The sequence below is a fragment of the Vipera ursinii genome (genome assembly GCF_947247035.1).
Source record: "Vipera ursinii genome assembly, chromosome: 1".
NCBI classification, from domain to species: domain Eukaryota; kingdom Metazoa; phylum Chordata; class Lepidosauria; order Squamata; family Viperidae; genus Vipera; species Vipera ursinii.
This window is the reverse complement of record NC_139512.1, coordinates 63972596-64044684: the sequence shown is the minus strand read 5'-3', so window position 1 is coordinate 64044684 and position 72089 is coordinate 63972596. Positions and strand designations below refer to the sequence as shown.

Genomic DNA, 72089 nt, shown 5'->3' with positions numbered 1-72089 from the left:
CCATGTAAGGACTTAAAGATCATAACCAAAACCTTGAACCTCACCCGGAAGACAACTGGTAACCAATGCAGCTCGCGGAGCAAAGGTGTAACATGGGAGTACCGGGAAACTCCCAGGACAACTCTCGCGGCCGCATTCTGTACCAGTTGGAGCCTCCGAGTGGTCTTCAAGGGAAGACCCATGTAGAGAGCATTACAATAGTCTAGGCGAGAGGTCATGAGCGCATGAGTGACCGTACATAAGGCATTCCGGTCCAAATAGGGCCGCAACTGGCGCACCAGGCGAACCTGGGTGAAAGCCCCCCTAGTCACGGCTACTATATGGTCTTCTAGGGTAAGTCATGAATCTAGGAGGACTCCCAAGTTGCGAGCCCTGTCCACGGGGGGTAAAAGCTCACCCCCTATAGAAAGGGATGGAACATTTTGAATGTCCCGGGATGCCGGAATGTACAGCCACTCAGTCTTGTCAGGGTTGAGTTGAAGTCTGTTCCTCCCCATCCAGACCCGAACCGCCTCCAGGCAACGGGACATCACAGCGAGGGCATCACTGGGGTGGTTTGGGGTCGAAATGAAAAGTTGGGTATCATCAGCATATTGATACCCAACTCCAAAACCACGAATGATCTCACCCAGCGGTTTCATGTAGATGTTGAACAGGAGAGGCGAGAGAACCGACCCCTGAGGAACTCCACAAACGAGAGACCTAGGGGCCGATCTCTGCCCCCCTGCCAACACCGACTGCGAGCGTCCCAGGAGATAGGAGGAGAACCACTGAAGAACCGTGCCTCCCACTCCCAATCCCCTGAGACGCCGCAGCAAGATACCATGGTCGATGGTATCGAAAGCCGCCGAGAGGTCTAACAGGACTAGGACAGAGGAATATCCCCTATCCCGAGCCCTCCAGAGATCATTCACCAGAGCAACCAATGCCGTCTCCGTGCTGTACCCGGGCCTGAAACCCGATTGGTAAGGGTCCAGATAATCCGCTTCCTCCAGGACCAGAGGGAGCTGATGCGCCACCACACTCTCAACAACCTTCGCAAGAAAGCGAAGGTTGGAGACTGGACGAAAGTTGTTCAATACAGCTGGGTCCAAGGCAGGCTTCTTGAGGAGAGGTCTCACCACCGCCTCCTTCAAGACGGTGGGGAAATAACCCTCACTCAAAGAAGCAGATATAACCGCCTGGAGCCAGCCTCGTGTCCTCTCCCTAGCTGCATAAACCAGCCAGGAAGGGCACGGGTCCAACAAACATGTGGAGGAGCTCAGCCTCCCCATAATCCTGTCCACTTCATCAGGGGTCACAGAATCAAACTCTTCCCAGATAACATTGACAAGACCGCCCGTGTCCTGATCGCCTGACTCTGCCCAGCTGGAGTCCAAACCGGTCCGAATCCGAGCGATTTTATCCGACAGATGTTGACTAAATTCCTCGGCACGACCCTGCAAGGGATCCTCCCTCACCTCCTGATTAAGAAGGGAGCAAGTCACCCTAAACAGGGCGGCCGGGCGATTATCTGCGGACGCGATGAGGGTGGAGAAGTAATTACACCTCGCCACCCTCATCGCTGCGAGATAAGACCTAATATGGGTTCTTAACCGCAACCGGTCGGATTCAGAACGGCTAGACCTCCAGCAGCTCTCTAGGCCCCGTTTCCGACGCTTCATCTCCCGGAGCTCCGCGGAGAACCATGGAGCTCGCTGGGATCTGCACCGGGTCAGGGGCCGCAAGTGATCTCAGAACCACTGAACTATATCTTTCAAAGATCCTGGAGCACTGGGGAACTACCAGAGGACTGGAAAAGAACTGATGAAGTTCCCATCTTCAAAAAAGGAGAAAAAAATGGATCTAGGGAACTACAGGCCTATCAACCTGACCTTAATACCTGGGAAGATCTTGGCAAAGATAATCAAGCAACAAATCAGTGAACACCTAGAGGCAAACAAAGTCATTACCAAAAGCCAACATGGGTTTATCAAAACAGATCATGCCAGACAAATCTTATTGCATTCTTTGACCAAGTGATAAAATTAGTGGACCAGAGGAATGCTGTGGATATAATTTACTTGGACTTCAGTAAAGCATTTGATAAAGTAGACCACAACCTACTACTTGATAAGATAGAAAAATGTGGGTTAGACACCATCACCACCAAATGGATTCATAGCTGGCTGACTGGCCATCCTCAGCATGTGATCCTCAATGAAACTGCATCTACCTGAAGGGAAGTGTGTAGTGGGGTGCCCCATGGTTCTGTTCCCAGCCCAGTGCTCTTCAACATCTTCATCAATAATTTGGATGAGGGAATACAAGGGGAACTCATCAAATTTGCAGATGACACCAAGCTCGCAGAAGTAGCCAATACTCCAGGACTTCCAGTTTGCCATCGTGGCCACTGCGGCCGCTGGAAGGCGACCTCCATCTTCCGCATTTGATTTTGCACCACTAGGGGGCCCCGGAATGTCTTGAAAGTCACCCCCTAGGGGCGACCAGCAAGGAGGGGATCCCCGCTTAATCGCGGGAGGGCAGTAGCCCTTCCGCTCGATCAGGAGCAGACCTCCAAACCAGTGGATGAAAGACCGGCCATAGAAATATGGCTCATAACTAGGCTGCAGACAGCCAAAGTCAAACCACCAGGCACTCTAAAGCAGTGTGGATGAGACTGGGTGAGATCTGAACCTCTCTTTAATCCCAAGTATCTTTTTTTTCTCCTGCAAAAGCTGCCCAAAGTATCTTCCCCCCCTATACAAAATGAGACATGACTCCATCTTCTTACTGGCTTCTCTAGTAGTAACTGTTATCCAGATCTGGGTCACCCCACCCCACCCCATTTCAAAGGAGATATGATGGTGGCAGGTGGTGGCATCTATAGAATATTTTTTTATTGAAAAGTTTTACAATACATTTTTTAAAAAGACAAAACCCCACCCAACCCCTCCCCTCTCCCCAACCCTCCCCAACACCTCCCTCCCCTCCCCCTCCCCCCTCCCTGACTTCCCAGAGCTCAATACAGGGTATAAATATACAAACAATCATAGTCTACCTTATGCAAACAACAATAAAATATTAAATCTATCGCACTTTAACTCTTATAAAATAACTACAAGCAATTTAAATATCACATCAATACTTATTCAAATGCTAGATGAAACTTTTAGTCCCATATTTATTCTGGATATAATCAATCCATCTTCTCCACTCCACAATATATCTCTGTTGCGACTGGTCTTTCAAGTACGCTGAGATCTTTGCCATTTCCGCCAGATTGGAAACTTTTAAAGTCCATTCTTCTATAGTCGGCAGTTCTTCCTTCTTCCAATATTGCGCTACTAAAAGTCTCGCTGCCGTAATTAAGTTCAACATCAGCTTAGTGTCCACAACAGTAGTATCAGTAATAATGCCCAGTAAAAACAGTTGCTGACAAAACTTTATCCTTTTCTTGAATATCTTTTGCATGTTCCACCAAATTTTAATCCAAAAAGCTTTAACCTTTTTACAGGTCCACCATATATGAAAATACGTTGCATCTTCACCGCCACACCTCCAACATTTGGGCTGGCAGTTCGGATACATACTTGCTAATTTTTTAGGATCTAAGTGCCATCTATAAAACATTTTATAAAAGTTCTCTCTTAAGTTTTGAGCCTGCGTAAATTTTACATTTCTCACCCAAATGTAAATTTTACATTTCTCACCCAAATTTTACATTTCTCACCCAAGCATCCATTGTAATGACTTCTTGAAAATTCTGAGCCCACTTTATCATACAGTCTTTAACAAGTTCTGTCTCTGAATCAATTTCTATCAATGCAAGATATATCCTTTTAATATGTGCTTGACCTTGATCTCTAATTTGCTTTACCAGATTTTCATCAATCATTGAAAAACCAATTTTCTGGTCTTCCTTCCACCTGGCCTGTAATTGCCCATACTGAAACCAAGTTTGTACAATCTTTTCTTCTCTTAAAATATCATATGGCTTTAATTGCCATACATTCCTTTCCAAACTTAAAATTTCCTTATATGTAGTCACATCATGTTTAAACCCAACATTTATATTTTCTATTGCATGTTTCGGTATTGCCCATATAGGTATCTTATAATTTAACTTGTGTCTATACTTTTTCCAAACTCGCAACAGAGCATACCTTAAAATATGTACCTTGAACACATTATCCACCTTCTTATCATACAATAAGTATGTATGCCATCCAAATAACAAATCATGGCCTTCAAGATTTAGTAATCTTGCTTGTGTTAAATTAAACCAATCACTTATCGCTGACAAAGCAGCAGCTTCATAATATAATTTAAAATTAGGCATTTTAAGACCACCTCTCTCACGCGTATCCTGCATAATCTTAAATTTAACTCGTGGCCTTTTCCCTGCCCAAACAAATTTATTAATACCTTTTTGCAATTCCTCCAAGTTTGAATCCTTTTTAAGTATAGGTATCATTTGAAATAAAAATAAAAATTTTGGCAAGACATTCATTTTCACAGCTGCAATTCTTCCCAATAAAGATAATTGTAATTTTTTCCAACTATCTAATTCTTTTTGAACTTTTCCCCATAACTTTTCATAATTATTTTTATATAACTTTACATTTGAGGGTGACAAATATATCCCCAAATATTTAACCCTTTTAACTATTTCAAATCCCGTTAGCTCTTCTAAGACAGCCTTTTGTGATACTGTCATATTCTTAAGACAACATTTTAGTTTTTTGTGCATTAACCTTAAATCCAGAAACCCCACCCCACCCCATTTCAAAGGAGATATGATGGTGGCAGGTGGTGGCATCTATAGAATAGTTTTTAATGGAAAGCCAGAAAATACGTAGGTTAAAAGAACAAAACCCACCTAAATTCTGTGTCTGGATTTTTTTTTGCATCACATGTACATAGACATGTTTTCCAGATTTCCCTCGGTGGTTGGAATTGCTCCCAGTCCTCCTTTCCTTAACCATAGTTAATTATAAAGTTGCCCCTATATTAATAATGCACAGCAATCAAGGGTCACCATTAATAGAAATATAAACAGGTTTGTTTTAATGAAAGAATTATCTTCTCAGTGCTACCAAAATACTAATCCAAACTATAGCAGTACACTGTAATAGTATGGTTTGTCATTGCTCTTCTTGCGGGATTTTAAGGGGTTTTGCAGTCTAGCTTTACAACCTTGGTATTCCCTGAAGGTGTCCAGTCAAAATAGGAACCATTCATCCTAACTCGACTTTCAAAACAAAGCCTGAGGGAATATGATTCTCACACGATAATTGGCAAAGTATAATTGTCACAAGACATTTTGCTACTTGAGGTGAATGAGAGATCATGTGGCTTCATGCCATTGTAAAATAGCCATCTATTTTAGCATTTGAATCTTAACGTCTGCCAGTCAAGAAGGCCAGGTCAAGAAGCAAGCACAACAGAACTTCAGGTATACAGGTAGTCCTCAACGTACAACTGAAGCCACATTTTTTTGTTGCTAAGTGAGACATTTGTTAAGTGAGTTTTGCCTCATTTTATGACCTTTCTTGCTGCATCTGTTAAGTGAAGCTGGCTTCCCCATTGACTTTGCTTGTCTGAAGGTCATAAAAGGTGATCACATGACCCCAGGACACTGCAATCATCATAAAAATGAGTATGAAATATGAATCAGTTGCCAAGCCCCTGGATTTTGATGATGTGACCACAGGGTTGCTGAAATGGCCTTAAATGTGAAAAATGGTCATAAGTCACTTTTTTCAGTGTCAATGTAACTTTGAACGGTCACGAAATGAACTGCTGTATGTCGAGGACTACCTGTACTGCTATATTGCTGTAGGGTAGTGTTCTTTAAACTTGGCATGCTAGCTGAGGAATTCTGGGAGTTGAAGCCTGTGCATCTTAAAGTTGCCAAGTTTGAAAACTACTGCTTAGGGTTTATTAACAGAATTCCGAAGCTCACTGCTGCTTTTTAAAGGCCACAAGATACAGGTGGGGCTGAATCTTTTTCTGACAATTTTTACTTTCCCACACGCTGAGTAATTGATTATAAAACCCTCTTCTCAAGGTCACAACTAAATTCCTCTACAATACCACATCGACAATCTTTCTCAGCACACAGAGCAGCCTGTAGAAATGGAGAGCTCTCTTCTCTGACATCCTATTGCTACTTGCTCACCATCCTGCCATGGGAGCAGTTCACTGTCACTTCACTTTAAAAAAAATGCAACATAGTCACCAGAAATGTGCCACAGGAACAAATCAAGACATGTATATGTGCATTGCCTCTTGGAACACATGATCTGGGCATATGCCTCTTCTCCTGATTGCAAGATCAGGAGCTTCTTATTATGGTGTCACCTGTGATGAATTGGGAGAATATTCATAGCACAGACAGCTCAACCCAAGAAGCACAGATGTAAACAGGATATCAACTTGTGAAGGTGGGAATTGTTGGGGGATTCAATTGAGAATGGCTGGGAGAGTTACTGCCTCCTTCAGAGGGGGAGTGATAGAGTCAATTGTTGTTTTTTTTAGTACTTCATGAATACTAGTGAAAATGAATGCATGTTCACAATTTCTCAAGAGCCTTAGAAAAACATTTCAAACCCACACTTGTAACAGAGCATAGACTAAAGAGATGTTTGCCCTGTTAGAAATACTATTTAAGCTGAGCAAATCTAAATAATGTATCTCTTAGATGTGTGGCGTATCATCACTGCATATTTGAAAACAAGCATAAAATTTTGCATGTTCTGGCTATACAACATCATGTGACCATATCACTTGAAAGACTAGCTTTACTGTACTTGTTTCTATCAAGAATATTTGAACAGTGGAGTATTGTAAAGAAATACAGGTCCCTTTTCTTCTGGTAAAATGTAGTGAAAATGCTATGAAGACTTTGGAATATATAGGCTAAAAATACAGCTGTAAATCTCAACAGGATGAACAGATATTTATATATCTATGGACTGAATTTTGCAATTGAAGTTCATCTACAAAATGATTTCAGACATTCAGCTGTTTCTATGTCACAGCAATAGATCTTCTATAGAGGTGACATCTGCTTAACATGACAGAAGAAAATGGGTTGAATGGAAATTCTGGTTTAAATTCAAACCAGCACCTTCCAATTTATCCTGTTTCATTTTTATAAGCTCCAAAATACACACAGCCAGGTATCAGGCATCCAGTCTTTCAGCTCAGGAGAGAGAAATCCTGCTGGAAGCCTGACTTAAGACTTAATCCTGCCAAAAAGCTCTGTTACTCAGCCAATTATATTGCTGGCATCTGCACAGAGTATTCATTCTATAGCCAGTAATGATACTTCTAAAGACTTCACAGTTCAAAGACAAATTGGATTGAATCAGCTGGCTATCAGATTCTTGAGAAGATTAGCTTTGAAGGGCTGGATGCACTTTTGCCCCAAAACACTTTTAAACCAGGTTTTTGTTGTTGGGCTTCTGTGATCAAAAGTAACTCTTATACAGGGTGTTTGCAGGGAGTAGGGGAGATTTGTTTTAATTACAGAAGGTTGGGGGGGGGGAATAATACTCTGGTGGTATAGACTCTATTCCTCTGTGTGCACTAAGCCATGTTACATTTGTTCGTGCAAAATACTTTTGTCATGTTGTGGGGACCCAGTTAAATGTGATTATAAACAGAAAATTAAGCTTTAGTGATTAAGTAAATGTAGCAAACTAATTTTGCAATAAATTAGTGAAGATCTAGCTGTTTTTAACAGTACTGGTGGCTTAAGAATAACAGTCAATGAGCCATTCTGGGTTTTCTTCTGTAATGTATATATGCTTGTGTAATGATAAAGGCAGGGCTTTTTTTCTCATAGAACGCTCAGAACGGAGTTCCGGCACCTTTTTTTGGATGGAACCTTGTAGGGTAGGCAAGGTGGGTTGTATGACATGTGTGAGTTCCGGCACCTTTTTCTTTTACAAAAAAAGCACTGGATAAAGGTGTAGGACAGGAGAAACCAAAGTTCAAATCTATCTCCAATATACCAAGATAGACAAATAATAGAATAACAAATGCTAAAAAAGAAAATTTTATCATAGGTGGTGGTTATATAAAAATAACATCCCAAATACTTGAAAGAGATATATAAAAATATTCAGAAAACTTTGAAAATAAAATCTGAACATAAATATTTTTATTAGGTATAATCCTAGAAAACGTAAATGAGAAACATCACAATTTACCAAGACAGATTTAATTAATTTAATTTAATTTATTGAGATTTCTATACCGCCCTTCTCCCTAAGGGACTCAGGGCGGTTCACAGGGCATATATAAATATATGCCCTGTGATGTTGACAGCTGCAAGAACATATTTGATACAACATTGGAAAAATGGTCCTTACTGATGATACCAGACTGGGAGACCAAAATTGAAAAATATGCAATGTTATAATTGACAGTATATATCCAGTGTATATTACTACTATTGAACAAATTTGGAACATGGTTGCTAGAAAAAAGTTAACAGAATAATATAAAAATCATAGATAAAAAGTCCCTACATAGATATTACCAATAACCTTCAATATTCAACAAAGTATATTATGAATATATAGAAATAGATATCTAGGAAACAAACAGAAAGAAAGAATAGTTTCCTCATAACGTTTTATGTTTTCCCTTTATTACATTCTATTGTCACTATCTAACATAGACTTCTTTCCCCTTGTGTTTCATTATTCTAATAAAATATCTTTTAAAAAGTCTACCTTCACTCATAGAAATTTACTGGGGGACTGTCACTCAGCTCAATCAATTTCACAGTGGTGTTGTTCGGAACTAAAGGAGGCTATGCCACTTTGAGCTCCTCAAGGAAATATAGCTTATAAATCGATCAAATGCTTCTTGTATCAATCTGCCATTAGTAGGCAAACATACAGTAAAATGAAAAATGACAACATGATCCTATCAGGGTTTTTCTTAACTATAATCTATCAGGAAGGAATGGAATTTTCTTTTACAAAAAATTGTTTGCATTTCTGAACATAAAAATCAAATCCTTTTATTTTGTTGTTTCTTACTTATTTAAGTAAGCAAATCACTAGCTAATTATTTGATTCTATTTCCTTGCATCTTCTATTTACTCCTCTTCCTTGCATCTTCAAATCACTTTGTTCCTATTATGTCTATGATACATTTCTTAACTACAAGTCCGGGTGAATGAAAATGCGGAAATATTATCCAAGCCACACCTAGCAAAATTAAAGTTGTTCCATTCATTAGTAGTGTGAGCTCAACAAACAGCTGCAAGGAGGAGTTGGGAGAACCCAAGATAATGTTTCATAAAGGAGAGACTTCCAGATGAAATTTTTACTTCTTGTCTGGTTTATGACTCTCTTTTGCTGCCATATCCTTAAATATTTTTCTTGCTATAAAAAGTGTGAAAAAATGAGTATGTAACTAAGGGAAAAAAGGGGTTTAAAAGGGGTTTTAACACTTTGAAATTGAAAATTTCCCTATAGGATGGAAATTAAATTACCTGTTGCAGAGCTAGTCCCAAAAGTGCTTTTCCAAGAGGCAACTGGATTTTGTTTTTCCTTGAAGAACTGAAGAAGCTTCTTGGATGAGAAGTGAAATATCCAGTTGCCTCTTGAAAAAGCATCTTTGGGATAACCATAACCTGGATGACTGAGAATCTTCACAGTCATGTTGAAGAGCTAATATCCTGGATAAAACAAATAATATCTAATAATAATACTTATTTCTTGATGGCAGTAAGAAGTGATTATTTTCTCATATGCCACACAGAAAAGTACCGATACTTCAAAAATAAGAGGAATCAGTTGGAAAGCTATTTTTGTTTTATTGTATGTGTGCAAATTTTCCTGAATGCCATATCTTTCTGTCCCTGCCGTCAGATATTCCCTATGGCCAGTGTTTAGAGATAGAACTATTTTTACATGTTGTCAACCCTTCAAGGTAGGCCAGAACAAAAGATCAACACCACAGAGATTCCAGGAACACTCCTTTACTACCAATTAATTATGTGCTATCAACTCACTGTTGACTCTTGGCAATCACACATTTTCTCCAGAATGATCTTCCCCCATCCTGGCCCTTCATATTTTCCAAGGTTCACCCATCACTTTAACTGAGTCCGTCTACCTGACTGCTGATTGTCCTCTTCTCTTTTCTTCCACTTTTTCCATCTTTACTACTATAAGGTAAAGGTAAAGGTTCCCCCGCACATGCGTGCTAGTCGTTTCCGACTCTAGGGGCCGGTGCTCATCTCCGTTTCATAGCCGAAGAGCCAGCGTTTGTCCGAGGACGTCTCCGTGGTCATGTGGCCGGCATGACTAGACGCCAAAGGCGCACGGAACGCTGTTACCTTCCCACCGGAGTGGTCCCTATTTTTCTACTTGCATTTTTACGTGCTTTCGAACTGCTATGTGGGCAGAAGCTGGGACGAGTAACAGGCGCTCACTCTGTTACGCGGCACTCGGGATTCGACCCGCCAAACTGCCGACCTTCTGATCGACAAGCTCAGCGTCTTAACCCACTGAGCCACCGCGTCCCTCTTTACTACTATAATTACTATTATAATAATAGTATCTTGAAATCCTATCTAGATCGCCTCTCACTAACAAAAAGGGTTATTTGGAGTTTTATTTTCACACTTGCTTCAACCTCTGGAGCACATAATTGCTTCTCAAAAAGTTTTTCCTTTATCCAGATATGAAGTTCCTTTATACAAGCAATAGGCTTTTGATAACAACAGACACTCTGAAGCATTTTGAATGTTAGCAAAATGTTCTAATGTGAAGAACATGTAATCAGCTATTATAAGGAATAATATCCATAAGTAAAAACCATTAATACTCTGGGATTGTTCAATTTTTAGCAGAACACTTGTCTATATGAAAATGGAGCAAGACTATGATTTGTTTCATGAAGATATACAAAACAGATGGTTCACATTCTGTCTCAGACTTGGCTCAAATTCAGTTAGCAATTTAAAGTTGAATGATTCAATCCTATTATAGTCTCCAGAGCTTCTTTGTCTCCTATTGGCAAACTACAGATTATCAGATAAGCGTGGCTGTTGATATCTCCTTAGATAATTAATTTATGTTAGATTTCAGAATACAGCCTGATCTCAGTAGAAGCTCAGTTGTATAACAGCCATGACATTTCATTTTCTGGATCTTTATCTCCAAAGCAGTAAGCAAGGAAGAAGTCATGCTGGAAAACTAGGAAAACCAGTTGGTCCAGCAGTACTGTGGACTAATAATTAATGGAAGGAAATTAGCAAAGGGAAAACAAAGTGGAAGTGGAAAATGCAAATAGGCTTGCTTTTTGTGAGAAAAGGTAAAGCAAGTGAAATCTGAGAAATGATGAAAATATAACTTATTTTGAAAGTTCAAATTGAAAGAAATTGACACAATAATGTAATCTTACATTTAGTATCTTATTCCAAAAGGGGAGATCACAACAGTATTACTGTTTCATGTTATTATAAAAAATATGTTTTTGGTAAGTGTTTCGGTTCCCCTTTTATGAGATCCCTCTCTAATGAGGGATACTCATTACATGGATATGCAAAAACTCACCACAGCTAAGTCATAACACGGAACTATTTCTATAGCAGTGTTAACATCCATATTATAAACCACTGTTAGAAAAAAATCCAAATCAATTTGAGGAAATGTGATGAGTAACCAGTAAAGCGATTAACAAACCAACCAAATGACTGGACGTGGTACATAAAATGCAACACCTGAAAACAATTTTCAAATTGCTGTTTGCAATCAATGGACTTGTCCAGAATGAAACAGAAGCAAACAAAATTAGAAAATAAATGGGAATTCATCAGAACTTATTATTAAAACAGATGCAGAAATCAACCTGTAGCAAAACAGGTAGAATCTGTCAGGGACAAAAATGTAATATATCAGAGACAACAAATTAAATACAGGTAGTCCTCAAGTTACAACAGTTCATTTAGGGACTGTTCCAAGTTACAAAGGCACTGGAAAAAAGTGACTTATGACCATTTTTCACACTTACAACCCTTACAGCATCCCCATGGTCACGTGATCAAAATTTGGACACTTGGCAATTGAGTCGTGGTTGCTGTGCCCCGGGGTCATGTGATCACCTTTTCCAACCTTCTGACAAGCAAAGTCAATGGGGAGAACAGATGCATCTTATCAACCACGTTAGTAACTTAACAACTGCATTGATTAACTTAACAACTCTGGCAAGAAAGGTTGCAAAATGTGGCAAATTCACTTAAATGTCTCACTTAGCAACAGAAATTTTGGGGTCAATTGCAGTCATAAGTTGAGGATTACCGGTAATTGGATAATTTTAGGGAAGTATTTGTGAAGCAAAGCATCATTCAATTTTTACAACACTTTTAACAAGTCTATTATCACAGACTGTTGGGGGAAAAAAGTTTTATTACACAAACATCTGACTAAACAGACCAGTTCTACTTTGCTACTTTGAAAACAAAATGTGAGGTCATATAGATTTGTTTGCTAAATAAAAGCATGCACACTTTCAATGTAATTTTTAATTTTATGATCAAATTTTGAATTATGGTCACAAAAAAATCCACTAAGCTGTTACTAAGCTGAACTCCGGACTACCCCCAATCTGCGTTCATTTCGCCGGGACCTGAAAACCTGGCTTTTCGATCTATCAGGCCTGGACTGAAGGGGTTTTAGCTTTTTAATATTGTTTTAATTGTTGGGCTTTAATTAATTTAATTCATTTTAATTTTATATTATCTTTTTATATTGTCTTTTATATGCTACCCTGTAAACCGCCCTGAGTCCTTCGGGAATAGGGTGGTATAGAAAACTAAATAAATAAATAAATTTTCAATTTTTTTCAATTCTTTAGAGCAATTACAGCTAGTCCTTGACTGACAACCATTCATTTAACAATAATTCAAAGTAAAATAGCCCTGGGAAAAGTTGTTTACAACTTGCACGTACATCCATCACACCATCCCATGGTCACATGATTACAACTGGCAACCATCTCGTTTTTATGACCAACCGCAGTGTCCTACAATCATATGATCACAATTCAAGACCTTTTCAGTTTTGACAGAAAACATCATTTGGGAAAGCTGGATTTGTTTAACAACCACAATAAAAATGGTCATAAAATCAGTTCAATCATCTGATTTGATTTGATTTTGATTTTATTAAATTTATATGCCGCCCTTCTCCCTGAGGACTCAGGGCGGCTCACAACAATAAAAATGAAAAAAAACATAGAGTAAAAAATTTAAAAGAGAATTAAACAATAAATGCAAAATTATGAGACAATTTAACCCAGTAAAAAGCCTAATTAAAAAACGTAGTCAGTCCAGGCCTGCTTGTTGGAACAACCAGGTCTTCAGGTCATGGCGGAAGGACCGAAGGTCAGGGGCCATCCGCAGCTCCGGAGGCAACTCATTCCAGAGGGTCGGCGTGCCCACAGAGAAGGCTCTCCCCCTGGGGATCGCCAGCCGGCATTGCCTGGCCGACGGCACCCTGAAGAGGCTGACTCTGTGGGAGCGAACCGGGCGATGGGAGGTTGACAATGGCAGCAGGTGGTCTCGCAAGTACCCCGGGCCTAAGCCATGTAGGGCTTTAAAGGTTATTACCAGCACTTTGAATCGCACTCGGAGGGTAACCGGAAGCCAATGCAGCTCACGCAGGAGTGGTGTAACATGGGAGTACCGAGATACTCCCATAAGCACCCGCGCGGCCGCATTTTGCACCATTTGAAGCCTCCGGGTGCTCTTCAAGGGCAGCCCCATGTAAAGAGCATTGCAGTAATCCAGGTGAGAAGTGACGAGGGCGTGGGTAACTGTGTATAGGGCATCTTGGTCCAAAAAGGGGCGCAACTGGTGCACTAGGCGAACCTGTGCGAAGGCCCCCCTGGTCATGGCCGTTAGATGATCTTCTAAATTAAGCCATGAATCTAGGACACCCAAGTTGCGAACCCTTTCTGAGGGGGGCAATAGCTCCCCCCCCCATAAGAAGAGATGGAACCTGTTGGACAGTACAAGATGCCGATATCCACAGCTGCTCGGTCTTGGAGGGGTTAAGCCTGAGCCTGTTCCTTCCCATTCAGACCCGCACCGCCTCCAGGCACCAGGACATCACGTCAAGGGCATCACTGGGTTGGCTCGGGATGGAGATGAACAACTGGGTATCATCCGCATATTGGTGATACTTCACCCCAAAGCCACCGATGATCTCACCCAGTGGCTTCATATAGATGTTAAACAGGATGGGGGAGAGAACCGACCCGAGGCACCCCACGTGACAGGCCTTGGGGTAGATCTCTGTCCCCCTGCCAATACAAACTGTGAGCGGCCCGAGAGGTAGGAGGAGAACCACCGTAAAACAGTGCCTCGCACTCCCAACCCCTCGAGCCGTCGTAGCAGGATACCATGGTTGATGGTATCAAAAGCCGCTGAGAGGTCAAGTAGGACCAGGACAGAGGAACAGCCCGTCCCAGGCCCACCAGAGATCATCCACCAGTGCGACCAATGCCGTTTCCATGCTGTAGCCGGGTCTGAAACCGGACTGGTACAGGTCCAGATAGTCCGCTTCATCCAGGAATTGCGGGAGCTGACGCACCACAACACTCTCAACAACCTTCGCTACAAAGCAAAGGTTGGAGACAGGACGGTAGTTATTCAACGAGGCCGGGTCCAGAGCAGGCTTCTTGAGGAGGGGCCTCACCACTGCCTCTTTTAAGGCGGAGGGGAAGACACCCTCCATCAAAGAAGCATTGCCAACTGCCTGGAGCCAGCCCCCTGTCACCTCCCAGGCGGTCGAAACCAGCCAGGAGGGACATGGGTCCAGTAAACAAGTTGTAGTGCTCAGTCTACACATGATCCTGTCCACATCATCCAGAGCCACAGGCTCAAACTCACCCCAAATGGCATGATCAAGACCTGCCCTCTCCACTCTGCCGGATTCCGCCCAGTCGGAGTCCAAGCCAGTCCAGATCTGAGCGATTTTGTCCTGCAGATACTGTACAAATTCCTCAGCCCTACCCTGCAAGGGGTCATCCCTTGGTCCCTGATTAAACAGGGAGTGGGTCACTCTAAACAGGGCGGCTGGGCGGTTATCTGCGGATGCAATGAGAGCAGAAAAGTAGACATGCTTGGCCACTTCCATCGCCACTAGGTAAGACTTAAGTTCTTAGCTGTGTTCGATCAAATTCAGATCCACTGGACCTCCAACAGCTCTCTAGGCGTCTTTTCCGGTGCTTCATCTCCCGGAGCTCCTTGGTAAACCAGGGGGCCACCTGGGGTCTGCGCTGGGTCAGAGGTCGCAAAGGCACAACTCGATCCAAGGCCCCAGCAGCCGCCCTCTCCCAGGCTTCTACTAGGGCCTCAGCAGAGTCATGGGCAAGGGAAGCAGGAAATGTCCCAAGGTCTGTCTGGAACCTCAGGGTCCATCAGGCGCCTAGGGTGGAACCACCTGGTCGGTTCTGCCTCCCAGCGGTGGGGGGTGGTGTACTGAAAGTCTAGCCAGAGAAGAAAATGATCGGACCATGACAGGGGTTGGATAATTAAATCCCCCCTACCCAGATCATTAATCCACTGCCCAGAGATAAAAACCAGGTCGAGTGTATGCCCTCCATTATGGGTCGGGTCCTGAATTATTTGAGTCAGGTCCATGGCCGTCATGGAAGCCATGAACTCCCGGGCCAACTCAGATGCCTCACCCACAGAAGGCAGATCGAAATCCCCCAGAACTATATGCCTGGAGAACTCAATCGCCAACCCGGACAAGACGTCGAGCTTGGGCAGGACCGATGACACGCAGCTGGGAGACAGGTACGTAATCAATAGGCCCAACTGAACTCCAGGACCCCACTTCAAAAGGAGAGACTCACACCCGCCTATCTGAGGGACAGTGGCCACTCGTGGACAAAGACTCTCCCTAATAATAACCACTACCACCACCCCGCCCCTGCCCTGGGCCCGCGGCTGGTGAACAAAAATTTTTGTTTGATGTATACCAGATAATTGAGAAAGCCGAAGTCTACAGAAAAAGTCAATGTTTGCTTCACAGAAAGGCCTCCAATTGTATCAGTCAAGATGTGGAATGTCCTTAAAAATGGGAATACCAAAATAGTTTATTATCTTTATGCAAAACCAATACAGATCAGGAAGTCACAATACAAATATAACATGGAGAAACAGACTGGCTCCAGTTTGGCAAAGGAATGGGAAGATTGCATGCTCTCCCTTTACTTATTTAAACTATATACAGAACATATCTTGAAGGTAGCTGGATTAGAATGAGGTAAGTATGGTTTTAAAACTGGAGGAGGAAACATCAATAACCAGCCCTATGCTAACATTATTCCAACAGCTTAAAATGCAAAGGCTGAAGGCTCTGTTAACAAAACTAATAAGCAGGCATATACATAGAATGAAGGCTATTGCTAAGCACATTGATTTGTGCTTCTTAGATTGTAAGCCGCCCTGAGTCTTCGGAGAAGGGCGGGGGATATAAATGGGATTTAAAAAAAAGTTTGGAAAGCCAAGTTTGCTCCAGCTTTTGAATATTCCTGGTGTAAACTGACTGTTCTCCATTGAGATGCTAAAAAGAAACAGGTTGCAATGTACCATAAAGCTCAGAATATTGTTCTGGCCATATCCCAGGCAGAGTGCTTATTCTTCACAACATGGCTTCTGCCTTGCTCTTTGCTTTTTTTCCCACTGTTTCACCAGTTCTACATCAATGAAGGCCTTTCAGCCACTTTGTTACATTCAACCTACAGTATTGTAGTCTGTATATCCTTTGTCATTCAAATCCACTGGGAGAGGGACAGTTGCTCTGTTATATCAATTCTTGAAAGGATGAAAGAAATAGCACTCTGTAGCATAATAATGCGTTCTCAGTTAAGATCTTGGTGGAAATTTTTACATACCTTCGGAAGAAGAGAGTTCTGCCCGGAAACCCTAATTCCTGATTCCCATAGATTGCAAGGTTGACTCAGCCTTCCATCCTTCCGAGGTAGGTAAAATGAGGACCCAGATTGTTGGGGGCAATTAAGCTGACTTTGTAATAATGCCGCTTGGGGTGTGTGTGAAAGCCCTAATAAGCAGGCATATACATAGAATGAAGGCTACTGCTAAGCTTGTAAGCCGCCCTGAGTCTTCGGAGAAGGGCGGGATATAAATGGAATTAAAATAAAAAATAAAAAATAAAAACCTTCGGTCAAAGTCTTAGGAACATTTCCTCTTAGCTCCACTGACTTCCTAGAAGTTACTGGCTCATAGTTTGATGCTTTCTCTCACCTTCAGCCAGAAACCCCAGTTCTTACCACTAGCCTCAAGCAATTGACTCTCTCCATCTCTTATTCTCCAATCCCTGGAGATTTTCTTGGTTCTGAGTTGTAATTTCTCTCTTCCCTTCCAAGTTCAGCATGGTTGCTATCAGTTCCTTTCTCTTGGGTTTCCTCAGCTCACTTCTCTTCTTGGAAACCAAAACTAAATGGCAGTTTCCAGTCACCATCTTGCTCACGTCTTTCAGGTACCTCTTTCCCTTTGCTCCAGGTGTTGTTCCTCTTTTCCTTTCCCAGGTGCTTCCTCTCACATCTCCCAGCTCTCCCCCCCCCCCCGTTTGTCAGGACAAAGGGAGGTACTTAGGAGAACCTGTTAGGCAAGTCTCACCAGGTGTCTTCTCTCTCTCTCTCTCTCCACCCTCACCCCATTGGATTTTGGATCAGTATGAGCTCTCCTGCCACCCTAAATTTAGGATTCTGCATTGACTGTCTGGACGAATGTGGGGGGAAGGGAAGAATTTGCCAGGCTTGGCCTCAGTGTATGGGGATTACTCATCCACTACGCTGAGCAAGTACTGCAACGTGATACTATTAAGGAAAAAAAAAAAAGCAAACTTAGCCCAGTGAAAACACTGGGAACCGGCAAGGTCGGAAGGGAACGGTGAAGAGAAGCAACGCGTATTTGGCAGCGACCTACAGAGGCTTTCCAACCAGTCTGACCGCAGGATTACCAAAGTAGCCGAGGAGCCTCCTTTCGCCAGCCGAGCCATTCGCTTCCAGTTCGGGCAATCAGATAGAGCGATATATATATATATATATATACCTGTGGACTTGAGAGCTAGAGCCGGAAAATCAAGAGGCAAGCGCCTTTCTCTATGGCTTTCTAAGCCCCTGGAAGGAGGAGACCAGACGCAGAGTAAAGGAGGGGGAGGGAGGGAGGGGTGTGTGTAGGCTCCGCTACGCATTCCTGCCAAGCAAGCCGAAAGCCAGAGAAGCCAGAAACAGCCCCGAGACCTGGCTGCGGTGCCAGAGCGCGTCGGAGAAAGAGGTGGGGAGAGAAACGGCCGTGTCTCGTTGACAGTCCCGCCTGTCCGGACTCCCCAGTCCCAGCATGCAACGCGCCGCAGTTTGAATGGCGCTGCTGGCTACGGCGAGTGGGCCTCGGTGTTAGGACGCCGCCGCCGCCGCCGCTGCCAATTCCACGGCTGGCATTGGAGGCCCGGGCCGCGGCGGGAACCCCTGGCGCGCTGGACCATGAGCGGCAGCAGGTGAGCCCAACGCCGTGGCCGGGCGGTTCTCGAAGGGGTGGCGGCCACGCTGCTGCATCATCCCGCGCTCTGACCGCGCAGGCCGGGCTCGAGGTTGGAAAGCGGGGTTGCCGTTTGGGAATGTGGCGGTGGCGCCCCCTTTTTTTTTTTGTCTGCGCTCGCCGTTCTTTGCTCTTCCAGGGGTGGGGTGATTTTTTTTTCCTCTGGGCGCCTCAAAGCAAGGAGGCCCGTCTTTTGCTGACTCCATTGGCAGGAGTGTTCCTGGGCGGGGATATGAAGCTGGCTAGTCTCTACCTGCCTCTGAACCACCCCCTCGAGTGCTGCTTGTTGGGAAGGCTGCACCTGCCCCGGGTTGCTGGAGGAAAGATTCCCCCGGTAGGAATTCTCTTCTCAGGTTTGGCTTTGAAATAGACGCAGGGGTCTTCAAACTTGGCCCTTTTATGACTTGTGGACTTCAACTCCCAGAATTCCTCAGCCAGCAAAGCTGGACTTTGAAATAGAGCAGGGGGCTTTGAAATAGAGCAGGGGTCTTCAAACTTGGCCCTTTTATGACTTGTGGACTTCAACTCCCAGAATTCCTCAGCCAGCTTTGCTGGCTGAGGAATTCTGGGAGTTGAAGTCCACAAGTCATAAAAGGGCCAAGTTTGAAGACCCCTGAAATAGAGCAACGTCTTAATACCATCAGTGTTCAGTCATTCTCGTGCTGAAGAGTCTGAAGAATGAAAAAAAAATGGTTCTAATTATTCTAGTTTTCTTTCAGACTACTTGGCTTTGTTTTCAAGAAAAGCATCTGGACTTTGGATGCCCAGAGTCTCTTAATGCTGAATTTCTGCCACTTAACCAGAGTGTGAAGTCCTATTTGTTTGAATGGAATGGAATTAGCTTATGAGTAAGCGTGTTTAGGATTGCATTGGTGTGACTTTTCACATCCCATGATCGTTTATGAGGTTTTGCTACCTCTCTGTATTGCAAAATTCCACTCTGTCCACAGTTGTTTTTTCCCAAAGCAAAAAATGCACGTGTGGATCCTTGATGTTGAGAATTTAAATAAGGAAATAGCTAACTTAAGGTTATTTGGAGATGTGTCTGCACATGGAATTTGTCTGCTTAATAGTGAGAGATCAAAGTGGAAATGCTGCTGAAGATAAGTTATATTGAGCCTTGGTGGAGCAGTGGGCTAATGCCTCCTTAAGTAACACCAGCTGCCTGCAATTAGTGCAGGTTCGAGTCCCACCAGGCTCAAGGTTGACTCAGCCTTCCATCCTTCCGAGGTAGGTAAAATGAGGACCCAGATTGTTGGGGGCAATAAGCTGACTTTGTAATAATGCCACTGGGGGGGAGAAAGCCCTAATAAGCAGGCATATACATAGAATGAAGGCTATTGCTAAGCACATTGATTTGTGCTTAGATTGTAAGCCGCCCTGAGTCTTCGGAGAAGGGCAGGATATAAATGGGATTAAAATAAAATAAATAAATAAAATAAATCTTAAATGTTTTTAAATTACTAATCCCAGTAGGTCAAGCCCAATCAGCATTGCCAGTAAAGATGCTGGGATAAGTCATAAAAAGAGCCAGTTTGGTCTAGCGGTTAAGGCATCATCCTAGAAAACTGGAGTTCAAGTCTGGCCTTAGCCATATAAATCAGCTGGGTGATTTTGGGCCAATAACCTCTCTAAACCCAACCCACACACAAAATAATTGTGGGGGAAATAGGAGAATAATGTGTTGGATATGTTTGCTTCCTTGGGTTATATGTAAAAATAATAAAGGTGAGATACAAATAAAAAATAAAATAACCATACCTACAATAGTGATGACAGTGTAGAATATGAATTATGTCTGTCTCCAGAATTCCCTCTTGGTCTCTAAAAGAGAGACCATGCATCATTAAGAGAAAAACAACCAAGAGGTTGAAATAACAGACAGAAATGCAAGATGATATCCTTTTTTTGGAAAATAGTAATTAGGTACATTTCAGGAACCAGAATATTTAAATACTACCTCCTGGCATCTGAACCTATAGATCAATTGGAGCTGTTACTGAAGTACCATAAAATAAGACCACCTCCCTCAAAGGCTCCATAAGAGGAGTTTTCTCATAATAGAGCAGGCATGTCAAACTCGTGATGTCACGGAACTTTTTCCCATTGCCGAAAATGGGATGGGCACGGTTTCTCCGTGACGCTCCGGCCCATGGGCCGGCAGTTTGACACCCCTGTAATAGAGGCTCAGCTGATTATTTAGTTGGCTTTTAGGAAAATTCTTGTTTTCAGCTGGGCTGCTAATTGCTTTTTTTAAAAGCAAGATTGCTTATTGTGAATGGTCTTAAGGGCCAAATGGTGATGCATAGGTTTTCTACCAATAAAATATTTTCCCTTAACTATTCTGCTTCACATCTTAGAGACCAGCAATAGATATATAGAATGTAATCTTTTAAGCCACTTTACAGCAAGGCTTGAACTTATACCACATGCATCATTTTAATTATGTTGACTGGACCTCACTGACTCTTTAGAACATAGTGTTTGGGTATTAGCTAATTCTACATGTAGGTCCAGAGTATGATTTAATACGTGTGTGTATCATATAGATACCTCTTGCCTATATCCCAGGGTATTTGCCATGTTATAATTTTTCCTTCACTTCAGAAGCCCATACCCTGTATATCATTTTTTTTCTTAGCAGTGTTTCTCCTCTCCGCATGCAACATTTTGTATATACAGAGATATTGACTGATTCATACAATGTGGACTTCTCTTTTTTATCTGATTATTTCATTTATATAATTTTTAGTTTGCTTTCTGTCATCCCAAAGATTTGAGCCATTGTAGCTTACCATTTTGTGTGAATCAGACTGTTGTGACTTGTTCAGTTACAAAGTAATGCTCAATTACTGGTGACTTCATTGATATGTCCATATAGTATTCCTGATACATTCTTGCAGGTGTAGCCCTGGTGTTCTGGTGGTATCCCATTTTAGTACTAACCAATTCAGATCCTGCTTTGATTTTTGAGATCAGCCCAAGTGCTGCCAATCAAAACAGGATTTTGCTTTGAAAAGTGAAGTATTATGCTGGAATTGAAAATAGTAACACTCCTTAGATATTCAGATTAGTAAGAAAATTGGTGTTGCAGTCCTGTTTGTACTTATCTGACAATGACTCCAATGGGACTTTTGATCATCTATGCAGTCCTGTCACTCTTACCTAAAAATAAGTTACACTGAACACAGTGGATTTCTGGAAAAACCTGGATAGCATATTCTGCTAACTGAACTTTCTGTTTCATTATAAGAGATGAATAGATATGCTCCATTTTTACTGAGTCTGAAACATACCCTAATAAGTAAAAATGGCGTAAACGAAGGTTTGTGTAATACTGATAAAAGTTGCTGGTAAGTATCTTCACTATTATAGCATACTGCAATGTGTAAATGATAGTTCTTTTGGTGCACTGTTGAGGGTTTGCATTCTAATAGCTAACATTTAAAAAAAACTGTAGGCCATGAGCAAATAATCCAAATTTCATTGAACTAAAGTTTGATAATAGCTATCATTTGAACTCCTTTGCAATCCAAATGATTAAAACTAGGAAAAATAGAGTTGTTTTATCTTTGAGCAAAGTCCTAGATGATGAGAGTCTCCAGACATGCAAATTGGGCATTATGGAGTACAAGGAATAGTTGTACTAGGAGCTGTCCCAAGCTTGATGGGAAGAAGGAACAAACAAATTCCAGATTCAAAAATCAAAACTGTTTGCATCCTATACAACATGCACAAGTCACTTGGCTTCTGGAATGCAGAGTAGAAATCAATTATTTTAATGTTAATGAAGTTAGTGATAATTAAACTTGCTGCATTAGAAAAAAAGATAAATTGGGTAGGATTAGCTAGTATTGGGAGGGAATTTGAGGATGTTAAATCCTCTTTTCTCCTTATGGTTTAACAGATTAAGTTTTTTTCTCATTTCTGTAGAAACATAATTTAGGTTTGATGCCATTTTTTTCTTGCTCTCTTTCAGGAGTTTGTTGAATTACTTTTGACATTTTTAAAGAAAATTTTAATCTAATGATATATTTTAGATTTATATAGTTTGTGAAGAAATATTAATATTTCATACCTTATTGTAACTATCACAACTAATGGTAATGTGCAAGTGGTTCTCGTAAAATATCTGGTTTTTTCCCCACGATTAAAGCACTCTGTACACATCCTTGAGTTGACACACAACAATGTTGGCATAAAATGTGCTGTCCCTATTGCCAATCCCTATCCCACTATTGCATTTGATATGAATTATTGCTGATTGATTTCACTCAGAGTGTGAGCGCACTACTTGTTAATGGGAAGGGGATTGATTTCCCTACCCCCTGCCCCATCTTGGCTCCTTTCCTCCAGCATGTCTCTTGCCAAAGGGGCCTGCCTCATGAATTGGCTGAGTCATTCTAACTCCCAAGTTAAAAATATGTGAAATAAAATAAATCCATGGAAAGACAACAAAGCGGAAATAACCCTAGAGGGGAGGGAGGCAGACATAGCTATGAATTATCTGCTGGAAGTTGGGTGATATAAATTTAATAAATTACTGTGTGAATATGTAATAAATGTATTACTCCTGATGACTGCCCAGAGACTATTCCCTGCAATTTTCTTGATAAGATTTTTGGGGGTGTTTTGCCATTGCCTTCTTTCTAGTGCTGACAAAGAGTGACTAATCCAGAGTATGTAAGGCAAGATTAGAACTCATGGTCTCCTGAATTCTAGCCTGATGTCTAACCACTATACCAAATTGCAAGTAACTAATTTTTGTGGCATAACAGAAATATATCTCTGTTTTTCCAAATTAACTTCTGCTTTGCTTTCTTCTACCTCATTAAAAACCTAGAGAGAAATTGGTTAGAGAATTGATGGGAGGATGAAGGGGAAAGAATGCAATTATGAAAGGATCTCAGGAGCATCAAACAGTGGAAGAGGAATTGGCAAAGACTGGCTAGTAGCTAGAAGGGAGTGCATGTCTCTAACCTCCTAGAATTTCCCCCCCAAAAAAAAACCCAAACCAAAACACTTTGTGTACTGAAGAGGTCACCTGACTTAAAAATAGGTGAGGGAGTGGAAGAAACCTTACAAAGTTGACAGATTTTATATACCTTAGTGGTGAGACACAGGTAGTCGTCAGTGTACAGCCAGAGCTGGGACCGGAATGTAGGTTATTGAGTGAAGTGGTTGTTAAGCAAAATGCCACGTTACTTCCCATATGACGGAACTCCTGGTTGTGGTCATTAAGCAGGATTTTCAGTCCGTGCTGAGTGGAGAGATATGTGTGTGTGACTTGCACTGGACCTCCCAGGGCCTTGCCCAACCTGAGGCATCCCATGAATCGTTCCTTACCATGCTGCCTCTAAGCTCGGGAGCTGAAAATCTTCCTTGTCAAAATCTATGGAGGATTTTCAGCCCCTGAGTAAAGAGATCCTCATGGATGGCCTCTTCCAGGCCTCCCCACCCGCCTGAGACACCCTGCGCTTCTTACCTTACTGGACTGCCTCTCCGCTCTCTGTTTGGTCTCTCTTGCCTCTGGATTTGAGCTTCCTGCACCCCACTGAAGGAATTCAGCTCCCGTCCATGCCAGAAGAGAATTCCTTTGGCGGGGTACAAGAACAGAGCTCAAATCATCAGGATTAGAGCTCTGTTTTTCCACCCCATCAAAGGGAGATTAGTTTCCCTTAGGAGGCAACTCTTTCAGCCAGCCCTCAGAGAAGAGAGGGAATCCAGGCAGTAGCAGCTTGCAATTTTCCCTGCCAGCTTCTGCATTGACTTTGACGAAGCTGGCAGAGAAGATTGGAAACGGCCATCGCATGATCACAGGGCACTTGGCAATTGGTTGTAAGTGTGAGGAGGTTGCCAAGTACCCAGATTGCGATCACGTGACCAAGGGGATGGTGGTGCATCATTTTGTGACGTCTGGAAGTGCTTTACAGGCTGAAAAGCACCCTTTCAGAGTATGTCATAATTCCAGTCTATCATAATTCCAGACCACTGTTAAATGAATGGTGATGTTGAGGACTCTCTGTAGTGTAATTTTAAAGAGGAAAATGCTACTTTTCCCCTTGTACACCAAGCTAAATCCCAAAACACTAGGGAATTTCTGAAACTTAGCATTCAGACCAACCAGCCATCAATAGGCACAGAAATAAACCATTATTTAGATACCATTCAAGAAAGTCAGTATAGCACTTAGCAACAGCAATAGCACTTAGACATAGATACCACTCCATAGTTCTTTACAGCACACTCTGAGCGATTTACAAATGTCAGCATGTTGCCCCAACTGGGTCCTCATTTTAGCTCAGAAGGATGGAAGGCTGAGTCAACCTTGAAACAGTCAGGATTGAACTCCTGCTGTGGGCAGAGTTGGTCTGCAATACTGCATTCTAACCACTGTGCCACCGTGGCTCCAATACAAAGCTAAGAAGGAAATGAAACAATCAGTACATATTCTCTCTAGTAGCCAGCACCCAGATAAGCAGAGATTAATATCAGGCAAACAATCTAGCAGAAAATACCCCAATTAAGGAATGCCCAAGGAGAAAACCACATACCCATCAACACTATAAGGCAGTGGTGGTGAAACTATGGCACGGGTGCCAGAGGCGGCTCTCAGAGCCCTCCCTGTGGGCACCTGTGCCATGGCTTGGAGGTGGCAACTGTCCTTCTTCAACCAGCCACCCCCCACAGGTGTCCCTCCCCACAAGCGACATTGAGGTGACCACACCCAGCTTGGCCACACCCACCCAATCTTCCATGACCACCACAGCCACACCCACCGAGTAGGCCACGCCCACCTGGCACCCAGCAATAAATAAGTGGGTTTTGGGTTGCAGTTTGGGCACTCAGTCTCTAAAAGGTTCACCATCACTGCTATAAGGCAAGCTAGTCTTTATAAATAGGGAGCAAACTTGACACTCACTTGAACTAGTAATGTTACCTAGTTGGATAATGAAATGTCTGCAAGCAAACAATCATGCTCAGAAAGCACCAAAGACTGCACTTTGCTTGCTTTATGGCAAGCCAAAAGAACTTACTGAAGTAAAGTAATAAAGCAAAGAAAATCCTGAATTGAAGAGATAAAAGTTATTTTTTTGTTACGTTCTAATGTGTTTCAAGTAAACATTGTCAAATAGAGGCAAATATTTTTGTTTCTTATAATTCTACAGTCTATATCAAGCCTGGAAAAAGCCTATAAGTCAGATATGTCAAACACAAGGCCCAGGGGCCGGATCCGGCCTGCAAAGTGGTTTCATGTGGCCCGCGAAGCCATCCTGGAAACAGTGAGGGAACGGCCCCCACTGCCTTGGCCCTGGCCCAGAGACCCTCCTCCTGCCAGAGACCCTCAGATCTGTCCCACTCCTGCCCAGGCCCCCATAGGCACCCTTGATGCGAACGATGTAGAGCTGGCCACGCCCACCCAGTAGGCCATACGCACTCTAGCCATGCCTACCCAGTAGGCCATGCCCACCCTGGCCACACCCACCCGGCCCCCTGAGGGCAACCGCAATGCTGATGCGGCCCTCAATGAAATTGAGTTTGACACCCCTGCTATAAGGCTATTAAATAATATTTAATAATATTTTGGCAGTATTGTGTTAAATTGTTCTGATCAAATAATAGTTACTTTATATATCTTTGGCCTGGGAGAAAAAGATCTGTGTGAGATTTTCCTTCCTTATTGCTTTCCTTATTGCTTTAAATTCATAAATCATATTAAACCACAATTATCAAAATCATAGTTGAAAAAAGATCTTCAACATGGTATTGATGACTATACATAAAATGCTAATCATGTTGACTCTGAAAATGGGGCATAGCTACATAACAAAAGACAAGCTTATGAATTGGCAGATAATTTCAACTATTTAATGACTGTTAAGTAATTATAAAATAATGACTTTACCTAGCTATTCTGGTAGTTATTCTGTTGCATGAGAAAGTGAGGTTGCTAAAGTGCCATCCTGAAACAACTTAGTAGCTTGCAAAACCAATTACAGAAATAAGTGGTTTCAAAAATCCATTTCAGATAAGTAATTTAATGTGAACATTGGCTGCAAATGTGTTCCTATGTTCAAATGTGAACATAGGGCCTAAATCTGGTAGATTACTCATGTAATAACTGATAGTTTTAACGCACTTAAGTAGATTGACTAGACAAGTCTTAGTTAATGACTAGGAATAGCTGTATGTACTGTGGAAGAGACCATATGCAACAAATGAGTCATGTGTGGCAGAACAAGCTACCTGCCTGTTTGTGATTTGGAGAGAATAAGGCTTCAGTGATAATCATGGGGGAGGGGAATGTACATATTATTGCTTGGTAATATAGGTTTAAAGCAATTATTGGTATATAGGCTATTCTGTCCTTAAAGCAGGGCTTTTCAGCCTTTTCACTCATTGTACCACTTTTAGGATATGGCAAGATCAGCCATTCCAGCTGCTACATGTAAGCCAGTCTTCCCTTACCTGGTATCGTTTCATTATCTTCTCTGGGAGATTATTGAAATTGAAGCCTAATACAACTAGAGTGTCCCGCATTGAGGAACAGTCCATAGATGGCTCAGTTCTTTATTGATGAAATCCTAGGATACATTTTTTTATCATTTGTCCTTTAATTATGGTACTTAAGCAAGATTTGAAAATGTAAAAATAATAGGGTAAAAAAATCAAACCACTTCAAGTATTTCAAATACTATAGTGTTATGAAAGCTAAATCGTGGATTTAACTGCTGAGTTGATTACTTGATCTCCTTAGCTTAAATAAAGCAGATGGCCTCCAGTATTTATAACATGTTTGATTTCTATGTAAAACATGTCTATCCTGTTTTTCAGACTTGTAGTTTAAAAATTGCCTTGCAAAAAATAGGGGATGAGAAAAGGAACACAAGACTATTTGGAAACCTGTTTTTAACTTTTTGGCTTTCATTCTAACCATAATGATAGTGTAATGCTCAAATACACCCTAGATTGTTGGTCTAATATCTTTTAGTCATGGAGATGTTGGTCTCGCAGCTACCCACTGGAGTAGACTTACCTCTCTCTCCCACTGCTTTCTGGTGGGATGTTTGCTGGCTGATAACCCGTATCTGGAGCACAGTTGGTGACTATTTTTCTAACACAGATAAAGAGTGGACTGCAATCTAAATAGTGCAGAATGCCAGAAGTTTCAGACCTCAACTGTAAAGGGAAAAATATTTCAAGAGTCACTACTAACCTCCCACAATGAATAATAATTAGTACAATTCAGAGAGACAGAGCGAGGGGAAAATCTGGGCCTGTATTATGCAGCTAGGTATGCTTTCAGTCCCAACTTTAAGACTTGTGGACTTCAACTCCCAGAATTCCACAAATCTTAAAAAAAGCTGGCTGAGGAATTCTGGGAGTTGAAGTCCACAAGTCTTAAATTTGCCAAGGTTGAGGACCTGTAGGATGCTATAGGACCTGTAGGATGCTGTAGGACATATAGGGGTTTCAGGGTCAGAGTTCACCAAGCTATTTGTGTTGCTCACCTTCAGAGCTAGAAAGGATTCTTTTAAGGCAGGGCTTTTCAACCAGTGGTACATTGGCACCTGGCAGGTGGCACGCAACCATCCTAGAAAAGTGGTAGCGCGGGGAGGGGGAATGAGCTGAACCGGTGGCAGCACTGCGCAAGCCTGAGCAAGAGACGGCTAGAGCTGCAAGGTTGTCAGGGCTCACTGGAAGCGCCAGGATCAGCATGGCTTTCCAGCTGATTGGTGCTTCTTCGGGGCTGTCAGGGCTCAGTGGAAATGCCAGGATCAATGCCAGGCTCCAGCTGGAGCTCGGCGCTCATCCCGGCACATCTGCTGAGCCCAGGAGAAGCACCGATCAGCTGGAATGTTGCAGCATCTCCAGGGTCTTGTGATTTACATTCAGATGCTTGGCAACTGATTCATATTGATGACGGTCACAGTGTCCCAGGGTCATGTGAAGTGACCAAAACCTGCTGCAACCACCCAGCAGACGGGGGGGGGGGAATAAAAACCAAAGACCCGCCACACACACACACACACACACCACCCCTGCTGCCAATCCTCAACAGAAATGCTCGCAACAATGAAAAGGCATCTTGGTCTATCCTTTGCTATGTGCAGGATTCACAATACATATTTGCCTCCTGCCTGAAATATATTCAGTGAAAGGTTGTGGAGCTGAAGAAAGGAATACAATGCTGAGGAGAAGAACCATGTTTATTGCAATGATCAGTAGATACTTGCTTTCCAAGAAAGAGGGAACCTCAAACAACAGAAAAATAGAGATTCTTACATATGTTGGGATTGAGAGGCAGAACAACTAGGGATCTGATTCATGTACAGGTGTTGGGGAAGTGAGATAACGGTTTTCTGTTGTAGAGCAAAAATTGTGTTTTTGTAGTAAGACAATTGAATTGAGAATGCTATGGAGGAGATAAGCAGGGCTCACTCTTGATTAGAATGGAATTCCTGCAGTTTCTCTTCTTCTAAAACATTTCCTCATCAAGGCTGCCCCCTAGATCGAGGTGTCAAACTCGCAATGTCATGTGATGTGTCATGACTTTTTTTCCATTGCCAGCAATGGGTGGGTGCAGTTTCAGCATGACACATCCGGCCCGTGGGCCGGCAGCTTGACACCCCTGCCCTAGATGAACCTTTACAAAGACAGGTGAGGGCTTTCTCGTTGTTTTGTCTGAGATGGGATCAAAAGGGCTATTGCTGCAGTGGAAACATGATGTGCCACAGCCTGGGGGTGGTTTAATTTTATATATGGAAATAGGAAAGCAGCGATCAGCAGAGGGGAAGAGGAAGTTTACAACAGGAGAGGTAGAGGAAGTGGTAGGGGGGAATGTTTGCAGCTTTATTTCACTATTGTTTCATCACCAGAAATGTTCCTAACAATGTTATGTACTACAGTTTGTCTAGCTCAGGGGATCCCAACCGGGGGTGCTCGCAATGCCTGGGGGTGCGAAAACTTGGGTTTTCAAAATTATAGTGTATATGCATAATTCGCTGCCATTATTTTGAACTTTTGTAAGGGGTGAGAGAATATCTCAGAAGCGTTCTAGGGGTGTGGGGTATAGAAAAGGTTGGGAACCGCTGGTCTAGCTCATTGATTTCAAACCTATGATGTGTGTCAAAGTTGGCATGTCACCACCAACACTTGACAACAACTTTCTCAAAAGCACAACTCTGAAAATTAGTTGTTTTACTTATATTTCATGTTTGTAACCATTTAATGTTTCTTCATATAATGCATAGCACCTCATGATGGGACTGTAAAAAATAAATATGCAATAATTTTTGTTCTGCGGAGAGGTGACAAGCCAGCAGAGTCAAATTAGGCATTTTCTGAATTTTTGCCACAGTGAGAAAAAGGTTCATCATTACTGACCTAATTCCTTACTGATGTTCAATATTCAGAAGCTTCTACCTTGTCTGTAAGTGGCCCTTACCTATTATAACATTAGGTAAACAGGGCTAGAGTTTACAATAAAATCTAAGAAATAGCTTTTAGGGTTTTAAATTTTATATCTTAAAAATATCTAAAGAATAATTACAGTGCACAGTACAGTCTACAGCAGGGGTGTCAAACTCAATTTCATTGAGGGCCACATCAGCATTGCGGTTTCCCTCAGGGGGCCCGGTGGGTATGGCCAGGGTGGCCGTGGCCTACTGGGTGGGCGTGGCTAGAGTCCATATGGCCTACTGGGTGGGCGTGGCCAGCTGTACATCGTTCGCATCAAGGGTGCCTATGGGGCCTGGTCAGGAGTGGGACAGATCTGAGGGTCTCTGGCAGAAGGAGGGTCTCTGGGCCAGGGCCAAGGCAGTGGGGGCCGTTCCCTCACTGTATCCAGGATGGCTCCGCGGGCCGCATGAAACCACTTCGCGGGGCGGCTCCGGCTCCCGGGCCTTGTGTTTGACATGTTTGGTCTACAGTGTGATCTGGTTACAATATTATGCATAATTAGTAAAAAATACATAGTTAACCATAATTTTAATATTACACAGGTTATTCAGTTCTATTTTAACATTCAGGTTTAGACCGTACTGTAATATAGATTCTACCATATCCTTTCTCTGTATTACCCAAAATGTGAAATTAAAGTAGTATATTTTTCCTTTGAGATAAAATCTGATAGACTTGAATTTAAAGCTGCTAAGTACCCTGGGAATATTTTTACAATATTGCAGCTATCTGAGAACAAAATTGTTTTTATAATCCAACATTTACAGAAGTTTCACCATAAATTTACTGCTTTTTAGACAGATCTGTTCAGCATTATAAGCAATATTACAGGAACATGTGAAATATTGTTAAGAAAGTTTAGACGTGTGCTGAATCCAAATTTAATCGTATTCTCAAGATTGTACTAATGAATGGTACTTAAAAGTAACTTTTCTGCATCAGCACTTGTCAGACTCCCAGGTTCCAGCTTTCTCTTTTGGGGAAGGATAATTGAGTATGTGGTATAGGTAATCCTTGACTTACAACCACAATTGAGCCCAAAATTTCTGTTACTAGACAAGACATTTGTTAAGAGAGTTTTACCTTTCTTGCCACAGTTAAGTGAATCATTACAGTTAAATTAGTAACACGGTTGTTAAGTGAATCTGGCTCTTCCCCATTGACTTTGCTTGCCAGAAGGTCACAAAAGGTGATCACGTGACCCTAGGACAGGGCTTTTCAACCAGTGGTACGGGTACCACCTGTGGTACATTGGCACCTGGCAGTTGGTATGCGACCATCCTAGAAAAGTGGCAGCGGGGGAGGGGAATGAGCTGAACTGGTGGCAGCACTGCACAAGCCTGAGCAAGAGACGGCTGGAGCTGCAGGGCTGTCGGGGCTCAGTGGAAGTGCCAGGATCAGCGCCAGGCTCCATCTGGAGTTCGGCACTGATCCTAGTGTTTCTGCTGAGCCCTGAAGAAGCACCAATCAGCTGGAAAGCAGCACTGATCCTGACACTTCTGCTGAGCCCAGAAGAAGCGCCGATCAGCTGGAATGTTGCAGCATCTCCAGGGTCTTGCGATTTACATTCAGATGCTTGGCAACTGATTCATATTTATGATGGTCACAGTGTCCCAGGGCCATGTGAAGTGACCAAAACCTGCTGCAACCACCCACCAAACACCTTCCCACCCCACCCCCGCTGCCAATCCTCAACAGAAATGCTCACAACAATGAAAACCCCGGACAGGAGGAAGAGCGCCGCCAGGCGGGCAGGCAGGTGTCTTGCTCGGCTGTGGCTTGGTGGGGGCACTTTTTCAGTGCCGTTGTAACTTCGAACAGTCACTAAGCGAACTGTTGTAAGTTGAGGACTACCTGTACTTCATCACTTTTTTCCTTTTTTTTTTTTTTTTGGTCATCAAGTTTTTGACACCTTGCTAGGTGACTGGTGGTACTTGGATATTGCCATATCCTAAAAGTGGTACAATGGGTGAAAAGGTTGAAAAGCCCTGCCCTAGGAGACTGCGACCATTATAAATATGAGTCAGTTGCAAAGCATCTAAATTTTGATCACAACAGTTGTAGTTGTGAAAAACAGTCATAAGACTTTTTTTTTCCAGTGCTGTTATAACTTTGAACAGTCACTAAATGGACTATTGTAAGTTGAGGACTACTTGTACTGATTCAGCTGCAGAGCACCTGTTTTATTTCTGCCAGCTAATGGTGGATTATATGTCTCAGGCAAGCTGGGATATTCTTATTTTTTTCCTATAGGTTATTCTATAATTAAGGTCCCAAATCAGTATTTTTTTTAAGTGCAGTGAGTTGGTTTTTTTTAAACCATGGTAGATATTTTCAAATTAAATTATTGCTGTTGCATAATTAATTAGTATTCTTCCAGATAAATTTACTAGATGTAATAACTGATGGGAAGATTTTTTATTTTTTTTAAATGTGGGCACATTAGAAGTGATAAGCTTGTCGTCTGCTTTCATTGTGCAGTTTTATAGACTTTGGCATGTATGCGCATTCTGCCAAATTGGGTGTAGCATCTTGATCTAGACATGATAATTAATACTAAGATTGTAAATGAATTTTGTCTCCAAAATTAGGAATTGTGGAGATTATGGCATCTGAAGCTCAAAATGTTAGAAAACGGAACCTGTTATATATTGAGGGTCGTCCTATTGATCTCCCTAAGAAAAGGAGCTCTCATTCCCTTAGTGAGAATATGAAGGAGGTAAGCTTTTCGTATATTATTGGTCTAAACCTTACCTTTTGTATTTGAATACTAGTTTTAAAAACTAATGCATGTCATTTTACTGTTCAGTAAAGGTGTATTAAAAGGGTGGCTCAGTGGGTTAGGATGCTGAGCTTGTCGATCAGAAGGTCGGCAGTTTGGCGGGTCGAATCCCGAGTGCCGCGTAACAGAGTGAGCACCTGTTACTCATCCCAGCTTCTGCCAACCTAGCAGTTCGAAAGCATGTAAAAATGCAAGTAGAAAAATAGGGACCACTACGGTGGGAAGGTAACAGCGTTCCGTGCGCCTTGGGCGTCTAGTCATGCCGGCCACATGACCACGGAGATGTCCTCGGACAAGCGCTGGCTCTTCGGCTTTGAAACGGAGATGAGCACTGGCCCCTAGAGTCGGAAACGACAAGCACGCATGTGCGGGGGAACCTTTACCTTTAAAGGTATATTGTGAGAGGGCTGCTGTTTATTAAGGGCCATTAATCTTCTTATTAGGTAGCAGCAGGTGAATTGATTTGACTTGGATATAGGAGTGAATAGCTGGTGCTGGTTGGTTACTTGAGTGGGAGATCTGTGGAAAAATCCAGGGATTTAGATCAGGGAAGAAAATTATCCTGAAAGAAAACATGGATAAACCACATCAAGAAGAGTAGAATCATTATTGTGTGCATTAAACCATGAGAACTCAGCATTAAAGAAATTTTTTTGATATATCTATATTGCAAATGCTTTGTGAAATATTTATTATCTCTGAGTCTTCTCTAAAAGGCATCATCACAGCTTAATTTTAATTTTAATTTTCCCTTTGAGACTTGGAAGACAGTTTATCTTGGGATTAGTGGAAATTTGAGATGTAGCCTTACCGGGTAAAACAGATTTACCTGTACATTAAACTGTAGTAAAGTCTTTTGCCTTAGAATTATACATAAACTCACTTATCATTTGACATTTTCTGTGGATGAAACTAATATATTCTTGTGGAACAGCCCATTAACAGATAATATGACCCTCAAATTGTTAACCAAAATACCATGAAAAATGTGCCTCCCATGAATAAGCTGACCCTTGAAATTTTATCATGTTTAATTTTTATAATTGGCTTACCCATGAGTGAGGGAGGGGGGGAGAGAGAGAGAGAGAGAGAGAGAGGATATAGAATATATAGAAGAGTAGGAATATATACATTGAAAAAGAATTGCTTTCTGTCAGTAGCAATATTTATTTATTTATTTATTTTATTACATTTATATACCGCCCTTTCCCTGAGGACTCAGGGCGGTTTACAGGGAGTTAAAAAACCAGCAATACAAAAGTTAAAAACCAATTTAAAAAAGATTAAACTAACCCTGTGCAATTAAAAACCCCGATTAAAATAAATTACTCCTCAGCCTGGGCCCGAGAGCTCGAAGAGCCAGGTCTTCAGGCCCCGGCGGAATGCCCTGAGGTCGGGGGCAGTCCTCAGCTCCACTGGCAGCTGGTTCCAGAGGGCAGGCGCCCCCACTGAGAATAGACCTCAGAGTCATGTTCACTAGCAATTATAGATTATAAAAAGTGATAAGATGACTGCTATTCTACAATGGAAGTTTCTGAATTACAGAACTATAAAGTATGCTAGGGAAAAATGGAAATATAGAAAAAAGAAACAAAATGGTAGTAAAATTTGGAAATACTTTGGGAACAAATAGGCTTGGATGCTGGCACTTCCTGTTAAAGATTATTTGAGGTTCTTAATTCTCCCAAACTACAAATATTAATCATTAATATATCAACGCTTATCTTTAAGTTTCTAAAATGCTTCCTTTGTGCATTCCATTTCCCCTCCCCCAATAATTTATTGTACTATATAACAATGCTACATATTTCTTCAATTCATGGTTAATATCCTGAAAGGTTAATGAATCCAAATATGTGAAGTAATAGAACCCCAAAGTCCAGAAATGGAAAGAGTTTATACTACTGCAACCCATATTATAGTTCATATTATAGATTCTGAATGTTCAACAGTAGTGCTGTTGTAGAAGTTAAAATGCAATTTTGCTAATCTCAAAGTGTCCTTACTACACAGATTGTAAATTAAGTTGTGAATATAAAGGTGGCGTACAAAATGTTGCTTATAATGATAAAAGCCCTTTTGAGCTAAGAATGTCACTTGTGTCCTAAGCTATTTTATAAAAACACTGTATTACAGATCAAAATATTAAATATTAAAGCATCTATTTATTCAGTCATCTAGTTAACACAATAAATACTAGCTAAATTGATATTCTGAAGTAAGCCACTTGCTATATTTTAAACCATTGGTATAGAATGCAATAAATTATTAATTGTTATGTAATGATTTTAGTGAGACTTTTTTCCTAATGGCAAAAATGACATTGTACTTCTGATTGTAATACAAAGTTTTTTCATACTTCTGATGTCATAAATCTCTTCTGTCCTCATGGATGTCATAATATCTTGTATTTCAGTTAAATAGTCAAGAGTTGCCATTGGTAATTTTACTTTTCTGAAGCCAAAACTAACGTGATTTTCTCCAAATACAATCAAAACTAAGTGAACATGCATTTAAAAATATGGGTGAAACAAGGCATTGCTATTAGTATAACACTTTTAATGTTTATTTCTAGGATAAGAAATCTGCAAAACATTTGGCTTCTTGCACAAGCAGGTAAGAGCTACCTTGGCTGATTGTGGCGTGTCTGGAAACAGAAATCTTTCTGATTTAAGTAATCAGTTGAAGCTATTTAAAGAGGGCATCTTTTGTCCAGGTCACTTAGAACTAAATGCTGTTAGCATCTTTGGCATGCCGTTTTTTGGGTCCCATTCCATCTCTTGGTGCTCATCTCTAATTGGGCTAAAAATAGCATTGTCCTAATGTCAAGAGGCATCTGATAAAACTGATTTGTCACACTGTAGGAAGTCTCCTGGTCATGTAAATTTGTCTATAAGGAATTTAATTTCCACACCTATACCTGTTTGGTGGTTGACTAGAAGGAAAAATAATTAACTGTCCGAAACTGCTTATACAGTTCCAATTCCAGGGGTCTCTGTTTGCGGCTGCTGAGCTATATACAGCAATTGGTCAGAAATAATGCCAATCTTTTTTGAACCAGTATATTGCGCAAATGTTTACAGGGAGGTAATGGTGCAATATGATAACTTTTATCTATTCTCATTTTTCCTCAACTTTTTATGTCCTGGGAGAGAAAGATAAGCATAGACATTTTTAAGGAGTAATGCTTCAAATAGTCTTTCCCATGCCAGATTTGAAGCTTGTCTTTCATATCTAATAGCATTCTCCTAGTAAATGCAAGATGATATTCTGGCACAAAAGATTCTAAGGTTGCATGTGACTTTATACGTTGCTTGGATGTTTTATATTCAGATGTTAAATAAACTTTCTTGTTCTTGCAGAACAACAGTTGGACAAACTGTAACCAGCCCCCATTCTCTGTTCAAAGTAGTATATTGTAGAAGAAAGGCTCATTACTATTCTCCAAAGCCTTGTTTCAAGAAGAAACAGCTCCCTAAACTTAGAGGCCGTGACATGGCAAATAAGGAAAATGAACTAGCCTGTGCAGGTAACCTGCCAGCCAAATTGCCTCCTGATGGTCGTACTTTCTTACTGAACTCCAGTGATGCTGGCCAATCTCAAACAGAGAGTCCTTCATCAAAATACAGTGGATTTTTTTCAGAGGTAAATTAAACATTTTATATTTTTAAAAATTTATGAATCAGAATATAAGCCATTGGAATTCTGTTTACCTTCCTCTGTTTTACTGTCTATGTTGGGATTTGATTACTCTTTGCTATAGACCACTTATCACCCAAATTTGCTTCGGTTTAGGGATTATGACAACTGTAGGGGGAAGATGTACCAGTGAGTAAATAAAATCCATCAGCATAATTATAGAACTGAATATAATCCATTTTATTAATATCAAAATTATTTAATGTAGTAACTCAACATTGCAAGATCCAGAGGCTGTCTGGGAACAGATGGGGAAAAGCAAGCTCATACTAAATCCTACTGAGACTGTGTTGCTGTTTGTACATTAACATCTAAGTTACAGTATCTGGGAACATTAACCCCGATAGTTGTTCTAGCCAGAATCATGTTTTCCTAAGGGAGATGATCTGTATCTTGGAACTTCTCTTGAACCCCCAGCTTTTGCTGCAGTAGCAGGTGCTACTGAAGGCTGTGTTGCCTGGTGCACTCTAAATTGACCTATAAGCCCTTATGATAGTAACATAGGCCCTTATCACTGCATAAACAGATTTCTTCAATGTGCATTATGTGGAGATGCCTTTGAAGTCAACTTAAAAGCTACAGCTGGTGCAAAATATAGCAACTCTTGAGAACTCTCCACAGCAGAATTATTCCTGCCTTGGCCACACTGGTTGTCAGGACAGTATGTTTTCTGGCCCAATTCAGCATGTTGTTCATTAGCTATGAAGCCCTATATAGTGTGCAATGGGATATATCAAGATTAACTATCAAATAGGATTCTGTCTATCCAGTCTGGACATCTAGAATGGGACCTTTGAAAATCCAAGTCCTCCAAAGTACAAAAGTTGGGCTAGGCATGAAGATGTCTCAGTGATAACCTCCAGGTTCAGAACCATCTTCCCCAGAAGCACTTATGGCTCAGATATTGCTGTCATTGAAAAATATATTTCAACTATCTTTTGGTCTTTAATAGGATTGTGGTAAACTATTGATATATTTATTATGCTTGATTTCTTCTGTTTTACTATTCAGAATACACCAAGATCAGACCACTATATAAAAATTATAACTATATAACTACTGGGAAATAACAATAATAATAATAATAATAATAATAATAATAATAATAATAATAATAATAATAATAATAGTAGTAATAATAGTAATAGTAATAATATTTAATTTTTATACCGCCCTTCTCCCGAAGGACTCAGGGCGGTGTACAGGGCAATACAATAAACATGCAGAAAATAGTTCAGTGTGAATAGAATGAATATGTAATTGAAAATCTAATGTAAATGCTTTTTCCATTTCAATCCTTTTCTGTAATAATCACTGCTGGAAAGAAGGCCGTCATGCTGTGACTACATTCTGTCTTTCTCTCAGAAGACGGGCAGAACATGCTGGCTACATAAATTACTATTCTTCTAGTAGGCTAATGCAACAACCTTTTTGGTTCCTTCATACTATAGAGTAACATGCAAATTAGAGCAATGTCTGGCAACAACTCCTTGTATTATTTGTAGAGTAATGCATCAAACATGGACTTAAAATAGATTTCACAAAATACTATATGTATAAAAAACAATTGTTGTATAAAGTCAAGCTTCTGTAGGTAAAGTTCAACAACAAGCTGACCTCAGAATACTGAGTTGTCTGGAATCATGCATTTTTAAATATTTAAATATTTTATTTATTTAAATACATAAAATAAAAAAATCCATTCATGAGCATTCTGTCAGGCATCCCTCCTGTTCCATGAGTAACAGTTGCCTCCATTCACGGAAATATTGTTCTGGGAGAATATTTATTTAACATTAAACAACTTGTGCAGAGCTGCATAGATAGCTTTAATAGACACAGCTGATAGAAAATTCATAGAATCATAGGACTTGGCTCATAACACTTATTCTTGTGATTCTAGGTTTCTGAAGATCATGATACAATGGCCCAAGTTCTCTTCAGTAGAAATCTCCGTCTGAACGTAGCTTTAACCTTTTGGAAGAGGAGAAGTATAAGTGAACTTGTAGCCTATTTAGTGAGGTAAAGTTTTAAGAAGACTGCTGCTAGCTGAACTGAAGTCACATTGTGTGTGGGTGGGAGGAGGTTATATGTAGGATTCTTTTTACAAAGAAGAGCCTGAATGGAAACTATGTATTAATCTTGGTGATTGGGTGTTCCCTTCAGGAAGTGTCCACAACTACACACTTATTTGTATTTTATATAACAATAACAGTGGACTTAAATGCCAAATCCAGTCTAAACATCTGGCTGACTGCGATGATATAATAATAATAATAATGATGATGATGATGACAACAAAAACAATAATAATAAACTGGTCATCATTTGAACACCACTAGCATTGGCAAAACAGTCAATTGCAAAACAGTTTTACTTGGAACAGCTTATATACTGCAATGATACCTTTAACACCATCAAACAAGAACATCTACATATCCCAGAAGAATAAAAATATCAAGTCCAGTCTAAACTATGCACAGATTTTATCTATGTAAGTTAATGTAATAATATTCAGCCATTTCTAATATACTGCCCTTAAAGTATTGATACTGTCTTATGAAATTTATGTAAGAATTACACAAAGCAGTGACTAATGGTGTATTTTTATGATGTTTCTAGGATACAAGATCTAGGAGTAGTTGTAGATTGTCTCCCTGTCCTTACCAGCAGGTAAAAGAAAAATCTAGAGGAAGGGGTTGATAGAATGTATGTATGTATGTATATTTAGGTATACTAATAATGCCTTATTTCAGTTTGCAGGAAGAAAAACCTTATATTTCTGTTGGTTGCTGTGTAGACCTTCTACCATTAGTAAAATTAATGCTTAAAAGCAAATTTGAAGAGTAAGTTTTTTAAAAAAAATATTTCTTATATAATTATTTAGAGAATAAAAATAAAATTAATCTTTACCTTTTGTAGTTTACTATTCCTGATAAACATACCGAATTGCATTTCAAGGGTAGGATCAACAATGATTTTATTGGTCTCATTGTCCTAACATGGAGGGCAAACATGTGGCCTTTCCAACGTTGCGGAGCTATAAATTCCAAAATCCCAGGCAGGATGGGTTAAAGTAAGGGATGCTAGAAAGCCATCAGTTCTACAACGATTTTATATTTGCACTTAGTCTTCCTCAATCTGATTTACTGATGCTAAAGATGTGACTCCTACTATTTGTATATTTAAAATCAAGCAATTTTTGTTAGTTCAGTTGTTTAAGTCTGTTCCGATAAAAAAGATTTTGGGGAAATCAAAAGCAGTGTTGTGAGCAGAATGAGTTGGAAAAAATGTTTCCCAGTTATAAGTTGGTTGAGTTATACCCATATAACTCAGACTTTTGCCTTCTAAGAAAAAAAACTTAATACTTTATTAGGAAGATTTATTCTGCTTGTTTTTTCCATTCATTAAAAAAAACCTGATTTGAAAGATTTCTTCATAGTTTGCAACTGTTTTAAGGAATATTTTGCCAATGTTTAAGCTGTTTTCAGAATGAAGCTTTTCATAGTGATTTCTTTTTCCCCCTAGATATGTAATTGTTGGTTTAAACTGGCTTCAGGCTGTGATTAAGAGATGGTGGTCACAACTTTCTGTCCATACGGATAAGATAGAAGATGGGTAAGTAACCCTTTTTAAACATTGCAGCTTTTTAAACGTGACTTTTAGTATGACTGCTAAACTTTTAGATAGTTCCTAAAACACACTGGATATTTTTTAATAACTAAAAACTTTCCTGATTAAAAAAAATCTATATTTTGTGAGCATAGTGTTGGGAGCAATTCTAAAAATGATCAGATTAAACAGTATTAAGTTTGATTGTACAGAACCTTTTGCTTAATATTGAAAACTCTGCTATAAAAATAGAGAAACCATTTTTATCTGTTAGAACTAGAAAATATGACTCGTGGTAGATATTCTTCCCTAATTGTCAATAACTGTTTTCTATGCTTTTTGACATGTGAAACAAGGTAGAAAAAATAATTAATTTGAATAAAAATTGCAAAGTAATTTTGTCAATGTAAGATGCACATTGTTTATTTGATTTATATAGCTACCCATCTCATATATGTAAGTTTGGGGGGCTTACAATAAAATAGATAAAAACAAATACATTAGATTAAAATAAAAAATATAGCAGTCAAGCAAATAAAATAACCATTAACAAAGCCAAGAGATGAGCTCCATCTCACTTCCAAGTAGTATATTCTTAGGATTTCTTAGCTGACAACACCCAGTCCTTTTGTTCCTACAGAAATAATATATTTCTGATCTTGAAAGTATGGCATCTATTGAGGTCTCCAGCATGGTACACACACACACACACACACACACACACACACACACACACACACACACATTATTTATTTATGAGCACCGGCGCTCATCTCCATTTCAAAGCCGAAGAGCCAGCGCTTGTCCGAGGACGTCTCCGTGGTCATGTGGCCGGCACGACTAGACGCCAAAGGCGCATGGAACACTGTTACCTTCCCACCTTAGTGGTCCCTATTTTTCTACTTGCATTTTTACATGCTTTCGAACTGCTAGGTTGGCAGAAGCTGGGACGAGTAACAGGCGCTCTAAGGTTGATAAAATGTGTGTAATGGCCATCTCAAATTTCAATTAAAATTATTTTAAAACATTTTTTCTGCATTAGCCAATAGCTTACTAAAGATACAACTGGTCATATACAGTATTTGAAATCTAGGTAAAATAGTTATGAGACACTGATTGCTCTTTATTTATTGCAGATATTCTATACTTTTGGCTTTCTTTTTCAGAAATATTCAGATTTTAAAAGAACAATTAAGTATATTGTGGAAACAAGCAAACCATCTTACTTTGGTTCCAGGATATACGGGTAATATAGCAAAGGTAACATATCTATTTGAAGATAATATATTTTTGAAATTAATTTATGTTAATTTTATATAATTTAATTTATACTGAACATACCAAATTATATTCTTCCGCCGTTCCCTTGCTGTCATACTCAGTCTCTAATTTAAAGAGTTAGATTCTCTAGAGCAGGGGTAGGCAACCTTGGCTCTTTTATGACTCGTGGACTTCAACTCCCAGAATTCCTGAATTCTGGGAGTTGAAATCCACGAGTCATGAAAGAGCCAAGGTTGCCTACCCCTGCTCTAGAGCTATATTGGAGATGAGCCAAAGCCCCGTCATGTAACTTTGAAGACAGTATATTGAGTTACTTTATTTCTCAGTTTGAGGTTAATTATTTGGAATTAATAGTAATTTTTTTTGTATACACAGTATCAATGCACTCATGTTAAGGCAGATACTGGGTTAGCTGAGCAAACCTCTTACACCTCCCCTCTTGTCATTACTGAGATAGAAATTGAATCTGGTTATATGTCTGCTCCTCACTCTCTCTTATCCTTTGGTTATTTTATCTGGTTATTATCTCAATCTTTGCTTTTCATGTTATCTTTCAGATAATAGATAATACTACATATATATATGTATGTATGTATGTATGTATGTGTATGTATGTATGTATGTATGTATGTGTGTGTGTATATGTGTGTGTGTGTGTGTGTGTGTGTGTGTGTGTGTGTGTGTCCTAATACCTCTGCATTAGTTATCCCTCACTCTGACCTTCTTAATGGAAATAGATGTTAGGAATGAGGATCTATTTGCATTCACATAAATACAAAAATAGAACTTTCAATATAATTGGGGAAACAATTATCTGAGCAAATTAAAGAAAAGAACTCCAGTTTATACTTTGTTGTGTAATGCATCAAATGGGAGATACAGGATAATATTTTTTGTATGTCAAAGGTTAGGTTTCTAGATCAGTTTACATGCTGTTGTATAGGTGTTAATTAAAACCTGAACAGGAACTAAAGGATATGTGAGTTACCAAAATATTTTACTAATGTTAATACATTATGCAAAGCTACAAGTTTGTTTAACTATAATTTATTAATGAAATATACTGATTGGCCGTCACAAGTAAACCAAGCCATGATGTACTACAGTTCCTATGTAACACTTCAAATGCTCTGATAATTTTTTTTCAAATCCTGTACTCAAGCGTGGGTGTTTTTATTATATTTCTACAAGGAAATTTCTGAATAAGAGTAAAGGTAAATATGCACGCGTTTGAACTAAAGCAGTGTTTCTCAACTTTGGCAGCTTGAAGATGTGTGGACTTCAACTCCCAGAATTCCTCAGCCAGCATTCTGGGAGTTGAAATATTATGGCTGGCATTCAGAGAGGCTTGGTGTTATGAATTACTTTTGGAATTAATGTGTTTTACTGTTTCTTTTTTTTTTTTTTAGGATGTGGAATTTTATTTGTTACAGTTGCACTGATATACCTGGAGGACAAAGCTGTGTGCGCACTAATGTGCCTACACACAAACAGTCAACAGTAACCCTAAGCAAGATACTCTTTCCAAATAATTCCTCTTCTGAGGACTGTCTTTGACAGAAGAAGGCTAGACCATTGGACTATTTAACGCAAACAGTAAATGTCATCTGCTTCACATTGAAGTGGAAAAAATTCTAACAGGAGCAACTTTTACTTCAGTGAGGTGAAAGTGCACTATGAAAACTGTATGTATGCCTTTGCCGCACTTGGGGGATATTTTCAGTTACCTGGTGAAATCATGAAAGTATTTCTTCTACATAACTGTTTAATACAACAAAACCTGATTGTGAAGACAGAATTGAAAACCATTACTAGGAACCACAAAAGACCATTCGCCATAAAGTTTTTTTAAATCATGTTTTTCTTATGAACTGTAAAAATGTATTTTCAGATATGTTACAAATTTTGAGTTTTGATGTACTGAATTTCTGAAATGTGTCTGCTATATTAATCAAAATATTAAAGACTATTTTTGTTGCACTACTGAAAAACTGCATCTAGCAAAGAGGCCTTAACTACTAGAATTGCAAGTAGCCAATATATTAGGATATCATATAGCCAATATATTAAATAACTGTATAGAGGGATGGAAATTCCTTTGAAAAAAATCAAAGTGTTTACACAAATTGTGTACAAATCATTTTGAAACATTTTGCACACTGAAATAAATTGAAGTGGGGTTTTCCACTAAATTGACTACTTAAATACCTGTATGACTTAATTGTAAGAGTATTAAAATATAGAACATTGAGAAAGCTAACTGTAGATGTGAACAGAATAGTGATTCTGTATACCTTGCATTTTAATACGTTTTCTAATATATTCTACTCTTTATAGTTCAAACTACATGCAGCTTAATAAATGTACTGTTACTGTTTTAAGTTCAGATTTTCCCACTTCAGAACCTTTTTTGCTGTTCTTCAAATATTTAAAACTCCTAGAAATGTTTACAGCCTGACTAGACTTGTGCGTTTCAGATTTAACAGCACAGCTGCTACCTCTTCTAGCAAATATTGCTGCAAAGCTTTCAGACGTAGATGCCACATGGTCAAATTCCTAACTTAACACTGATTTTTTAAAAAAAACAATAAATGCAGTACATCTCATGTACAAGTTTTACAGCTGTATTTTGTTTTGGTTATTTGTGACATTTTAGGACAATCTGCTATGCCATACTTGATCATTTGAACTGAAAAACAATGTATTTTTAAGATGGCACCTTGTGTTTTGTGCAAGCAGTGCACCAAAACAAACAGAAATATTTGTAGCATGCTAGCAAAGTTACTCATTTTATTTAATGCTAATCCCAAACTAAATTTAAATATTAGCTTTATGTATATAATCAGCTGCACTGCAGGCTGTAAGAAAGAAGCCTTATGTACATTTTCTTATGAAAACAATTCTGAATTGTTAAAATTAAGTCTAGTTTTGTCGACTTAAGTTTACAGACTCTTCCAGCTGTAGAGAGTCATGCAAATTTTCCCTGGGTTTTATGTCTTTACATAAGAGAAGAGCTGTCTTGCTCTTGAGCCAACAGAGCTAACAATAATTTAAGGACTAAATATGTAAAATCAGTAATTATTTCCATAATGTTTTAAGGGCTTACTATATGAAATCAGTAGCATCAATAACAGGCTGTATAATTCTATAACACTACTATTCATCTGATCAACTAACTTAAGCCAAGTAGTAATTTTATGCTCTTTCACATTGACCTATTTCATAGGCTATTTTGCTTTGGTAATTGCTTTTTCTTTTATTCCATTCTACAGAATGATAGGTAATATGAAGTGGCATTTTATAAAATAAAGGCTTAAAATGATTATGAATGAATTAGATGGAGATTTGGGGATATTTTGTGTATGGAGAGTTGAATATTTTTAAAAAATGTTAAGACAGGTGTAGTTTAGGAGGTTTTTTTGTTTTCCATTAAAACTGGTATTAAATCATACATCCATACTTGTTGCAACTTCAGTCCCTAGAAAATGCAACAGGGAATGGGCTACCAATCAGTTATAATAATTCACACATTACACGTACCTAGCTTCAGTATGTGCTGCACCAGTGTGTACTGAACAAAGGATGGACAAGGTGAAGCATCTGAAGGATGTGTTTTACAAAGCCATAGGACTGTACAGCAGTCCTCGCAGTCCTCATTTAGTGACCAGAATTGGGACTGGAAACTCAAGTCACTAAGTGATGCAGTTGCTAAGTGGAAAATCACATGGCTATGACTGCTTTATGATTTTAGTTAAGCTTTCCTTCCCCCCCCCACTCCCCTGCCTTTTGAAATGCTCACTCTCAGAACTAGGAAAATACTAAGTAGGGATTTAATGTTTCTACTCACATTCATTGAAGAGAAAGGGGCTACAAGAAGCTAAGCAGGCACACAATGGGGAATACACATTGAAAAGAATACAACAATAGACAACCCTAGTACATTCCTTTCAATGTATATTCCTCATTGTGTGCCTGCTTACTCTCTTGTAATCTCTTATTTCTCCATTCTCTCTGCTCTGTGGGGGAGAAAAAAAAAAGAAATGGATCATGTGAAGGACAATATAGAACTGTAATGGTGACACCTGACTGAGGAATGCTGCAAAGATTGTAAAAGCTCAGCTTGGTCGCAGTTATCTTTTCAGCTCTCAAAATTTCAAATGATTGCTGCACAATGCAATTGGTAAGCAAGGGTTGCTTGTACATATTCAGTCATCAAAAAGATTGGTCCTGGGGAAAAGCAACTCTAAAACACTTTGGAGATCAATTGCAAAGCGATTTACAACTGCACGAAACATTCTGCTGCAACTGAAGCATAAAAAAAGCCATGTCCTTTGGAGAATTTGCAAGCTGCTTCAAAAACTATCTTGCAGACAGTATAAATAAGTCTGCAATAATTTAGCTTCAATGGTGTCTGAATAAAAATGCATGCAGTTTTTACTTTTCATTTTGCACAGCCCTGTTGCTGCAATTACTAATATAGTAGTGCAGGGGTCGGCAACCCAAAAAAGGAAAAGAGCCACTGGGAACTGGTTCCATCACACATAAAAAAAAGTGGGAGCCGCGTGCATGCGTCCATGCACGCGCATGCGCAAAAACCGTTTCTTGCGCATGCGCGGACGCCTTTTTTTTATGTGTGATGGAACCGGTTCCCGGTTGCGCGACGGCCCGTCTGCAAAGCTGCCGCTTTCGGCAGCCTGCAAACGTGCCGCGGCAGCTTTCGCAAGAAGCACTACCTCAGGAAGACCAGAAAGGGGTCTCGCCTGTTCTTCTGTGCTCTCCTCCGCCCACCTTTCGGGCTGAGTCTGGCGGCCGGGGACTCTGCTTCCCCTGTTTGGTGGAGCGGACTCGCTCGCTCGCTTAGCCGAGGCGAAGTGGCGTCAGAGCCAGGCTTCAGCAGCCTGTGCGGCAAGGAATACCCTGTGTGGCCGCGGCTCTCGAGGAAGCCCTGGCTGTCCGCTTCCTCGCTCCACGCTGCCATTCGGGGCCCGCGCATTCCCCAGGCAAATTGCGGCGCCCAGCAGGCGAGGAAACACGCCCGCTCCAGTCGCCCCCCCTTCCCTCAGGAGACGCGAAGCAAGTGACCGCCAGGAGCGTGGGCTCTCCGGGAGCCGCCTCCGCTGCCCCAGTCCTTGCGGTTCCCGCTTGCTCGGTAGGGATCTTTCCCGGGACTGGCTCGCTGGCTTTTCCCTCTTAGCCAGACATTGTGGAACCGCTTTCCTCAACCTCCCCCCCCCTCGGTTCTGCTCTCTCCATGCCTTCTCTGAAGAAAGTGAGGGGAGGGGAGCATCTAACCTTAAATCCTTAACCCTCCCCATTGAATCCACCCAATAAGACCCCCGATCGGGGGAGGGAGGCAGCCGGCCAGAAACCAGAAGCTCATAAAATAATTTCCAAAAAATTTTTTTTAGAAAGGGGGAGAAACACCCTTTATAGCACAAGCGAGTCAGTCAGCCAGTCCTCCCGCCATCCCTCCCCAAGTGAAGGACAATAGCTCTCTCCTTCACCACCACCACTACCCGCAGCCCCTTGACACCAGAGCCCTGGGAAGGAGGGGAGGAGTCCATTGTGTATGCCCGGGCTCGACAATTTACGAAACAAAAACAAAACCACACACACACACACAAAAAAAAATAATACAAGAGAGGGAAACGAGTGGCTCCTCCTCCTCTTCTCCAAAAAGGCCTGTTGGAAAACTGCACAGAGCAGAAGCGGCAGCCAGGAGTCCACCATCTCTCCTCTGCCGCTCGCTCTCGCCGCTCCAGCCCTGGCGAGCCAAAGAGACGAAAGGCCCCGAGCGATAGGAAGGGAATCTCTGCCCTAGAGCGGGGGGGAGGGAAAGGGGGGAGGAAAGGCCCGATCGCTTTGTGTTACCTGCCGTAGGGCAGCCTACAGATGCAATAGCCGGACACTGTCGCCATGTTAGCTCCCTTCAAAACAACACTGGATCCCAAGGCAAGCGAGCCATGCGGGAGAGTCAGCCAGCCCAGCCAGGCAGCGGAAAGAAGCAGGCAGGCAGGGCATTTTGCTGCGGCTTCCTCGCTGTTGGGGAGCTCGCTTGATTCTCTCCTTTACCACCACGGGCAAGCGAATCAACCGGGCCTGGAGACAGCGGGGAGAGGTGGAGGGAGTGGGGTTGGGGGGGGGAAAGGTACGGAGGTACGGAGACCGCACCTCCCCAAACCTCCCCAAACTTTGGCAGGTCTCCGGACGGCGGCGGCTTGGGAGAGGTGCGCACACTCTACAAACCTCCGCCATCCCGTTTGCACAGCTGCCGTGTTCGTCAATGTTTGACGAACGTGGCAGGTCTCCGGACGGGACGGCGGCAGCTTGGAGAGGTGCGCGCGCACCTCCGCCCTTCGGAAAGGTGCACGCGCACCCCAAATGTCATTTAAATATACTACTATAATTACATGTTGTAATCAATAAAATACATTACTGGTCTTTTTCTTAATTAAATTCTAAAGTTTAATTTCTCCATCAGAAAACCTGTGTCAATTTTTTTCTCTGAACTATCTTGATTCATGGTAAGCAGTAAAGAAATATATTCAGCACCAATCTCTTCAAAACTCATCCTTGCTTAAAGGATGGCTTTAAAAAAGTCAAGAAATGAACTGTTGGATGAAGACCTGCATACAGTCAAATTATGTGAGGAAACATAGATGAAGCATGCTATGTATCACAGAGTACTGTTCAATATGCTGAAAGTTCTTGTGCTGATTGGTAACACTTTGTGATACACACCTAGGTTTTTGCTTTGAAATGTTTGGGTCCAGCAATGGCAAAGTTTCTATAAGTATAAATATATAATACATGATGCCAGGATAGTCAACATCCTATACATCTGCCATATGATGGAAATATCATTAGACAAGTTTACATGAAAATTCTCCCACCATTTAATGTACCTATTTCTTTTACTTATAAGCCTGCCCTATTAATTTTAACCACATCAGCTAGAAATAGACTGTATAGAGCTTTTTGCCCTTAGTTATTCTGTATGCAACTGCATAATTTCCGGGTTGAGGTTTTTGTTTCCCTCAGTAAGTTTTGGCACAGATAGGGCAACCTAACCATCTATTTAACTGTTAAGGCTGATTTTCACAACTGCAATAAAGATATATTCAAAACAGGATTCAAATAACAAAAGCAGCATGATGCCATCACAATGTATGCTCTGGTGCTTTCATACATTATGATGTGTGCATATTCAAAAGGGCAAGAGCTTGCACAATGGCATGCTGCTGGTTTTTTATACTAATTTTATTAGAAATTGCAATTTAAAAATGTCCAGTAAAACTTGTTTTTCTTCCATAGCATCTTTTAAACAGACTATATAGAAAGGCAGACACACCTAAAATTAACTTTTGGACCCATTTCAGATTCTTTTAGCAATGGTTGAGATGAGAAACATGGCTTAGCCATGGCCAAACTAGTCATCACTAGTCAAGCTTCTGCATCCTAGTCCCTCTGTTGGTGAAATGAAATAAAACTTTATAGTGCAACATTTTTACATATTTATCAGATAGTGAATCAGAGCAACATTCAATAAAATGCAGTACCTGGTTAATAATCTAAAAATATGAATCTACAAATGAAACTGTTAAATATCACCTCTGCAATGGCCGATCTATCTGTATTCCATACAATATAGTTAATATATAGAGGAAGCACAGTTGCTTCTCCAACAGGAAAGTTCACGTAATTTTGAAAATTTAATTTCCCGTGAAAAACTTTTGATAGTCTGCAACCCTTCACAAGTACAAATATATTACATTTGCCGCAATCCAGTAGTGATATTGTAAGACGGGACTGGGGGTGTTTCAAACTTTAAAAAAATAAAATCCCATGCGTCTGCAAAATTAAATCGCTGCAGAAATTAATCTAATTAAGCGTTTCCACTCGGTTAGGTCACGAAGATTTTTATCCTGATTCTTCGAGTAGGGTAGGGTATACTTTTTGTCGAATGACAATAATATTATAGCCCCGTCTGGCAACAATTCACCAGCGAGCCAAGGTTCCTTTCCTCGCCCGCCTCGAGAAGAACTCTATAGAACAGGGGTCTTCAAACTTGGCCCTTTTATGACTTGTGGACTTCAACTCCCAGAATTCCTCAGCCAGCCATGCTGGCTGAGGAATTCTGGGAGTTGAAGTCCACAAGTCATAAAAGGGCCAAGTTTGAAGACCCCTGCTAGAGAAGGAACCGGAAATGCAGAGTTTTGAGAGTCGAGGACCAGCATCGGGCGCGTCCCTTCTTTGTCACGTGAACACACGCTGCGCCGGGCACGTCGAAAGGCTCATTCCGGTCGCTTGGCGCATGCGCCGGGAGAAGAAGGGAAAGGAAGAAAAAAAAAAAGCCTCCTTCCGCTTGTTCGTTATCCCGGTATCTGGCGCAAGAGCTGTCATGGCGGCCAAGCCCTTCGGTCTTCTCGGGACGGTTTTAGTGCTGGCGGCTACGTTTCAGTTCCCCTCACGTTCGTGGGCTTCGGAAACGCCCGGCGGCGGTAGCGGTGCTGGCGGGGATGCTCTCGGCGCCGGGGAGAGGTTTAAGATTGAGGGCCGCGCGGTGGTGCCGGGAGTGAAGCCCCAAGACTGGATTGCGGGGGCCCGAGTGCTGGTGGACGGGGAGGAGCACGTCGGCTTCCTCAAGTGAGTAGCAGCCCCGCGGTGGCGGTCAACCGTCGTCTCTCTCCCAGCCCCGGTCTGGCCGTGCGGAGCCGGTCTGGAAGTCCTTCTTGGCTGGAGGCGAGGGGGGGATCCCGCAGCCTTCCGGAGCACGTCGAGAGCCGGTTTCTGGTTTGCTCGGGATCCTCGCGTCTCTTCGGGGAGCCTCCCCCCCCCCTCGGGAGGCTGGCCGCGCTTTGTAATTTAAACCTTCCGCAGGGCTAAATGAGGGCAACCGGGAAGGGGCAAAGTAATGTCAGAAGCGGAATTTTTCAACGATGTTTAACCCCGGGGCAAAACATAACATAAGATACTAAGCAAGTTTTGCACTCACTTATTTATCTATCTATCTATCTATCTATCTATCTATCTATCTATCTATCTATCTATCTAACCCCGGGGCAAAACATAACATAAGATACTAAGCAAGTTTTGCACTTATTTATTTATTTGATTGATTGATTGATTGATTGATTGATATACCGCCCTTTTCCCGAAGGACTCAGGGCGGTGTAAAGGTAAAGGTTCCCCCGCACGTGTGTGCTAGTCGTTTCCGACTCTAGGGGCCGGTGCTCATCTCCATTTCAAAGCTGAAGAGCCAGCGCTTGTCCGAGGACGTCTCCGTGGTCATGTGGCCGGCATGACTAGACGCCAAAGGTGCACGGAACGCTGTTACCTTCCCACCGTAGTGGTCCCAATTTTTCTACTTGCATTTTGACCTGCTTTCGAACTGCTAGGTTGGCAGAAGCTGGGACGAGTAACAAGCACTCACTCTGTTACGCGACACTCGGGATTCGACCCGCCAAACTGCCGACCTTCTGATCAACAAGCTCAGCGTCCTAACAAAAATAAGAATACAGGATACAAGATTTAAAGTTAAATGATTGTGCCCAATGTAGTAGGTTAGTTAAAATAATGTTAAAACCCAAACCCATCAGGCCAGGCCGGCTTGTTCGAATAGATAAGTACCCGAGTAAAAGACTACCAGGAAACCCCCACCAATGTTTAAAATACAAATTGGGGGGGGTTTTTTTTGTATTTCGACTTCAGGGACTGGATTTAATCGTTTTTAATTTTTTTAAAAAAAAAAATTGTATTGAGGTTTTAAACATCTTGTAAACCGCCCTGAGTCCTACGGGGGAAAAGGACGGTATATAAATCTAATAAAATCTAAATCTAAAAAGAGGAATTAATTAATTAATTAATTAATTAATTAATGGGACTTATATGCCGCCCTATCTCCCGAAGGACTCAGGGCGGTGTACAGGGCAACAAAAATAAGAATACAGGATACAAGATTTAAAGTTAAATGATTGTGCCCAATGTAGTAGGTTAGTTAAAATAATGTTAAAACCCAAACCCATCAGGCCAGGCCGGCTTGTTCGAATAGATAAGTACCCGAGTAAAAGACTACCAGGAAACCCCCACCAATGTTTAAAATACAAATTGGGGTTTTTTTGTATTTCGACTTCAGGGACTGAATTTAATCGTTTTTAATTGGTTTTTTTTAAAAAAAAAAAATTGTATTGAGGTTTTAAACACCTTGTAAACCGCCCGGAGTCCTACGGGGGAAAAGGACGGTATATAAATCTAATAAAATCTAAATCTAAATCTAAAAAGAGGAATTTATTTATTTATTTATTTATTACTGGGACTTAGATGCCGCCCTATCTCCCGAAGGACTCAGGGTGGCTAACAACAATAAGATACAATAGTACAAAAGTTAAGAACGAATTAAATTAATAGCCCCAGTAAAAATTAAAATTAAGTTAAAAATTAAGACATTATTAAAATCCCTATCAGTCTAGATCAGCCTGATGGAAAAGGTGTGTTTTGAGGCCGCGGCGAAAGGACCGGATTGGAGACGCTGGCAAGATACTTCTCTGGTGTTGTCAAGTAAACAATATAGTTGTGTCCCTGGAGTCAAGCTTGTGTCGAGGGAGGTTTTGCCTGGAGAGCCAGCAGATTGTAGATGAGAGTTTGGATTCTGATCTGCCCCTGGGGAGAGACTGCTTCAAATTGATCCTTAGCCTTGGAAGCTGAATTGAATTGAATTGAATTTATTAAATTTATATGCCGCCCTTCTCCCTAAGGACTCAGGGCGGCTCACAACAATAGAAAGTTAAAAAACATAAAATACAAAATTTAAAAAAGAATTTAACCATAAATGTAATAAATACATAACAATTAACCCAATAAAACCAAATTTAAAACTATAGACAGTCCAGGCCCGATTGTTGGAACATCCATGTCTTCAGGTCACGGCGGAAGGACAGAAGGTCAGGGGCCATCCGCAGCTCCGGAGGCAACTCATTCCAGAGGGTCGGCGCGCCCACAGAGAAGGCTCTCCCCCTGGGGGTTGCCAGCCGGCATTGCTTAGCCGATGGAACCCTGAGGAGGCCGACTCTGTGGGAGCGAACCGGGCGATGGGAGGTTGACAATGGCAGCAGGTGGTCTCGCAAGTACCATGGGCCTAAGCCATGTAAGGCTTTAAAGGTAATTACCAGCACCTTGAATCACACCCAGAGGGCAACAGGAAGTTCAGTCACTCTCCTAGCTGATCCTAATTGACAGCATTGATATGGACAAAAGTTGGAATAGGGAGTTTCTAAAGGGAAGGCGTGATATAAATTATATCAACATTTAAAGCTTCCTGTCTCTTTAGACAAAGACAACAATACTACCCATTATTACTATTTTTTCTGTCTTAAAATCTTACACCAGAGAGCAGGCTGAGGGAAAGCTGGTCTGGATTAGGTCAAGGCAGACTGGCCAAGACAAATTTTATAGCATATTTATTGTGTCACAGTGTGTTGTTCATTGGGAAGATCACAAGCAGCTTTTTCTAAGTGTATTTGGCCTCACAAAGCATACCTCTCAATCTTTACAGTTGGTTTTCTGCTCTGAGGCAGAATAAACTGCTCAATTTCAGATATCCTTATATTTCTGATCTGCAGATAAGTTTCCACACACATACTCGGCTATTTGAAAATATTAATACCAACATGTACGTCTTTATTAAAACTTGGACATACAATGTCATGCATCCAACCATTAATTGTGTTTTTGTTCTTAATGGTAAATCAGAATTGGACCTAGAACTATAAGTGTCAAAAATTGAATTAGTTATATTATTGTGGTATCCTTAAACACTATATTGATGGGGAAGCTTTCTCCCTGTGCCCCTCCCAGAAGGGCAGTTGCTTTTAAGGGGTGCATTAACCTCTTTTTTATATTCTGTGTTGAAATGCTAACACATCTTTTCATATTACATAATGAATTCCTGCAGAGTAGAAGTACATGCACACAGAATCAGGTTGCCTCTGATATTGAGAAATGAATATATTCCACTGTATGGTTGATTAAGATTTCATTAAGTGTAAAGTGATGTACATCAGAGCAAAACCTAACTTTACATGAGTTCTGGTAAAGCCTCATGTCTATCCAGGAAAAAGTGGTTAGAATCCCAGTGGTTAGTTCAGTGGAGATGTTGGCTTAAATGTACAATATCTGTCAACATTGCAATGTTCTTCTACAAGTCTAATGCTTCTACATCTACAAAACTATGTACTGTTCTGGTCATCATATTGGAAAAATAATAGAGCAGGAAAAATGTAGAAGATGCCAATTAATATGATTTGAGGACTCAAATATGTTCCATACAAGAAAAGGATAGTACATTTGGAATTTTAGCTTAGAAAAAGAAAATGGACAGATTTATTGTAAACTTCCCAGAGAATTCTGCTATTTTATTTCTTAAATATTAATATTTTTTCTCTCTTAAAACAGTGGGACCAATAGTCATCCAATCAAGCTAATGGGAAGGAAACTAGAACGTTTTATCTTGTATTCATAACTGCCGTGCTATACCAGTTCACTGTCACTTGTTACTAATGAAGAACATTGTACTACATATATGTTGGCAGGAATTATAATCTTATTTTCTTAACACAGAGAGTCTAATAGTCTGAAATATAGCTCAAAACTGATCAAGCAAAACTTTTTTTGTGGTATGTAACCTAAAATTATTGTGTTATCTCTGAAAACATTCTGTGATAGAGTTATATGTTTGGCTCTTTTCTATTTTACCAGGACAGATGGAAGCTTTGTAGTTCATGATATTCCTTCTGGATCATACGTTGTTGAAGTTATATCTCCAGCTTACAAATTTGAACCAGTACGAGTAGATATTACTTCAAGAGGAAAAATGAGGTGAACTGTTTAAAATTTCATATTGCAATAAGTCAATATATTTTGTAAGTTTTGAGATGAAAAGCTTAATTTTAATATCTACATACAACATACTACATTTGGAAAAGCTTTTGAGAAGTAAGATCTAGTGAGACAAAAATCCAAATGGCCATTCCGTGTTCATTTTTATTGGGATAAAACATTTGTTAATGAATATTGTAATATGTAATATATAGGCTTGTTTCTTTGGCTTATCACAATTTATAAATCAAATCATTTGGCTTATGAAACTTGGTTTGATTGAACGTGATTGAATATTGTGTAAACCAGGTCATTGACTTATTTAATAAATAATGATTAAAACAAATGGTGATTTACTGCTGTATGTTAATGCAGCCCTAATTTTATTGCTAAGACTTATGTTGATATTCATTTTGTATTACCTAAACAATTTGAACTTATCTTGCATATATGATTGTTAAATATTTAAAAAGAAATAAAACCTAGCTTTAATACATGAATTTCTTAAAATTACAGTAATATTTTTTTGTATGAAGTAGTTTACTTGTAGTTGACTTGTTGTGGTACCTGGTACAATATCTCCATAGATGAAATGGATTGTTAGTTAAATCATTCTCAAGCTTCTGTTGCATTAATAAATTGTAGGAAAAGCCCCAGTTTTTTTGAAAATATAAATCCATTCAGGTAGGGTAGTCTTTTTTTAAGATTCAGCAACAATTCAAAATTACAATAAGCTGAACATGGGGATTTCAGCTGTTGCAATGTACCTACCCATGGTTACACAAACATAATTTGGGCCCCAGCTGCATTTATGACTGCCTTGGGATGGCCACCTACCTACTACAGCTAGCAGCCTCGATTTTTCACAAGTGTGGTGGCAGAATACAAGATGGCTAAAAGGAGGAAGAGGAGAAAGTCCCATATTTTACCAAATCTCAGGGCTGGTAGGGACCAAGCTGAGAGTGGGATCAGGGTGGGTTTTTGGGTAAGAATTGGTAAACTGATAAGAATTGGTAAACAACAGCAAATAATACTGGGACTGCTGTCACTAAGCAAAGCAGTGGTGTAACAACGTACTTTATGACTATCAATCTAGTGATAGAAATTCTAGTCCCAATTGCCATCATAATTCAAAGATTATCTGTATAGCAATCTGGTAGCAACTCTACATACAGTGCAGACTCCTAGTGAAATAAAAAATAATAATTTAGACTGCTGTCATAAAAACATGTATCTGCAAATAAGCAGCATTTAATCTAATTGTTGGCTCTTCCGTGGAAATGCATTGATGTCACCAGATACAGTGTAGAGATATTGATAGAGAAAATGTGTTTCATTTAATTTAAAAATCTATTTTTTAAAATTCAGAGCAAGATATGTGAATTATATCAAAACATCAGAAGTTGTTCGATTGCCATATCCACTTCAAATGAAATCTTCTGGGCCACCTTCATATTTTATAAAGAGAGAGTCTTGGGGCTGGACAGACTTTTTAATGAACCCCATGGTATGTATGGAATTGTGTAAACAAAAACAGGTTTATCAGATTATTCCATTTGTAGAAATTACATATTAAACAAGTTTTAACTTTTTTATTTTATTGTGTGCTTTAATTGTGCATTTTAATTATTCAGAATTTTATTTGGTGATTTTAGTACGTTGTAAGTTCTAAGAAATGTCAAGGGTGCTATGTCTGACATAATCAAAATTATATATTTTCTGTAAGGAAATGCATGGAGTAGATGAGTGTGTTGGAGACTGACACAATATATATATTGAGAGGAATTAAACAGGAATTTCATTTCCTAACTCTTTCCTATGTTTAAGATTGCAGTTCTGTTATTTCTGTCTCTCAAATAGGTTCTTTTTGCAAAAAATAATGTATCCTAACACTATATGGTATATAAATAAAAGTTGAATAAAGCTGCCAAAGCATAAAAATTGGATATAGTAACTTATATGTGTACAATATGTTTAACTTGGCATTTTATTTAATATTGAATTCAATTGTGAAATACAAAAAACAAAACTTTACACTGTATAGATTTAATCATGTCTTAGAAACCTGGAATACTGATTAAAATTAGGCATTTGGACAAGGTTGGCTTCCACAAGATAATCTGAGTAGTTCCTGTTTCGTTGATTGTGTGCTATCAATTGGATGTCAACCCTTGGTGACCACATAAATGTTTTCTTCATGATATGTTCCTAAATTGACCTTTCAGTGTTGCACATGTCATTTTAGTAACTGAGGCCATTCATGTTGCTGCTCTTTCCTTGCACTTTTCTCAGCAATAGAGCCTTCTCCAGAATGCTAGGTCTTCACATAATATGTCCAAAGTAGAATATTGTCATTTTTTAAAAAATCCCATTTTATATCCCGCCCTTCTCCGAAGACTCAGGGCGGCTTACAATCTAAAGCACAAATCAATGTGCTTAGCAATAGCCTTCATTCTATGTATATGCCTGCTTATTAGGCCCCCCCCCCCAAGCGGCATTATTACAAAGTCAGCTTAATTGCCCCCAACAATCTGGGTCCTCATTTTACCTACCTCGGAAGGATGGAAGGCTGAGTCAACCTTGAGCCTGGTGGGACTTGAACCTGCACTAATTTCAGGCAGCTGGTGTTACTTAAGGAGGCATTAGCCCACTGCTCCACCAAGGCTCCTTTTATGCCTTGAGCAGGTTGATTTGTTCCATTTGTTTCCTGGCTGTCCACAGTATTCTGAGGAGTCTTCTCCAGCACTAAAGTTCAAAAGTATCAATACTCTTAACATCCTACTACTTCAGAGTCCAAATTTTGTTCCCATAGAGTATCACAGGGAATACCATTGCTTGCACTATTTTGATTTTTGTAGGTATAAAATCTTAGCATCTGAATAACTTTTTGGATGAGTGTCTCTACTTGTTTTTTACTTATTAAAAGTGACTACAGAATTATAGGGAAAATGATTGCAGATAATGAGCTCATAATGAAATCAATCTGTTAATCATAGATTTGAAAGAATCTTGAAAGTTGTATAATCCGGTGCTATTACTAAGACAACACCTGTGCAAAATTCAATTACAGGTTTTTTGATAATGGGCATCCAAATTCTTCTTAAATTCCTTCAGTTAGTACCCACAGAGTTCTGAAAAATACAATTTTACTATCAAACAACTTTTAATATTTTATACTGCTGCTACATTCAAATTCATTTTAATTTTTTTTAGAAAAAAATCTGTTATAGTATCTGCTATTTGGTATTGATCTTTCAATACACTAACGAACAAATGTGCTTTATAATCCCAAGAGATTTGTAATCTTTGGCTACTTAGAACACATTTGATAAATGTAACTTAAGTTGGTAGTTTCCTTTTCTCAGCCTTAAGGAATTTTATGAAGCTATGTCTTGAATATTTCTGATCACCATAATTTGTTATGAAAGATTCAATAGTTTTTGCTAACATCAAACCAATAGTGATCCTGGTCAAGTATCAGGTGAATTCAGATTAGTCATAATACATTCAATTTATTTTCATGACTTTCTTTTTGATTGTTCACAAAACTATGGTAGTTTTGAAGTTACATAAATATTCTGAAAGAGGAGTCATTTATTTGAAGCATCAAATGGTTAACAGTAGCATCAAATGGTTAATGGATTAATAATAGCTTTTGAATTTTTTCTGTTTAAGGTTATGATGATGATCCTTCCATTGCTAATCTTTGTGTTATTACCTAAAGTTGTCAATACAAGTGATCCTGACATGAGGCGGGTGAGTAACCTTTGCAAAAGTGAAAACTGCAAATATTGAATCTAAATATAAGCATAAGTATAGATATATAAGATACAAAATCAGGAAAGTATCAGATACAATAGTGAGATTTTTGTTTATTTCTATAATTAAAATATAAAAGTAAAGGTAAAGGTTCCCCCGCACATGCGTGCTAGTCGTTTCCGACTCTAGGGGCCGGTGCTCATCTCCGTTTCAAAGCCGAAGAGCCAGCGCTTGTCTGAGGACATCTCCGTGGTCATGTGGCCGGCATGACTAGACACCAAAGGTGCACAGAACGCTGTTACCTTTTTTTTTTTAATCCCATCCCTTAGATTGTAAGATGACTCAGGGCGGCTTGCAATCTAAGAAGCACAAATCAATGTGCTTAGCAATAGCCTTCATTCTATGTATATGCCTGCTTATTAGCGCTTTCGGGGGCCTCCCAAGCGGCATTTTTACAAAGTCAGCTTATTGCTCCCAACAAGGATAGAAGGCTGAGTGAACCTTGAGCCTGGTGGGACTTGAACCTGCACTAATTGCAGGCAGCTGGTGTTACTTAAGGAGGCATTAGCCCACTGTTCCACCGTAGTGGTCCCTATTTTTCTACTTGCATTTTTACGTGCTTTCGAACTGCTAGGTTGGCAGAAGCTGGGACGAGTAACAGGCACTCACTCTGTTACGCGGCACTCGGGATTCGACCCGCCAAACTGCCGACCTTTTGATCGACAAAAGCTCAGTGTCCTAACCCACTGAGCCACTGCGTCCCTAATTAAAATATAGTTCTGAGCTAACAACTTCAACAATGCAAAAAAAATATGGAAATTATTACTGGAAAGTCGGGTTTATGACATAAAAGGAGTTTAGTTTTTTCCATGTTTTATTTGCATTCCCCAAAAAGCTTATGAAATATAGGATGAGCTTAAACAGAATGGAGACAGTCTCGTGGTGAAATGACATTCATTTATAGGACCCCTATGGCTGCCTCTCTCATAAAATGATTGTAGCCTGCTCACCACATCCTATGAAGCTTACCTGAAACAAAAATACCCTTCTCCCGGGCACCAGCCTAACCTGTCCTTTTTTATTTATTTATATTTATTTATTTATTTATTTATTTATTTATTTATTTATTTATTTATTTGACTTATATCCCGCCCTATCTCCCGAAGGACTCAGGGCGGCTAACAACAACAACAACCCCCACATGGAAAACCAAATGTGATAAACATATGCTGGATAATCTTAATTTCAGCAGTTTTGTGCTCCCCACCTACACAAAATACTGTGGTGTGCTCTGAATCTCAAAGTCAAATGAAGAAAGCATTCCCATGAGAGAATTAATGTCCTCTCCTTTGATGATTGAATGGGAAATCTTGAAGAGCAGATTTATTTTCCATGTGGGTTTATCCCATATTTCATCAAAGCTTATTTATTTTTATTTATTTATTTTATTACATTTATATACCGCCCTTTCCCGAAGGACTCAGGGCGGTTTACAGGGTGATTAAAAAACAAAGATACAAAAGTTAAAAACAGATTTAAAAAAATTATATTCGTCCCTGCATAAATAAAACCCCAGTTAAAATTAAGATTAAAGCTAAAATTAGAATTCTCAGCCTGGGCCAGAGAGCTCGAAGAGCCAGGTCTTCAGGTCCCGGCGGAATGAACGGAGGTCGGGGGCAGTCCTCAGCTCCACTGGCAGCTGGTTCCAAAGGACAGGTACACCCACTGAGAAGGCCCTATCCCTGGGTGTCGTCCTCCGGCAATCTCTTACCGGTGGCACCCTGAGAAGACCCTCCCTGTGGGAGCGCACTGGACGAAGGGAACTTGATGCCGGCAGCAGGTGTTCCCTCAGATATCCTAGACCCAAGCCATTTAGGGCTTTATAGGTCATCACCAGCACCTTGAATCTCACCCGGAAGGCAACCGGGAGCCAATGCAGCTCGCGGAGTAGAGGTGTTACATGGGAGTATCGGGAAACCCCCATCACAACTCGCACGGCCGTATTCTGCACCAGCTGAAGCCTCCGAGTGGTCCTCAAGGGCAGCCCCATGTAGAGAGCGTTGCAGTAGTCTAAACTCATGAGTGACTGTGCGTAGGGCATCTCGGTCCAGATAGGGTCGCAACTGGCGCACCAGGCAAACCTGGGCAAAAGCCCCCCTGGTCACGGCTCCTATATGGTCTTCAAAATTGAGTCGTGAATCCAGGAGGACGCCCAAGTTGCGAGCCCTATCAACGGGGGGTAACACCTCACCCCCCCATCGTTAGAGATGGAATAGTCTGGTTGACCCGAGATGCCGATATGCACAGCCACTCAGTCTTGGCGGGATTGAGACGAAGCCTGTTTCTCCCCATCCAGACCTGGACCGCCTCCAGGCAACGGGACATCACGGCGAGGGCATCGCTGGGTTGGTTCGGGGTGGAAAGAAAAACTTGGGTATCATCAGCGTACTGATGATACCCCACCCCGAAACCACGAATGATCTCACCCAGCGGCTTCATATAGATGTTGAACAGGAGGGGCGAGAGAACCGACCCCTGAGGAACTCCACAAATGAGAGGATATTAGCTTTTACTCCTTTGTAACCAGTAAAGGAACTTGCTGCCTAAACTTTCTTTTTCCCCTATTAGGAATTAGCATACTCTTTTTTTGGATATGGGAGCTCTAGTAAACTTTGTTAATTAAAGCAAAGTCCTTGACAGAACTTCTAAGGCTACCTGAACATGTGTGTTCTACTATGACTTGATTTTTTTAACTGCTCTGATATTAGATGAAGAGCCCTTTTGCATTCACTGTAGCAAATTGTTTAGTACTGATTTCTAATAAAAATGTTTTAACTAACCTTGGTTAAAAGGAATTCAATTTATGTGCTGAGTATAAGTCTCTAAAACTTTCTGTCACCTTATGCTGTCCTCTCCTTCTCTTTGTCATTATGATTTCAGCAAGAATTTCCACACTTGATAAATTCACAATAATAGGAAGTTGTAGTATAATATTTCTTACATTATTTTAATTCATTGTCCTTTCACCATGCATTATGCCGAATAGCGGAGGGCTAGAGCAAAATGGAGACTCAAGGTGTTTACTAAATCTTCTATATTTAGTGGTGCTTACTGTGTGCCTTTGGCTGCTGCTTCTGGGGTGCAGTTGGTATTAATTTTTATTTCCTCTGAATTATCTTTGTCTTCAGTAGTTCTTTACAGGTATCAAGTTCTTTTCAGGTTATTCCCATTTCACTCTAGTCTAGATCCTGAAATGTCATAACAGTCAATTATTATGCTTGGGTGATATCTCTGCTCATTTGTTTGAAGAAAAGCTATAAGAAAAAATAACGCTTAGAACTGAGATTTTTCAGTTTTTCAAAACGTGGAAGAATCAATATTGTCCTGTAAGACTACTTTAGACACATTTTTAAGCTTTTTTTTTTGCTTTTAGTAGTTTCTTTCCTATATATGTAACAATTTTCTTTCTAAGTTCTTCACACTGGCTGTATAGAGGAGTCTGTAGTGGGGTTGTGTGATAGAGAGCAAGTGCAAACTGTAAAAATTCACTATATATTCTTTAATATATAATTTAGAAATGGTTTTCTCTTATATTTTCCTCTGTTTTGTATGTATTTAGGAAATGGAGCAATCCATGAATATGTTGAATTCTAACCATGAGCTGCCTGATGTGTCAGAGTTTATGACAAGACTTTTCTCTTCAAAATCTTCCAGCAAGTCTACTGGCAGTAGCAGTAAAATAGGAAAAAGTGGTGCAGGAAAAAGGAGGTAGTTGTTTCTTTTCCTGGTACCACAATTTGCACAGCTCTGTGATGTGTTATCATCTGGATGTTCTGTGAAAGAACAGAAAGCCACTACTGTAACCTTAATTCAGTTTGAATTTGGAGAGGATACAACTGTAGCTTTTTAATCTATTTAAGTATCTTGTTCTTGAAATACCCGGGAGCATCACTTCTGTCTAAAATATGTAAGGTCAGTACTGATGATAATTTAACTCCTTTGTAGAGAATGACATTAAAGAATTTAAATTATGTGCAATATATTAATGATTCTTAATACATCACTGTAAATAATTTGATTTTAAGAAATAGAAAACATTCTTTAATAATGGCAATGGTATAATTGTGCATTTCTTAATATTCAACACAATTGCTAATTTTTTCCTGGAAAAAAGTTTTTTTTTTCCATCAGTTGCAGATGTTTTCTTCCAGAATCTTAGTTTAACTTCCTATTTGATTCATTTCCAAATTTCTTTGATATTTTTTTCTATGGAATGCTTTTGACATTTCTCATTATTTAAGCCTTGTTTAGGAAAAGCCCCAGTGCTAAACACATGCTCCTCTATTAATCTTACTTTTGAAAAGGATTCCCTGAGTATCTTATATTGCAAGATTATAAAAGGTAATACAGTTTTGCGCTGGTATAACTAAAGGGAGCCAATTATTTGACATAGTTTGTCACTACAAGGCTAATGGAATAGGTTTTCATGAAACTAACATCTGAAGAACGGAGATATTTGAATAGCAGTTAGGGGTTGATTGTTTCAGGAATAACAGTAACCCCTACTTTGTATCTGAGAGAAATAATTTATTCTGCTTTTTTGTTTAATGTAATGTGTAATGCATGATAATTAGACATATTTATGTCTAATTATCTAATATTTAATGCATGATAATTAGACATATTTATTCAAAGTCAAAAGCCACTAGTTTGCCACAGAAATACCTTTGCTCATAGAGCTAAGTAGACACCAGCAAAATAATAGTCATAGTCCTTTTATCTCAGTTTCAGTTCCAATCTCTCTAAGTGTTTTATAGCCACAGGGGGAAAAATTGGGAGGTATTATTTTGCTAAGAATAGAAATTAATGAATGTATGTCAAGGGGACAGTGCAGAAACAGACGGATGGGAACCCAGCTTAGTCTTGAATCCAATTTCCTCATTTCACAGAAAGATAAGATAGATAACCTTTATTGTCATTTTTTTTACTGTGGGCACAACGGCACACATCAAAAATGAAATTTAGTTGCCCGCTCTCAAAGTGAAAATGCGTGACACACACCTAAAACATACTATATACAACATATGCATAGACCCACACCCCTACATATAGAAAAATAAATATTAAATACTGTCCATCTTGAATATATAATGGAAGGAGGAAGCCTGAGAGTTCACAAGGTTAATGCTGTATGGAATGAAAATACAGTTGAATCTTGATGTTCTGCTACGGATACCACGAAGCCTCCTCCCAGAAGGTAACACGGAAAACAGGTTGTGAAGAGGATGAGTAGTGTCCCAGATAATCTTACGGACCCTGCTCAAGCAATGCTTCTGTGCTATGTCCTGGATGGAGGGGAGGGAACTGCCAATGATCTTTTTGGCCATCCTCACCACTCTCTGCACCGCCTTTCTGTCTGAAGCAGTGATGCTTCCAAACCAGACTGTGATGCTGTATGACAGGATGCTCTCAATCGTTCCCCTGTAGAAAGTGGTCAGGACAGGGGAAAGTCATATTCCAAATGTGTTAAATGCAAAAGTACATCATGGCAACTTACATAATTTGGTCATAGTATTGTAAAATTAATATATAACTGCCTCTTCCAAAATATTATATATATGGCAGGCTTGTTCGTAATTTCATGGGGGAATGACTAGATGGAGATTTCGTCTTTTGCATGCAAAGTTTGTAGTTTGTTAAACTGAGATTTCACATAACCAAACACTTGTATTTCTCTCAGCACTGAAAACTTGTCCGAACAGTTATATGACAACAAAAATATTGTGAAATGTCAGATTTGATTTTGCTACCCATGATTATAGATTGAAGGGTTAAAGTCAGAGGAGCCATTCATTCTGAATTTTTTGACAGTCAAGTACGAATTTTTTGACAGAGTTAAATACAATTGTGGGTTGTTGTTTTTTCATCCAGTTGTGTCAAATTCTCAGAAATTGCCTGAACATGTCCCTGCAGTTTTCTTGGTATTGCCATTGCCTCCTCCTAGGGTTGAGAAAATGTGACTGTCCCACAATCACCCAGCTGGCCTTTGTTCCTGGAGTGGAACTAAAACTCAATCTCCCATTTTGTGGTTGCAATAATTCACATTAAACAAGCAACTTAACAAAATAGGATGAAGGGAAATTAATTTGTTAATCATCATGGTTTAAATTTATTTTAAAAGGTTAAGGTAAAGGTTCCCCTGCACACGCATGCTAGTCGTTTCCGACTCTAGGGGCCAGTGCTCATCTCCGTTTCAAAGCCGAAGAGCCAGCGCTTGTCCGAGAACGTCTCCGTGGTCATGTGGCCGGCATGACTAGACGCCAAAGGCGCACGGAATGTTGTTACCTTCCCACCGTAGTGGTCCCTATTTTTCTACTTGCATTTTTACGTGCTTTCGAAATGCTAGGTTGGCAGAAGCTGCGACGAGTAACAGGCGCTCACTCTGCTACGCGGCACTCGGGATTCGACCCGCCAAACTGCCGACCTTCTGATCGACAAGCTCAGCATCCTAACCCACTGAGCCACCGCGTCCCTTAAATTTATTTACTCTCCTCAAAATATTTAGCTTTTTTCTGTTTTCAGTAATGAATCATTTCACTTATGGTGGACTGCTTTAAATGAAGCAGCTAGACCGAGGAAGGTTTCTCTCACACATATTAGATACATGGAGGAAAATATTAATATTCAAATGCATGTAGCTAGAAAACTGTTCTAATGGAATACTCTTATCAATGTAGACTGATAAAATGAGAGAAGGGACTTTATTGGTTACCTAGTTCAAGGCTATGTTCAACATAGGAAGTCACTAAATCATCCCCACTGAGTGGCCATCCTTGAAAACCTTAAGGTGTGAGGCAAAGACCTTTCGCTGTTCCTGCCAGGCTGTTCTACTATCTACCGTATTTTTCGGACCATAAGACGCACTTTTCCCCTCCCAAAAGTGGGTGGAAAAATGAGGTGCGTCTTATGGTCCGAAGGTAAGCGAAAACACTTGTCTCCCGTTCAGTCAACGCAGTCCATCAGCTCCATTGGAGAGACGTGATTGAATGAAGACATGGAATTCTCTGCCCCGCCCCTGTAATTGGTCGGCAGGGGAGGAAATACGGACGTGCCTGCCATGCCTTCTGACTGCCTCCCCCTCCCTGCGCGCGCACATTTTCTTTCTTTTACCTCGCTGCTAAAGAAATAGTTTTTGCTAAACTAAACCTCATAGGCGACTTGCCCCAGCAAAGCCGTGCGGAGTTGTCCCTGCAGGTTTCTGCGAAGTTTATTGGAAGTGATTTCCCATTTGCAAGATAATACTGCTAATTGTTTGAAATTGCTTCGGCATCTTAGAAAACCTATTCAGGGAAAAGAAACTACCGGTACCTTTCTTTCTTTCTTTCTTTTTCTTCCTCCCTCCCTCCCTCCCTCCTTTCTTCCTTCCTTCCTTCTCCCTTCCTTCCTTCTTTCTCTCTCTCTCTCTCTCTCCCTTGCTCCCTCCATCCTCCTTTCTTTCTTCCTTCTTTCTTCCTTCCTTCCTTCCTTCTTTCTCCTTTCTTTCTTCCTTCCTTCCTTCCTTCCTTCCTTCCTTCCTTCCTTTCTTTATTTCTCTTTCTCTCTCTCTCTTTCTTTCTTCCTTCCTCCCTCCCTCCCTCCTTCCTTCCTTCCCTCTCTCTCTCCCCTCCTTCCTTCCTAGTATACCAGTACTATTTGGTTCAGAATATTTTTTTTCTTGTTTTCCTGCTCTAAAAACTGGGTGCGTCTTATGGTCAGGTGCGTCTTATGGTCCGAAAAATACGGTAATAAAAAAGAATGGGTCTGTTTCTTTCTGTATCTAGCAGCCGTTTAGGTGTAGACCACCATTCTATTTTACCTTAGTTTTCTCTTTTCCAAGTGCTGGTTCCAGGCTTCCAGTCCTCCTAATGCCTGTCCACTGAATTTGATCCAGCTTCTCCATATTCCTTTTTTAAAAGTGCAGGACCCAGAACTAAAATTAGAAGGAGGATCCAAGGTGGGCAAACTGTGTTTCCTGTTCTATTCATATCCTGATACTGAAGTGATGTTACAGGTGAGGCACTGGGAAAAAATATTCCATGAAATACAGAGTACAAAGTAGGTTTATACAAAGAAGTGCAAATGGCTCATTGCTTTTTGGCATAAAAGTTGACACGGTGTGGCTGTACTGTTACACACATTTGTGAAGTGGGCAAAAACAAATGAAGTGATTAAAGCAATTGAAAATGCTATTTTGGGTATAAGTGGAAGCATGTATTCCCCAGAATTCTTTCTTACCTCAGTGGGAAAAGAAAATTATATTTTATAATTTTTTAAAATTATTTTTTATTTTTTTTTTATTCCATAATGATAAACCATCTGATGTAAAGTGTGAACAAGGCTACCATGGTTTGTTCGAATTATAATTAAAAGAAACCATAACTTAGTTTGCCTGAACAGCACAAGTGCACAACTGAAAAAGACCTGTGTCACAAATTAAGCCAAGCCATAGATAGTTTTACCATGACTTATTTAATAAATTACAATTAACTCAGTTCATGCAGCACATTAAGCCCAAGTCAAACATGCAATTATGGATTATTATATTATGTAAACAAGGCAGAAAAATTGCTTAAAGGTTCCATTTTTCTCCTTGTTCTATATGGCATTTTTATCAAAATCCTCTAAATGGTTTCCATTGAAGTCTTCTCCCCAAGCTGTATCCTAATAAAGTAGATTAATTTATTCACAGAAATGCAAAAAATGGGTTGCTTGTCACTGGGACACACTAGAAGCTCACCTCAGGACAGTTTTAACTTGTGGAACCATACCTGCATTCAAAGCATGCTGTTTCTAACTGGTAATAAATAAATGATTTCAAGCCTTTTTGTAGTGTTCTTGCTTGTTCTTCTAAATCTTCTGATGCGTTAGTTCTTCTCAGTAATCTGATTCCTCAGTCCAGTTGCTGTTCTCCTATTTTAATTTTCACATGAAGTATTTAATGCCTTGTTTATATATTTCATTTTGTTGCCTTTATTTGATATACATGCTACATTAGTAAGTAACAATAAAAGACTGAAATAAGAAAAGATACTTTCTTAAAATGTGTTGCATCTTTTCCTTTCCCACTGAGGCTTCTTTAACACTTGCTACATTCAAAGATTCCAGAATATGGACCTGTTGTTTAGTTTATGACTAGGATAATTTCTGTTTGTAAAAAATGGTTAAAAAGGAAAACACAGTTTCCTGAACTTCAAAGGAGGCATGGATGCCATGCTAAAATGTTAATATCACCTTTATTAAGTAATAATTGAGCCTAAAATTTCAGGTAACAATTTTATTCAGCCTATATGCCACTCCAGTTTTGAAGAGACCAAACAGCTTACAGCACACTGACAAACAGGACTAAAATTAATAATGATAACCATTTGGAGGCAGTATGATTATACTCAGACCGAAACTGCTACTCTTGTCTCCCAAAGATCATAGGGAGGAAGTGGTCAGATATTTGAAGGTAAGCTATTTTATATATTGAGCGAGCATAGGTCATGTGACCATACTCCCTTTTTAATTGTTTCTATATTGGCAGGTTAACTTTTCAAACTCCTTGTTTTAAAATCCTGATCATACCTTCTGATTAATCCTATTTCCTATGGAGCTATTAGCCATCAATTCAAATTTGTTGACCCATTGACAATTCAAACTTACCGTCTCTTCATCATTTCAAAAGAATAGTTAGAAGCCTTTCTTCCATAGCAACTGTAACCAAGTTACACGCAGGGTCTCATGCCAATAGTAAATAAGCAAGCTAGGCATTTGGCCCACTCTCTTAAATTATAAGTTAAGGGGTTGCTTTTCAAATACAAGTATTAAAATACACTAAGGAGCACTCCTGACTCACAGCAACTCTTCATTTGCCTCCCTGGTTTTACCTGTGCTCTGCTTAGCAAGCAGCACGTTGCAGGCTGAACGAAGGCTGAAATGGTGAAGCATTTGATGATTGGTGTTTTGGGAGGAACAAATCAAAGCTTTCCTGCATCTGTGTTTGACTATTGACAGGTTGATACAACTGTCCACTCAGAAGACATGATCCCAGAGAAGAAAAAGTATTGATGAATTCTGATCCATACAGGATGATATGAGCAAATGTATCAGTTTATAAGCACTTATAGGACTCTTAATGTTTGCCTGTATCCAGCTTAATAGGTCTTTCAGTGATCTCCACAGAGGCACCCAGTAGAACAGGGGTGTCAAACTGCCGACCTGCGGACCGGTTGTATCATGTCGAGGCCGTGCCCACCGAGCTCCAGCAATGTGAAAAAAGTCACGATACATCACAACATGTCACGTGATGCGGCAAGTTTGACACCCATGCATAGAAATAGTCACAAAAACTGCTGAATGTCACATGTTTTCAATAAAGCCTTTTCTAAATAATGACCATGAAAGAAAAAAAATTGAGCTGTTCTTCATGTTTTATCATCCATGTGGGTAGATTTTAATATTATTTGGGGAAAATACATAGAATATTCTCTATAATTTATAACATATAATTCACAGCATAAAATATTTTCACTTAAATACATACAATTTTAAAGCTAATTTTTATTATGCCAAATACTGGCTAAGAATAACCAACACTACTTTGAACCACTTTTGGTGAAATTCATATTTATTAGCATCAAAGTAAGTAAGTTGTGATTTTTCTTACTGTTAATACATAAAATGTATCTCAATCTAACTTTTAAACACATACTTTCACAATTTAATAAATATTATTTAAACTTTCAGGCCTGCTGCTCTCTTTTTGCTGCTATGCACGGTCACCCCATTTTGGCAGCTCAGATGTAGCACCCCTTTGTTTACTTATGCTTAGGGTATAGCTGATACCACCCTAGTCTCTCTGCAAAACAGTGTTACAAAAAGTGATTCATAGATTCATTTCTGGGGTTATCCAAGGCATCTGAACACTAGAAACTCCATCAGTGACCTGAATAAACACTGGCAGCACTGGAAATAGTGTTTTCCACATAGTATCTCCTGAGAGAACTCCTAGGAAAGCATAAAAAATAAATCATGCAAGGATTACGCGTCCCTAACATGAAGGTGGCTGCACATTGAATTTCTGCAGCATGCACTGCTCAATTGACTCATTCAAGCTAATATCCACCAAGGGTAATACTGCCATGTGTCTACATGTCTGGAAAATTCATTTGTTCCCAAAGTAAAGATGTAGCAGAATTATCCATTCCCAGAGGAGGCACTGTCCCATTTCAGAGCATGAATTGTTCTTTGTTCTTGCCAATTTCTAAGTGAAAGACTTGCCCTGCTTGGTGACTCACGCAAAAGAGGCACCGTGTGGGAGGACTTCACTAAGAACTGATCATTGTGACTCATAGCACACTGTAAAAGTAGAGTGCTTTGAGATAAGAATACATTGTGTCTTCACTTTTAATTGAAGCAGAAGAGAACTTCAGTTTCCCAATGTTTGGGGAATACTGAGCAAGAGGATATAGGACTGCAGGGTTACATTAGCATATGCTGTACTTCATGCCCCTTCTTTGCAGAGCCCATTACTAACCATGGGGAATAGGGAATCAGCTGGGTCAGCAACCTCCAAGTTAGCAGATGCAAAATGTTCAGGAGGAAAACTGGAAGTGGAATTCCTCCTCCCCTTCCCCAAAGAACGATCCAAAATCATCTGAAAAGAATTGGGAATACTCTGTCGGGCCGAGCACGGCCGACATTCGAACGGGCCACGGGGTGACTCACCAGACTGCCGGGCTCCCGCAGAGCACCCCGTCAGGCCCCGAAGCCTCCCGCCGGCGCCCGTCGTCTCCCGGAGGGCCAGGACGGCATTCGGCCCTCCCCAGCATTCCGGTGACCGGAGGAACCCACCAGGCCCCAAAGCCTCCCGCCGGCGCCCGTCATCTCCTGGAGGGCCGGGTCAGCACACGGCCCTCCCCAGCGTCCCGGTAGCCACCCGGAGCAACTTACCAGGCCGCAGGGTCGTTCGCCGGCATCCTCGCCTCCTCGCCATGCTGCCGGGTTCCGGAAACGGCTGGCCACGCCCACGCTACTCCAACGGGTCGGGGAATGGGCCAGCAAGAAGAACGGCACAGCGGCGGGCCGCCTGCCAGCTGGGGAGGCCGCGGACCAGCCAGCCGGGCCCCGGAGGCTGCTTACAGGCCGGGAAGGGGCCGTACGATGAACTAGCCGGTGGCTGCCCAGCGCCCGAGCTGCAGGGCAAGAATGGGTGCCTGGGTGGGCCAGGGGGTGACGGAGACGACCGGTGGGCCGGGAAGGGGTTTGGCGAGCAGCTTGCGGTGGTCTGGGGTGGTGAGGGGAAAGAAGAGTCTAGGCAGAGCTCTGGGGAAAAAGGGGGAGGTTTAGGCTGGGGGGTAACTTACCGGCTGCATTGGTGGTGGGACGGGAGCCAAAAGGAGGGAGCCTTGGGAGGCGGGGTTTAAGTAGGGTGGGGGCGTGGTGGTGTAATTAAGGGTGTGGTGGTGGGAGTCGGCCTCGCCGGTTATTTAACAGCGTTGACTGTGCTGTAAAGTCAACGCTGACTTCATTTGTCTTCGAGCGACTGGTTATGCGGACAATAAACACGGCTTAGAAGAACCAGCTCCCGTTCCGGTTTCAATCTTTGGGTGACTCGTCGGACGGGGTCTGAAAGTAAGTCAGCGTTGACTTTACCTCGGAGCGGTCCCGAACTGCTTATCAAGCAGCTGACGACAGCCGTCGGGTGACGACACCTCCTTTGGCAACCGGGCCCGTAACTACCCAGACCGTGCCGACGGAAGACCTTGAGGATCTGGAGTTGGAGGATGATCCGATGGTAAGCGCTCCGGTGTGTCCTTTTGTGTTCCCCGTGGTGTTGGTGAGCCCCATGTCTGGGCAAAGGCGGGCGGTTAGGGCTTTGGTCGATTCGGGGAGCACCCGGTGTCTAATCAACCAGAAAACAGTGGCTGCAGTGGGTATCCGGTTGCAACGACTGGTAACCCCTCTTCGTTTCCAACAAGTGGATGGGTCGCTCCTTGGGGGGGCTCCTATCACCCACGTCACCGAGCCTGTCCGGCTGGAATTGGGGGCCCACTGGGAAATTTTGCGTTTTGTTGTGGTGCCCTCTATGACTGAAGCTCTTGTTCTGGGCCTTACATGGCTTGATAAATGGGGCCCCACGATTTGGTGGGAGGGGGGTAGTCGTCATCTTTGGGTGGGTCTGGGCCCCGAGCCCCCTCTCCACCATTCCTTCCTGGGGCCGGAGGACACGGGGACGCGGGAGAAGGTTTGCGGGGTCACGGATGACTCGAAGGTGCATGTACCCCGGGTCTACTCGGATTTAATGGACGTCTTCGATGAGCGGGAGTGCGATTCGTTACCACCCCATCGGCCGACGGATTGTGCTATTGAGTTCGAACCTGGGGCCAGACTACCTAAGCCCCGTATGTACGCCATGTCTCCAAAAGAGATGCAGGAGTTACGGCGGTACATAGATAAGAACTTGGAAAGAGGATTTATTCAACCAGCACGATCCCGGGTGGCGGCGCCAGTTCTTTTTCGTGAAAAGAAGGATGGGGGCTTGCGCTTGTGTGTGGACTACCGGGGGGTTAATGCGGTGTGCGTGGAGCACCTCTATCCCCTTCCTTTGATGAAGGACATGCTGGCCCATTTGGCGACAGGCCGGGTATTCACCAAGTTGGACCTCAGGGAAGCCTATTACCGGGTGAGGGTCAAAGCCGGGGACGAGTGGAAGACCGCGTTTAATTGTCCTCTTGGCAGTTTCCAGTTCCGAGTGATGCCATTTGGCCTACAGGGAGCTCCCGCTGTGTTCATGCAATTGATCAATCAGGTCCTGCATGAGTTCCTGTATCGGGGTGTTTTGGTATACTTGGACGACATCCTGATTTACTCGGACACATTGGAGGAGCATGTGCTTCTTGTGCGGCAGGTGTTGTCAAGACTGCTGGAAGCGCAGCTCTATGTTAAACTGTCCAAGTGTGAGTTCCATAAGGCCCAGCTGGACTACCTTGGGTATCGTATATCGGCGGC

General features: G+C 40.8%; 2 protein-coding genes and 1 long non-coding RNA gene across 4 annotated transcripts; all 3 read left to right on the top strand.

Annotated features, from left to right (window-relative positions):
* Nucleotides 1-17825: 17825 nt before the first annotated feature.
* Nucleotides 17826-43406, top strand: KATNBL1 (katanin regulatory subunit B1 like 1). 2 transcript variants are annotated; one of them, XM_083350779.1, is made up of 10 exons: nucleotides 17826-18548; nucleotides 32644-32771; nucleotides 35410-35450; nucleotides 36197-36479; nucleotides 38437-38555; nucleotides 39156-39206; nucleotides 39290-39379; nucleotides 40062-40151; nucleotides 41312-41405; nucleotides 42836-43406. In XM_083350779.1, exons 2-10 carry the CDS (start codon nucleotides 32658-32660, stop codon nucleotides 42866-42868), a joined length of 915 nt encoding a protein of 304 aa, XP_083206905.1. In that variant the 5' UTR covers nucleotides 17826-18548; nucleotides 32644-32657; the 3' UTR covers nucleotides 42869-43406. The 2 variants fall into 2 exon arrangements, with proteins under 2 accessions (XP_083206905.1, XP_083206906.1); XM_083350780.1 differs by lacking the exon at nucleotides 17826-18548 and adding an exon at nucleotides 18898-18923.
* A 6347-nt stretch (nucleotides 43407-49753) lies between these two features.
* Nucleotides 49754-62679, top strand: EMC7 (ER membrane protein complex subunit 7). Its single transcript, XM_083349536.1, has 5 exons — nucleotides 49754-50072; nucleotides 54180-54299; nucleotides 55668-55806; nucleotides 57975-58055; nucleotides 61678-62679. Exons 1-5 carry the CDS (start codon nucleotides 49828-49830, stop codon nucleotides 61828-61830), a joined length of 738 nt encoding a protein of 245 aa, XP_083205662.1. The 5' UTR covers nucleotides 49754-49827; the 3' UTR covers nucleotides 61831-62679.
* Nucleotides 62680-62734: 55 nt separating this feature from the next.
* On the top strand, nucleotides 62735-68824 carry LOC310632357. The gene is made up of 2 exons (XR_014490844.1): nucleotides 62735-67548; nucleotides 68094-68824. It is a non-coding gene; the product is annotated as an uncharacterized lncRNA (long non-coding RNA).
* Nucleotides 68825-72089: the final 3265 nt, after the last annotated feature.

Bases quoted from the DNA above. Each gene is read 5' to 3' on its own strand.
- EMC7 (XM_083349536.1), top strand. From the start codon at position 49,828: ATGGCGGCCAAGCCCTTCGGTCTTCTCGGGACGGTTTTAGTGCTGGCG. The intron at 50,073-54,179 runs GTGAGTAGCAGC...CTATTTTACCAG, and splicing joins GAGCACGTCGGCTTCCTCAA to GACAGATGGAAGCTTTGTAG. The intron at 55,807-57,974 runs GTATGTATGGAA...TTTCTGTTTAAG, and splicing joins ACTTTTTAATGAACCCCATG to GTTATGATGATGATCCTTCC.
- KATNBL1 (XM_083350779.1), top strand. From the start codon at position 32,658: ATGGCATCTGAAGCTCAAAATGTTAGAAAACGGAACCTGTTATATATT. The intron at 32,772-35,409 runs GTAAGCTTTTCG...GTTTATTTCTAG, and splicing joins TTAGTGAGAATATGAAGGAG to GATAAGAAATCTGCAAAACA. The intron at 39,207-39,289 runs GTAAAAGAAAAA...GCCTTATTTCAG, and splicing joins CTCCCTGTCCTTACCAGCAG to TTTGCAGGAAGAAAAACCTT.